At 46.2% G+C, this 70,068-nt stretch overlaps 2 protein-coding genes across 9 annotated transcripts in view; both read right to left on the bottom strand.

Annotated features, from left to right (window-relative positions):
• Nucleotides 1-9,745: 9,745 nt before the first annotated feature.
• On the bottom strand, nucleotides 9,746-41,095 carry NPC1L1 (NPC1 like intracellular cholesterol transporter 1). Of its 6 annotated transcripts, XM_053609627.1 has the most exons (19): nucleotides 40,946-41,095; nucleotides 38,624-40,152; nucleotides 37,120-37,220; nucleotides 36,560-36,732; nucleotides 36,168-36,296; nucleotides 35,521-35,703; nucleotides 34,753-34,867; nucleotides 34,444-34,571; nucleotides 33,446-33,583; nucleotides 33,126-33,215; nucleotides 22,099-22,289; nucleotides 21,798-21,922; nucleotides 21,069-21,195; nucleotides 20,844-20,899; nucleotides 18,763-18,913; nucleotides 18,240-18,471; nucleotides 17,967-18,080; nucleotides 17,707-17,869; nucleotides 9,746-10,720 (listed from the first exon to the last, which is right to left on the bottom strand). In XM_053609627.1, the coding sequence occupies exons 1-19, from the start codon at nucleotides 41,066-41,068 to the stop codon at nucleotides 10,572-10,574; spliced, it is 4,017 nt and encodes a 1,338-aa protein (XP_053465602.1). In that variant the 5' UTR covers nucleotides 41,069-41,095; the 3' UTR covers nucleotides 9,746-10,571. The 6 variants fall into 6 exon arrangements, 4 of the variants coding, with proteins under 4 accessions (XP_053465602.1, XP_053465604.1, XP_053465603.1 ...); XR_008383714.1 differs by lacking the exons at nucleotides 9,746-10,720; nucleotides 17,707-17,869; nucleotides 17,967-18,080; nucleotides 18,240-18,471 and adding an exon at nucleotides 21,304-21,391 and having other exon boundaries at nucleotides 18,835-18,913; XR_008383713.1 differs by lacking the exons at nucleotides 9,746-10,720; nucleotides 17,707-17,869; nucleotides 17,967-18,080; nucleotides 18,240-18,471 and having other exon boundaries at nucleotides 18,835-18,913; nucleotides 21,069-21,391.
• A 20,425-nt stretch (nucleotides 41,096-61,520) lies between these two features.
• Nucleotides 61,521-70,068, bottom strand: part of DDX56 (DEAD-box helicase 56) — a 10,383-nt gene continuing 1,835 nt past the window's right edge. For 2 of the 3 annotated variants that reach the window (XM_053608621.1, XM_053608623.1), the window contains exons 4-14: nucleotides 69,792-69,962; nucleotides 69,252-69,342; nucleotides 67,914-68,158; nucleotides 67,478-67,597; nucleotides 66,474-66,587; nucleotides 66,264-66,358; nucleotides 65,619-65,692; nucleotides 65,392-65,481; nucleotides 64,227-64,332; nucleotides 62,164-62,240; nucleotides 61,521-61,797 (exon numbers count right to left, since the gene is read on the bottom strand). In XM_053608621.1, coding sequence (XP_053464596.1) covers nucleotides 61,720-61,797; nucleotides 62,164-62,240; nucleotides 64,227-64,332; nucleotides 65,392-65,481; nucleotides 65,619-65,692; nucleotides 66,264-66,358; nucleotides 66,474-66,587; nucleotides 67,478-67,597; nucleotides 67,914-68,158; nucleotides 69,252-69,342; nucleotides 69,792-69,962 — 1,261 coding nt within the window. In that variant the 3' untranslated portion in view covers nucleotides 61,521-61,719. The remainder of the gene's footprint in view (nucleotides 61,798-62,163; nucleotides 62,241-64,226; nucleotides 64,333-65,391; nucleotides 65,482-65,618; nucleotides 65,693-66,263; nucleotides 66,359-66,473; nucleotides 66,588-67,477; nucleotides 67,598-67,913; nucleotides 68,159-69,251; nucleotides 69,343-69,791; nucleotides 69,963-70,068) is intronic. The other variant, XM_053608622.1, reaches the window with a different exon arrangement.

Genomic DNA, 70,068 nt, shown 5'->3' with positions numbered 1-70,068 from the left:
ATGTTGTCTACATGAAACACACTTCACCTATAAAGACACAGACAGACTGAAAATAAAGGGATGGAGAAAGATATTCCATGTAAATGAAAACCAAAAAAAAAGAGTAGCTATACTTCTATCAGATAAAATATATCTCAAAACAAAACTGTAAAAAGCGACAAAAAAGACCAGACTCTGTGGCATGAGCCTGTAATCCTAGCACTCTGGGAGGCCAAGGCAGGTGGATTGCCTGAGCTCACGAGTTCAAGACGAGCCTGAGCAAGAGTCAGACCCCATCTTTAAAAAAACTAGCTGGGCATTATGGTGGGAGCCTGTAGTCCCAGCTACTCAGAACACTGAGACAAGAGAATCTCTTGAGCCCAAGAGTTTGAGGTTGCTGTGAGCTATGATGCCACAGAACTAAACCCCAGGGTGACTGAGTGAGACCCTATCTCCAAAAAAAAGAGAGAGAGAGAGAGAGACAAAGAAGGTCATTATATAATGATAAAGGGGTCACTTCAGCAAGAGGATATAATAATTGTAAATATATATGCTCCCAGCACTGGAGAATATACACCCAATACTCAGATATATTAATATAAAGCAAATATTATCAGAGCTAAAGAGAGATATAGACACCAAAACAATAATTGCTGGAGACCCATTCAGCACTGGACAGATCATCTAGACAGAAAACCAACAAAGAAACATTGGTCGTAATGGGCACTATAGATCAAATGGGCCTAATAGATATTTATAAAATGTTTCATCCACAGCTGCAGAACACATACTCATCTTCTCAGCTAATGGATAATTCTCAAGGATAGACCATATGTTAAATCACATTTTTTTTAAAACAAGTTTCAAAAAAATTTAAAAAATTGAAATGATACCAAGTATATTCTCTGATCACAGCAGATTAAAACTAGAAATTAGGGCGGCACCTGTGGCTCAGTGAGTAGGGCGCCAGCCCCATATGCCGAGGGTGGTGGGTTCAAACCCAGCCCCGGCCAAACTGCAACACTAAAAAAATTGCCGGGTGTTGTGGCAGGTGCCTGTAGTCCCAACTGCTCGGGAGGCTGAGGCAAGAGAATCACATAAGCCCAAGAGCTGGAGGTTGCTGTGAGCCGTGTGACGCCACGGCACTCTACCAAGGGCAGTAAAGTGAGACTCTGTCTCTACAAAAAAAAAAACTAGAAATCAATAACAAGAGGAACATTAAAAAATATATAAATGTATGGAAAGTAAACAATATGTCCTGAATACCAGTAGGTCAGTGAAATTATTAAGAAAGAAATTTAAAATTTTCTCAAAACAAATGAAAATGAAAGCACAACATGCCTTTCGACCAGAGACGCCATCTTCCAGTAATTCACCAAAATGACAAACACAGAGGGAAAGAGGAGAGGCACCCGATACATGTTCTCTAGGCCTTTTAGAAAACATGGAGTTGTTCCTTTGGCCACATATATGCGAATCTACAAGAAAGGTGATATTGTAGACATCAAGGGAATGGGTACTGTTCAAAAAGGCATGCCACACAAATGTTACCATGGCAAAACTGGAAGAGTCTACAATGTTACCCAGCATGCTGTTGGCATTGTTGTAAACAAACAAGTTAAGGGCAAGATCCTCGCGAAGAGGATTAATGTTTGTATTGAGCATATTAAGCCCTCTAAGAGCCAAGATAGCTTCCTGAAACATGTGAAGGAAAATGATCAGAAAAAGAAGGAAGCCAAAGAGAAAGGTACCTGGGTTCAACTGAAGCGCCAGCCTGCGCCACCCAGAGAAGCTCACTTTGTGAGAACTAACGGAAAGGAGCCTGAGCTCCTGGAACCCATTCCCTATGAATTCATGGCATAATAAGCATATGACATAGCACATAGGAGTACTAGTGGACCCATGTGTTTAGGAGCAAGAACCTATTCCCTATGAGCTCATGGCATAGTATGTGTACAGCAGGGGCACACAAGATAACCAATAGTCCCCATGTAACAGTGATACAAGGTGCTGGAACCTATTTCCCACGAATTCAAAAGTCAGTCAACACTTTGTCACGTTAAGTGGCAAGGTGCCTCCCTGAGCTGCTGGAACCTCTTCCCCTATAAATTCAAGGCATGGTAGATACAAATAATAGCATAAAAATGTTTCTTGTTCATTCACTACAAGTGTGGTTCCCCCCCCCCCAAGAAGTATTAAAGCAAATTTTAATGTGTCCTAAAAAAAAAGCACAACATATGAAAAGCTATAGGATACAGAAAAAGCAGTAATAGGAAAGCATATAGCTAAGTGCCTACATCAAAAAAGTTGAAAAGCTTCAAATAAATAACCTAATAATGCACCTCAAAGAATGGGAAAAGCAAGAGCAAACAAAAATCCAAAATTATTAGGAGAAAATAAAAAAACAAAGATCAAAGCAGAAATAAAATCAAAACCAAACAAATTAGCAAGATTAAAGGTTTTTTTGTTTGTTTTGTTTTGTTTGAGACAGGTCTTACTTTATCACCCTCGGTAGAGTGCCATGGCGTCACAGCTCACAGCAACCTCCAACTTCTGGGCTCAGGCGATTCTCTTGCTTCAGCCTCCCAAATAGCTGGCACTAAAGGTGCCCGCTACAACGCCCAGCTATTTTTTGTTGCAGTTTGGCCAGGGTCAGGTTCGAACCTGCCACCCTCAGTATGTGGAGCTGGTGCCCTACCCACTGAGCCACAGGCACCACCAGATGATAGGTTTTTTTGAAGATAAACAAATTGATGCACCTTTAGCCAGACCAATAAGAGAGAAGACCCAAATAAATAAAATCAGAGATAAAAGAGGAAACATTACAATTGGTACTGCATAAACCCAAAGGATGATTAGAGAAAATTATGAGCAACTATGTGCCAATAAATTGGAAAACCTGGAGAAAATGAATAAATTCCTAGACAACTGCAACCTACCAAGCTTGAACTAAGAAAAAATACAAAATTTGAATCAACCAGTAACAAGAAATATTCCATGTAAATGGAAACCAAACACATACTCATCTCCTCAGCTAATGGCTAATTCTCAAGGATAGACCATATGTTAAGTTGCGAAACAAGTCTCAAAAAAATTAAGCAATAATGAAAATTCTACCATAAAAGAGCCCAGGCCTCGATGGCTTCATTGCTGAATTCTACCATGTATCCAAAGAACTAATACCAGTCCTACTTAAACTATTCCGAAAAATCACAGAGGAGTTAATACCCCCAAATTATGAGGCATGTTTCACCCTGATTCCCAAACCAGACAAAGACGCAACAACAACAACAAAAATAGCCAACATTGATGAACATAGATGCAAAAATCCTCAACAAAATACCAGCAAACCGAATTTACCAACAGAGACATTAAAAAGATTATTCAGCATGACCAACAGGGATTCATCCCAGGGACGCAAGGATAATTTAACACATGGAAATTAATCAACATGCTACATCATATCAACAGAATGAAGGGCAAAAGCCATATGATCATTTCAACTGATGCTAGAAAAATATTTGCTAAAATTCAACAACCTTTCTGGGCAGTGCTTGTGGCTCAAAGGAGTAGAGCGCGGGCCCCAGATGACGGAGATGGCGGGTTCAAATCCAGCCCGGGCCAAAAACTGCAAAAAAAAAAAGAATAAAATTCAACAACCTTTTATTATTTTTTTAAAAACTCAAAAGCCTGGGTATGGAGGGACTTACCTCAACACAATAATAGCCATATATGACAGATCCACTGCTAGGATCATACCTAATAGGGAAAAACTGAAAGCCTTTCCTTTTAAGATCTGGAACAAGACAAGAATGCCTACTTTCACCACTGTTATTCAAATAATACTGAAAGATCTAGCTAGAGCAATCAGACAAGAGAAAGAAATAAAGGTCATTCAAATTGTAAAGGAAAAAGCGAAACTATCCTTGTTTGCAAATGATATGATCTTGTCTCTAAAGAAACCTAAGAACTCTGGGCGGCGCCTGTGGCTCAGTCGGTAAGGCGCCAGCCCCATATACCGAGGGTGGCAGGTTCAAACCAGGCCCCGGCCAAACTGCAACCAAAAAATAGCTGGGCTTTGTGGCGGGCGCCTGTAGTCCCAGCTACTCAGGAGGCTGAGGCAAGAGAATCGCTTAAGCCCAGGAGTTGGAGGTTGCTGTGAGCTGTGTGAGGCCACGGCACTCTACCGAGGGCCATAAAGTGAGACTCTTTCTCTACAAAAAAAAAAGAAAGAAACCTAAGAACTTTACAAAAGCACTCATAGAAGTGATAAGCAAATTTAGTAAAGCTGAAGGATACAAAATTGACAATCAAAAATCAGCAGCATTTCTATATACCAACAATAAACAATCTGAAAAAGAAATCAAAAAAGTAATTTTATTTTACAGTAACTACAAATAAAATAAAATACCTAGGAAGAAACTTAACCAAACAAGTGAAAGATCTCTATAATGAAAACAATACAATTTTTTTTTATTAAATCATAGCTGTGTACATAGATGAAAGAAATTGAAGAGCACACAAAAAATGGAAAGATATTCCATGCTCATGGATTGGAGGAATCAATATTGTTAAAATGTTAATACCAACCAAAGCATACAGGTTAAATGCAATCCCCATAAAACTACCAATGACATTCCACACAGAAATAAAAAAAGTAATCCCAAATTTTATATGGAATGACAAAAGACCCAGAATAGCCAAAGCAAAAAGAACAAAACAGGAATAATCACATTACCTAACTTCGAATTATACTATAGAGCTGTAATAACCAAAACACCATAGGACTGGCATATAGACAAATGGAGCAGAAAAGAGAACATAGAAATAAATTCACACATCCACAGTGATCTTATCTTTAACAGAGGTATCAGGAACATACAGTAGGGAAAGGACAGTTTCTTTAATAAGTGGTGCTGATAAAAACTGGATATTCATATGCAGAAGAATGAAACTAGACTTTTATCTCTTGCCATATACAGATAAAAATGGATTAAAGACTTAAACATATAAGACCTGAAACTATGGGGCGGCGCCTGTGGCTCAGTCAGTAAGGCGCCGGCCCCATATACCGAGAGTGGCGGGTTCAAACCTGGCCCTGGCCAAACTGCAACCAAAAAATAGCCGGGCGTTGTGGAGGGCGCCTGTAGTCCCAGCTACTCAGGAGGCTGAGGCAGGAGAATCGCTTAAGCCCAGGAGTTGGAGGTTGCTGTGAGCTGTGTGAGGCCACGGCACTCTACCGAGAGCCATAAAGTGAGACTCTCTCTACGGAAAAAAAAAAAAAAAAGACCTGAAACTATGAAACTTCTAAAAGAAAATATTGGAGAAATGCCTTAGGATCTTAGATCTTTTTTTTTTTTCTTTTTGTTTTTTGAGATAGGGTCTCGCTCTGTCACCCTGACTCGAGTACAGTGGCATAATCATAGCTGACAGCAACCTCAAACTCCTGGGCTCGAGCCACCTGCCTCAGTCTCCTGAATAGCTGGACCTACAGGCTAACACCACCATACCCAGCCAATTTTTCTATTTTTCTTTTCTTTTTCTTTTTTCTTTCTTTTTTTTTTTGAGACAGAGTCTCACTGTGTCACCCTTAGAAGAGTACCTTGGCATCATAGCTCACAGCAACTTCAAACTCTTGGGCTTAAGGATTCTCTTGCCTCAGCCTCCCCAGTAACTGGGACTACAGATGCCCATCACAATGCCCTGCTATTTTTGTTGTTATTGTTATTGTTGTTTACTATTTTTCTAATTCTATTTTTTGTAGAGATGGGGTCTCACTCTTAAACTCCTGAGCTCAAGCAATTCTCCCACCTCAGTATCCAGAGTGTGGATAGTTTTTGTTTGTTTGTTTGTTTGTTTTTAGGACACATTAAAATTTGCTTTAGTACTTCTTTGGGGAAAAAAATCACACTTGTGGTGAATGAACAAGAAACATTTTTATGCTATTATTTGTATCTACCATGCCATGAATTCATAGGGAAGAGATTCCAGTAGCTCAGAGAGGCACCTTGCCATTGAATGCGACAAAGTGTTGATTGACTTTTGAATTCAGGAAGGCACCTTGCCATTGAATGTGACAAAGTGTTGATTGACTTTTGAATTCATGGGAAATAGGTCCCAGCACCTTGTATCACTGTTACATGGGGACTATTGGTTATCCTGTGTGCTGTGCTGTACACCTATTATGCCATGAGCTCATGGGGAATAAATAGGTTCTTGCTCCTAAACACATGGGTCCACTAGTACTCCTGTGTGCTATGTCATATGCTTATTATGCCATGAATTCATAGGGAATGGGTTCCAGGAGCTCAGGCTCCTTTCCGTTAGTTCTCACAAAGTGAGCTTCTCTGGGTAGCGCAGGCTGGCGCTTCAGTTGAACCCAGGTACCTTTCTCTTTGGCTTCCTTCTTTTTCTGATCATTTTCCTTCACATGTTTCAGGAAGCTATCTCGGCTCTTAGTGGGCTTAATATGCTCAGTACGAACATTAATCCTCTTCGCGAGGATCTTGCCCTTAACTTGTTTGTTTACAACAATGACAAACACAGAGGGAAAGAGGAGAGGCACCCGATACATGTTCTCTAGGCCTTTTAGAAAACATGGAGTTGTTCCTTTGGCCACATATATGCGAATCTACAAGAAAGGTGATATTGTAGACAGACATCAAGGGAATGGGTACTGTTCAAAAAGGCATGCCACACAAATGTTACCATGGCAAAACTGGAAGAGTTTACAATGTTACCCAGCATGCTGTTGGCATTGTTGTAAACAGAGTGTGCATAGTTTTTATATACAATCATGTCATCTGTGAATGATGATAACTTTATTTCTAATTTTTTTTTTTTTGGAGTCTCAGTTGCCTTTGGTAGAATGCTATGGCATCGTACCTCACAGCAACCTCAAACTCTTGGGCTCAAGTGATCCTCTTGCCTCAGCTTTCTGAGTAGCAAGGGACTACAGACACCTGCTGCAATACCTGGCTATTTTTAGAGACAGGGTCTTGCTTTTGCTCAGGCTGGTGTGGAATTCCTGAACTCAAGCAATCCACCCACCTTGGCCTCCCAGAGTGGGGGGATTACAGGCATGAGCCACTGCACCTGGCCTTTTATTTCTAATTTTTTTTTTCTTTTGGTAGAGACAGAGTTTCACTTTATCACCTACAGTGGAGTGCTATGGCATCACACAGCTCACAGCAATCTCCAACTCCTGGGCTTAGGCAATTCTCTTGCCTCAGCCTCCCAAGTAGCTGGGACTACAGGCACCCGCTGCAATGCCCAGCTATTTTTTTGTTGAAGTTTGAACAACAAACTTTTGTTGAAGTTTGGGGCCGGGTTTGAACCTGCCACCCTCAGTATATGGGGCCAGCACCCTACTCACTGAGCCACAGGCACCACCCTATGTCTAATTTTTATGAACTTAATTTCTTTTTCTTACTTTATTGCCTGGACTTTTATTTCTAATCTTTATGAAATTAATTTCTTTTTTTTACTTTATTGCAATAGCTAAGACCTCCTGTATAATGTTGGGTGAAAGTGGACATTTTTGTCTCATTCCCAATCTCAAGGGAAAAGGTTTCAATATTTTACAATTAAGTATAAGATTTATGGGCAGTGCCCGTAGCTCAGTGGGTAGGGCACCAGCCACATACACTGAGGCTGGAGGGTTCGAATCCAGCCCAGGCCAGCTAAAGCAACAATGACAACTGCAACAGAAAAATAGCTGGGCATTGTGGCAGGCACCTGTAGTCCCAGCTACTTGGGAGGCTGAGGCAAGAAATTTGATTAAGCCCAAGAGTTTGAGATTGCTGTGAGCTGTGATGCCACAGCACTCTACCAATGGTGACATCTTGAGACTCTGTCTCAAAAAGAAAAAAAAAAGTGTAAGATTTGTGGCTGGGCAGATGGCTCATGCCTATAACCTTAGCACTCTGAGAAGCCAAATCAGGTGGATTACTTAAGCTCAGGAGTTCAAGACCAGCCTGAGCAAGAGTGAGACCCAGTCTCTACTAAAAATAGAAAAACTGAGACAAGAGGATTACTGAAGCCCGAGAGTCTGAGGTTGCTGTGAGCTATAATGACACCATGACACTCTACCCAAGGCAACAGAATGAGATTCTGTCTCAAAAAAAAAAAGTATAAGGTTCGTTCAACTGTATAAGGTTTTTTGTATGTGTGTGTATACATGTACAATAACCTTATACAAATGTTAGAGATAAGGAGGGACATTTTTGTAAGCATTTCAAAACTATAAAATTTTTAATTTACCAAGAAGATATAGTTCTAAATTTGATTACACTAAATATATTTTAAGACTGCTGCTGTTGTTTTCAGTGAGAGGATTAGCCATATAACCAAGCCCACCTCTTCTTCTCTTTGTATATTCTTGATTTACATTCTTTGCTGTTAAACATGTTTCAAATATTTTTCCCAGCTCATGATGTGTCTTTCAACTTCCTTTAATTTTTTGTGTGTATTCATAGAAGTTTTCAATTGTTACGTAGTCATATCTTTAGTCTTTACTTTTGTTGATTCTGGATCCTGTGCTTAAGATTATAATCCATCGGGCGGCGCCTGTGGCTCAGTCGGTAAGGCGCCGGCCCCATATACCGAGGGTGGCGGGTTCAAACCCGGCCCCAGCCAAACTGCAACCAAAAAATAGCCGGGCATTGTGGTAGGTGCCTGTAGTCCCAGCTACTCGGGAGGCTGAGGCAAGAGAATCGCTTAAGCCCAGGAGTTGGAGGTTGCTGTGAGCTGTGTGAGGCCACGGCACTCTACCGAGGGCCAGAAAGTGAGACTCTGTCTCTACAAAAAAAAAAAATTATAATCCATCATATAATCCACCTCAAGATTATAACATACTCTTCTATGTTTTCTTCTGATTATTGTATAGTTTTGTTTTTATATTATTTAGCTCTTTCAACCATCTGTACGTCTGGGTTTGTGTATGGTATATAGATATATCTTTATTTTGAGTCAAAATACTCCCACATCATTTATTGCATGGCCTATCCTCTCTTCTGATTTGCAATGTCACTGTTACCGCAAACTATATGTTCCTCAGATCTAATTGTTTAATCCTGTGGAGTTTTTAACAGGGTGACTTGTGTGATTTCTCCTCAGACTCTACATACTGGTAGCTCTGCCTTTACCAGAGTTCCTGTCCATCCTAGCCAGCCAGCAGCTCTCCCATCGGTGAGTTATTCAGGACGAGAGAGTAGAGGGTAGGGTCTAGAAATACCAGCCTTCCACCTCTTTTGCCAGTCTTCCCTTCACATGTTGACAGGCCCTCTGAGCACAGGAAGCCATGGTAGCTGTTTAGCAAAACAAGGGCTGGACCCCGAAGGGAGCAGAAAGGCTCGAGGGGGGATCTCGAATGTTCCTGGACATTTTCACCCACTTTTCCAACCTGGGAGCTGGTAGTTTGTGTGGTTTGCCCCTAATGCATCCCTGGGTTCTCCAACAGGTTATCCAAGTTTTGCCTACTTCACAGGATGTTCCCAGAAACAAGGTACACATCCTGCTCTTGGCTGACTCCCAGGCTATTCTCTCTGCCCTCTCAGTTTGAGGAGAAATTACTCCCATTCTCAAAGGCATTTGTAAGGCACAGGTGCACAGCAGCCTGGCTACTTCCTTGAAAAGAGGGTGGGGAAATAAAATAAAACACCATCAGTATCTAAAAACATCTTGCTCCCACACATGTATTACTTATGCCATTCACAAAAATTAGCTTGATCTCAGAGACAGCCAGAGTAAGACATGAGACATAAAATACCATTTCCAACAAATATTTATTAAGCACTTGTATACCCAGCACAGAGCAAGGCTTCTTTTTTCTTCTAAAGCTTAGGCTTCTGAAGATTTCTCCATGGAGGCTCAGGTTGGGCTAGATTGAGGCCCACAGGCCTGTGCTCCAAGCATGAGATGGAGGTGGGAAGCCCAGCTTGGCCCCAAGAGCTCCTGGCTCAGATGGCCTCAGCTAGCAGCAGTCTCACCTGGAGATGACCAAACCTAACACTATTTTCCAGGTGAGGTAAATCCATTCCAAATGTGTTTAGGAGAACATCCTCCCTGGGCCCTTCCCTCACCAGAAAGAGATGCGGATGGCAGTTTTGCAGGTGCACCCAGGAGACGACAGCTGCTGTTTTCAGCCTGAGCCTTTGCCTCTCCCTGGACTCCTGTGGTGTCATAGCCCAGAGTGGAGTTACTCTCTCTGTTCTCAGGGACACTGGTCATGTTAAAGACTTACTGACTTAGAATTGAGGTTTTTTGACAGAGTATTTTAAGAGGGAAATGTTGAAAGAGAAGCAGCACCTATGAAAGAGTCTGAGTCTGGGAAAACATAGAGTGTGTCTATTGTGGGCAACTCTAAGACCCAGGGCCTGTAGGAGGAGGCACTCTATGCTAAATGAGGCCCAAGTGCCTTGGAAACCAGGGGTTCACTATGGGAGCAGAGGAGCTGTCAGCGGTACTTCCAGGAAGCCTCGTGGTCAGAGGGCAAAGCGTCCTCAAGAGACAGGCAGTCTCAGGGAACAGCTTTCCTAAGCTTGTGGGAGTGGGGTGTCCATGGACAATTACAAGAAGACTTTCATGGCCCCTCAGTTGAGAGCCAGAGAGCTGATGGTACCAGCATCCTTGACAGGATCTTCAAAGCCATGATTGACATAGATGCTGGTGGCTGCCCTGGCCACTGCTGCTTCCTCAGCCAGCTCCTGCTCCAGCTTCAGAGCTGGGTTGACATCAGGCCCTGCAGAGACAGAGATAAAGGGCCACATGCAAATGGTGCAGCCAGGAGAGGAAGCCAGAGAGTGGGAGCTGAGCCCCAACCTGGGTCTGTATCTGCGCTTACTCCACCCTGCCTGAAAACCCAGCGGCCATTTTCAGCTGGAATTATGCTGGCCCCTGACCATCTGCCTCTGTGGGCACACTTGCTCAGGGAATCCCTGAGACTCCCCATTGGTATCCACAGGCCCTTTCTTCCTGGGCCATGCTGTGCTGACACCACAGCCAACACTCCTGAGAGAAGATCTTCCTCACAACAAATAAGGCATGAGGGGGCCCCCAGGGGCTCTGTGCCACGTGCCTTTACGGGTCACTGCCAAGTATGGTGCAGGGGAGGCGGGGGGCTGGCCTCTCCCATTCATAGACAGTCTGCAATCCTCCAAGGAGCTGCTCTCCTGGTCCAGGCGAGCCCCAAGCTGCTCCTCCTTGCCCCTCTCTTGCCTCTCACCCACCATCCCAAACACACACACTGTCTTCTTCCCAAGAAGGTCAGGGAGTTCCTACAAGAGACTATGGGGACATGGTCAGGGAACATAGAGCTGTGTGAGCTCCAATCCCTGCTCTGCTTGACCAAGACTGTGACCTAGAGCAGCTGTCTCAGTTTCCTCATCTATAAAATGTGAATAATACCTACCTCTGGGGACAAGAGAATTAAAGAAACATGTTGATGTACTAACACATGCTTCTATAAATGTCTTCTAGTAAAATTACTTTATTATTACCATCTGAGAAGCAGAAACACCCTCAGCCTGGCAGCCTCAGATTAAGTCTCTTCAGGGGGCAATTTGGAACGATCATGTGCAACAGTACATGGAAATGGACCCTTGCACATGGTTTCGGTACAAGTTTAAATAGTAGCACTTTCTGGAGGGTATTAACAATTGGCATTAACAATTGACATCTTCACAGACTGTCTCTAACAAGTGTCAGAGGATGAGGTCAAAGCTTCAACCACGAGATCATTCACTGTAGCATTGACAGCAGGGGTGGAAAGTCAGAAATAATCCAATGTCCAACAGTTAGGAGCTGGTTAACTAAATCATGGTGGAACCTTGTATAGGATAGTGTTTTCTAATTAAGGTTTTTTTGTTTGTTTGTTTTTGAGACAGAGTCTCACTATGTCACCCTCTGTAGAGTGCGATGGCATCACAACTCACAGCAACCTGAAACTCTTGGGCTTAAGTGATTCTCTTGCTTCAGCCTCCCAAGTAGCTGGGACTACAGGTGCCTGCCACAACACCTGGCTTTTTTTTTGTTGCAGTTGTCATTGTTGTTTAGCTGGCCTAGGCTGGGCTTGAACCCACTAGCCTCAGTGTATATGGCTGGCGCCATAACCACTGTGCTACAGGCACCAAGTCAGTGTTTTCTAATTAAGAATTGCTACCCTCATGATCAAGTAGGCTTCATCCCAGGGATGCAAGGCTGGTTTAACATACGCAAGTCTATAAACGTTATCCACCATATTAACAGAGGCAAAAATAAAGATCACATGATCCTCTCAATAGATGCAGAAAAAGCATTTGATAAAATCCAGCATCCTTTTCTAATTAGAACACTGAAGAGTATAGGCATAGGTGGCACATTTCTAAAACTGATTGAAGCTATCTATGACAAACCTACAGCCAATATTTTACTGAATGGAGTAAAACTGAAAGCTTTTCCTCTTAGAACTGGAACCAGACAAGGTTGTCCTCTGTCACCTTTACTGTTCAACGTAGTGCTGGAAGTTCTAGCCAATACAATTAGGCAAGACAAGGAAATAAAGGGAATCCAAATGGGAGCAGAGGAGGTCAAACTCTCCCTCTTTGCTGACGACATGATCTTATACTTAGAGAACCCCAAAGACTCAACCACAAGACTCCTAGAAGTCATCAAAAAATACAGTAATGTTTCAGGATATAAAATCAATGTCCACAAGTCAGTAGCCTTTGTGTACACAATAACAGTCAAGATGAGAAGCTAATTAAGGACACAACTCCCTTCACCATAGTCTCAAAGAAAATGAAATACCTAGGAGTATACCTAACGAAGGAGGTGAAGGACCTCTATAAAGAAAACTATGAACTCCTCAGAAAGGAAATAGCAGAGGATATTAACAAATGGAAGAACATACCATGCTCATGGATGGGAAGAATCAACATTGTTAAAATGTCTATACTTCCCAAAGCAATCTACCTATTCAATGCCATTCCTATCAAAATACCAACATCGTACTTTCAAGATTTGGAAAAAATGATTCTGCATTTTGTATGGAACCGGAAAAAACCCCGTATAGCTAAGGCAGTTCTCTGTAACAAAAATAAAGCTGGGGGCATCAGCATACCAGATTTTAGTCTGTACTACAAAGCCATAGTGCTCAAGACAGCATTGTACTGGCACAAAAACAGAGACATAGACACTTGGAATTGAATTGAAAACCAAGAAATGAAACTAACATTTTACAACCACCTAATCTTTGATAAACCAAACAAGAACATACCTTGGGGGAAAGACTCCCTATTCAATAAATGGTGTTGGGAGAACTGGATGTCTACATGTAAAAGACTGAAACTGGACCCACACCTTTCCCCACTCACAAAAATTGATTCAAGATGGATAAAGGACTTAAACTTAAGGCATGAAACAATAAAAATCCTCCAAGAAAGCATAGGAAAAACACTGGAAGATATTGGCCTGGGGAAAGACTTCATGAAGAAGACTGCCATGGCAATTGCAACAACAACAAAAATAAACAAATGGGACTTCATTCAACTGAAAAGCTTCTGTACAGCTAAGGAGACAATAACCAAAGCAAAGAGCAACCCTACACAATGGGAAAGGATATTTGCATATTTTCAATCAGACAAAAGCTTGATAACTAGGATCTATAGAGAACTCAAATTAATCCACAGGAAAAAAGCCAACAATCCCTTATATCAATGGGCAAGAGACATGAATAGAACTTTCTCTAAAGACGACAGACGAATGGCTAACAAACACATGACAAAATGTTCATCATCTCTATATATTAGAGAAATGAAAATCAAAACAACCCTGAGATATCATCTAACCCCAGTGAGAATGCCCCACATCACAAAATCTCAAAACTGCAGATGCTGGCGTGGATGTGGAGAGAAGGGAACACTTTTACACTGCTGGTGGGACTGCAAACTAGTACAACCTTTCTGGAAGGAAGTATGGAGAAACCTCAAAGCACTCAAGCTAGACCTCCCATTTGATCCTGCAATCCCATTACTGGGCATCTACCGAGAAGGAAAGAAATCCTTTTATCATAAGGACACTTGTACTAGACTGTTTATTGCAGCTCAATTTACAATCGCCAAAATGTGGAAACAGCCTAAATGCCCACCAACCCAGGAATGGATTAACAAGCTGTGGTATATGTATACCATGGAATACTATTCAGCCATTAAAAAAAATGGAAACTTTACATCCTTCGTATTAACCTGGATGGACGTGGAAGACATTATTCTTAGTAAAGCATCCCAAGAATGGAGAAGCATGAATCCTATGTACTCAATTTTGATATGAGGACAATTAATGACAATTATGGCTATGGGGGGGGAACAGAAAGAGGGAAGGAGGGAGGTGGGTGGGGCCTTGGTGTGTGTTACACTTTATTGGGGCAAGACATGATTGCAAGAGGGACTTTACTTAACAATTGCAATCAGTGTAACCTGGCCTATTGTACCCTCAATGAATCCCCAACAATAAAAAAAAAAAAAAAAAGAATTGCCACCCACTAATGAGTCATGAACTCAATGCATAGATTAATAGTGGAATTTTAAATATTAATGACAGACTAGAACCAAAGTATTATTTTGTGAAACGTGTTTTAGTTATGTGTGTCCACGTGCTCATGAGCATCACTTCTCAACATAATTCTTGTTGAAGGTTATGCCTAAAAACCCAATAGCATAAGCAACCTTTTGCTGAATGATAGTTGGGTTCAGGAAGAGATAAAGGAGGAAATTATTAAATTCCTCAAACATAACAATAATGAAGACACAGTTACCAAAACCCAAGGGATACAGCATAAACAGTCTAAAGAGAGAAATTTATCACATTAGATGCCTACATTCAAAAAACAGAAAGAGAACACATCAACAAACTTATGAATGATCTTACGGAATTGGAAAAAGAAGAACAATCTAATCCCAAACCCAGAAAAGAAATAATCAAAATTAAATCAGAGATGAATTAAATTGAAAACAAAAGAGTCATTCAGAAAATTAACAAAACAAAAAGTTTGTTTTTAAAAGATAAATAAAATCTAGGTGGCACCTGTGGCTCAAAGGAATAGGGCGCTAGCCCCATATGCCAGAGGCCGTGGGTTCAAACCCAGCCCCAGCCAAAAACTGCAAAAATAATATAAAATAAAAAATGTAAGCTTTTTAAATAAATAAATAAATAAAATCAATAAACCTGTGACCAGATTAACTAGAAACAGAAAAGTAAAATCTCTAATAACCTTAATCATAAATTATAAAGGGGAAATAACAACAGATGCCACAGAGATACAAGAGATTATCTCTGAATACTACAAGAAACATCATGCCCAGAAACTTGACAATGTGGAGGAAATGGATCAATATCTGGAATCACACCCTCTCCCTAGATTTAACCAAGAAGAAATAGATCTCCTGAACAGAATGATTTCAAGCACTAAGATCAAAGAAACAAACAAAAAAGAATCTCCCAGCAAAAAAATTCCTTGGTCCAGATGGCTTCACACCAGATTTATATCAAACCTTCATATAAGAGTTTATACCCATACTTCAGAAATCATTCCAAAAAATTAAGAAGAAAGGAATCATCCCCCAACACATTCTACAAAGCAAACATCACCCAGATACAAAAACCAGGAAAAGACCCAACTAAAAAAGAACTTCAGACCAATTTCACTAATAAATATAGATGCAAAAATTCTCAATAAAATCCTAGCCAGTAGATTACAGCTACACATTTAAAAAATTATAGATCACAATCAAATAGGTTTCATCCCAGAGATCCAAGGCTGGTTTAACATATGCAAGTCCATAAACATAATTCACCATATCAACAGAAGCAAAAACAACATTGCATATGACCAACAGATGCAGAAAAAAACATTTGATAAAATTCAGCATTTTCTGATTAGAACATCTAAGAATATAGGCATAGGTGGCATATTTCTTAAACTGATTGAAACCATCTACAACAAACCCACAGCTAATACTATATGAATTGAGTAAAACTGAAAGCTTTTCCACTTAGAACTAGAATCAGACAAGATGGTTCTCTACTATTCAAGACAGTGCTGAAAGTTCTAGCTAAAACAATCAGGCAAGAGATATGAACAGAACCTTCTCTGATGAAGACAGATGAATGGCTAACAAACATTTGAAAAAATGTTCATCGTCCTAATCATCACAGAAATGCAAATCAAAACCACCCTGAGGTATTACCTAACCCCAGTGAGAATGGCCCACATCACAAAGTCTCAAAGCTGCAGATGCTGGCATGGATGTGGAGAAAAGGGAAGACCTTTTACACTGCTGGTAGGACTGCAAACCAATATAATCTTTTTGGAAGGAAATATGGAGAACTCACATTAGATCTCCCATTTGATCCTGAAATCCCATTACTAGGCATCTACCCAGAAGAAAAACAATCATTTTATCATAAAGACATTTGTGCTAGGCTCACCAACTATAGCTCAGTGGCTAGGGCCCCAGCCACATACATCGGAGCTGGTGGGTCCAAACCCAGCCCAGGCCTGCCAAACAACAATGACAACAACAACCAAAAAATAGCCAGGCATTGTGGCGAGCACTTGCAGTCCCAGCTACTTGGTAGGCTGAGGCAAGAGAATCACTTAAGCCCAAGAGTTTGAGGTTGCTGTGAGCTGTGATGCCACGGCACACTACCAAGGGGGACATCGTGAGATTCTGTCTCAAAAAAAAGAAAAAAAAGACATTTGTACTAGACTATGTATCACAGCTCAATTTATAATCGCCAAAATGTGGAAACAATCTAAATGTCCACCAACCCAGGACTGGATTAACAAGCTGTGGTATATGTATACCATAGACTACTATTTGACCATTTAAAAAAATGGAGACTTTACATCTTTTATATTAACCTGGATTGAGTTGGAACACATTCTTCTAAATAAAGCATCACAAGAATCCAATGTACTCAATTCCAATACGAAGGCAAGAGATGATCTAATACTGCATGGTGGGGGGTAGGAGAATGAAGGAGGGGCAGGAGGGAGGAGGAGAAGGGGTCATGATATATGGCACTGCTCTTGGGGGTGGGACACAATTATAAGACAAATGCAATCAGTGTAACCCAATTCTTTGTACCCTCAATGAACCTCAAACAAAAAAATAAATAAAAATAAAAACCCGATAGTAATGGAAATCCACAGAACCACCGAAACAGTGTTTGAGCCACACATCTGCTGACAAAGATGTTCACAACATGTTAAGTGAAAAACATCAACTTCTAAAATGGGAAATGCTGGCTCAGCGCCTGTAGCTCAGCAGCTAGGATGCCAGCCACATACACCAGAGGTGGCGGTTTCAAACCCAGCACAGACCTGCCAGATAACAATGACAACTATAACCAAAAAATAGCAGGGCATTGTGGTGGGCACCTGTAGTCCCAGCTACTTGGGAGGCTGAGGCAAGAGAATCACTTAAGCCCAAGAGTTGGAGGTTGCTGTGAGCTGTGACGCCATGGCACTCTACCCAGGGCGACAGCTTAGGACTCTGTCTCAAAAAACAAAACAAAAAGAAAGAAAGAGGTAAAATGGGAAATGCTGTGTGGTCATGTTCTTAGCTGTGCGTGTGCTTCTGACGTTTGCCCATGGCTTGTGCATACTCCTGAGTTTGCCTGGTGAGCCCGCTCTGTTGTGATCATCATAACTATGACAGTCTGGCAGGAGTGGGCCTTGGCACTCACCCAGGTAGCTGAGGATGACCGGCAGGAAGACCAGGCCGTGCAGCAGGCCCAGCAGGGTGATCACAAGGTTGAGGCGGAAGAAGAAGATCTGGATGAGCTGGGCCTTAGCGAGGCCCAAGACAAGGATGCCAGGCAGGTTGGTCATGGCCACTCCTGCAAATACCTGGGGGCCACAGCCAGGCATCAGGTGGGGCACAAGACATCAGGCAGGGCACAGGGCTTTAAGCAGGACACTGGATGAGCCCCCTCATCCCACTCACCGCACTGCCCATAGAGATAGTGGCCTCTTTGGCCCTTTCCACCCTGGTGGGTTTGGTGCTGATGGCAAAGGAGCGGGTGATGTGTGACACAAATTCCACAGACATGCCTACCGCCTGTGGGCAGAGAGGGGGCTTCAGCCAAGAAAGGCACATGTCTCCACTGAGACCAGTGGGGCAAGAGTCTAGATTCTAGTCAGAACTGGGAGTATTCTATGAGGCCAGATCCCCACCACCCCTCCAGAGGCTGCCCGATGCCTGTGTCTAGTGGGTTACCGTGACCAGGTTGATAAGGGACACAGCATTGTAGCTGATGCCCCACAGGGCCATCAAGCCAGCAGTGTCTACGACAATCATGACAATGGAGAATAGGTTAAGGATGCCAGAGCGCAGGTCCATTCCCAGCAGGATGCAGCAGACGGCGAAGGTGGGCACTAGGCAGAGGCTGAGCATGAAAAGCCCTTCAGGGAGGACGGTCAAGTACTGCTCATAAAACACATTGCTGATCCTGCCAGAGCACAGAGTGTGGTCACAAGCACAGGCCTTGCAGGCCCTTAAGGTGGACAGGCCACCCCTACTTCAGAAGGAGAATGCTAAAGGTTCACATGGGCACAGGTTAGGGCATGAGCCAATGTAGAAAATGGACAGGCCGAGGGCCACAGCTGGAGCCTCCTGAGCTCAAGCCTCCTATCCTGAAGCTGGTCCTCGTCTCAAGCACTCTCTTGAAACCCACCACCCTAATCTCCTATTCCTAGCAATCACCCCCACCTCCCTCCAGCCTAACCACTCAGGTCCTCACGTGTAAGGGAAGACCTCAAAGGCTGGGTCTGTCCCAGGCACCTTCCGCAGGTCAGCAGTGATGTTGGCTGCCAGCTCCCGAGCTGCCAGCAAAGCTCCTGTGAAATCCTGCGAGCTCTTCAGGGGCTTGTGGTAGGCCATGAACCGGGAGGCTGGGGACAGTGGCACAGGGGAGAGGGCAATCCATGGTCAGAACCCATTCTAGGATATCCTCAAAACACCCATGGGTAGTGGCACAAGTGTCTGATCAAGCTGGTTTCAGGGATCTGCCACAACCATTTGCAATTCTTAGTAAATTTTGTGCAAGGGCCCCAATTTTTATTTTGCACCATCCCTGCAAACTCATAGCTCGTCCTACTGCTGTGGGAGACTTGAGACTGGGCCCAAGCCTTGATGGGTGGAGTCTAACGAAATCTTCCTGATGAACCCAAATTCTTCTCTGTAAGGTTTCAAGATATTCATTGGATGTTAAAGATTAATTAGCTTTCAAATTTACATCTTCCTATAGGAAAAGGCCAGAAAGGAAGACAGAAAAATGTCGGTTGAATGGAATTCACAAGCAATTGAGAATTGTTAGCGCTGTGGCTTAGTGCACCTTCCAAGTAAATACCATAAAAGTTATTTCTTTCTTTCTTTTTTTTTTTTGAGACAGAGTCCCACTGTGTCGCCCTCAGTAGAGTGCCATGGCGTCAAAGTTCATAGCAACCTCAGACTCTTGGTCTTAAGTGATTCTCTGGCCTCAGCCTCCCAATTAGATGGGACTACAGGCACCTGCCACAACACCGGCTATTTTTTTTTGTTGTTGTTGCCATTGTTTTAGCTGGCTCAGGCTGGATTCGAACCTGCTAGCCTCAGTATATGTGGCTGGCACCATAACCACTGTGCTACGGGCGCTGAGCCAATAAAGGTTATTTCTTAATTGTGTACAATGACCATGTGGATTGGGAAAAGAAACAACAGCCACATGTGAAGAAAAAAAGAAATGTTCTTGGACATATGCAACCTCAGAGTGGGAGAGGTGACTGGAGAGCCTTCTGCCAGGTCTCTGACCACCTGGAGGTTGGCTCACACACAGATGGCCACCCAAGCCCAGAGATTCAGGTCTGGAAGGACTCAGGTGAAGCCTAGAACTTGCATTTCTAACAATTTCCAGGTGATGCTAATGCTACTGGCCAGGGGCCCCCACTTTGAGAAGCACTGCTCTAGACTAACCCAGTGCACACATAAGGAAACTCAGGGTCACAGGTGGGCACGTATCTGCCCCAGGTCACAGGAGATTGGCTCCCCCTCTCTTCCCTCCAGGGCCCACTCCTCTGTCCCTGACTGAGACTCCTACTGCCTTCTCCCACACTGACCCCACCACGTGGGCCACACAGAGCATGCAGTGGCCAGGGACCAGGGCCATGGTGTGGCAGATTGCCCTTTGGGGAAGATGGGACCTTCGTGGAAGATTTAGTGGGCAGGTGGAGCAAGCAGCTTTCATCAGTTTGTAGCTAGTGATTCAAACCATGAAGGATTTCAGTGCAAAGAAAAAGAATTCATCAAAGCCTTCCCCCTCCATTGCCGACCCCAAAGACCCATCTCCAGCTGCAGCTCCTCAGGGACCCCTGGCCAAGCACATGGGCACGGGGCTGTGGCCAGCTCATTCTGCTGGGGCTGAGTTAAGGAGCACATCATGGTTCTTTTCCCTGCCAGTCCCACTGCATCTCCTTCTTACTTTTAATGGTTGTTAGGCGTGCACTGCCCAGGCATCCTGCCTCATTTAGCCAGCTGCCCGCTGCTGACATTGGGGTAAGTTTGCAGGCAAGAAAAGGTGCTTAGCCTGGGGTTTAGGGACCCCCCAGTATGGAATCAACTGGTAAAAGAACTCCACAAATTTCATGCTAAACGTGGACTTGAGAGTAAAAGAAGGGGCAAAGTCTGAGAATGTGGCTCTGGGAAACAGGACCCTCGCTGACAGAGGCAGCACAGTTAGAGGCTCCCACAAAGGAGAGTAAGATGGAGAGAGGCTATTCCCCAGGCCTCTCAGGACTGTCCAGACAGCCCACTTTTGTCCTCCCCTCTAGGAGAGGCTATGCTTACCTAAGACCTGGCCATCTGAGGTCAGATTCACAGAGGTGCTGTAAGCCGCCAGGCCACTGCAGGAGAAGCCAGGGCAAAGACTTAGCTGGGACTAGGCTCCTCCCCTCTACCCAGCCCCCAGCCTCCCCGCAGAGGCCCCTCAGGGCTTCCTTCCTTCCACTGCGTTTATCCCCCTACTGTAGCCCACAGGTCTGCCCTCCACAGTACAAGACCTCCCAAGCCTACCCTTTGGGACATTTGATGTTGGGTGGGTCACTCAGGAACCAGGGGAGGTACTTGTGGAACTGCTCCACTGAGGGCCGCAAGGGGCCCAACGTGAAGTCCATGCAGTTCTTTAAGCAGTTCAAGGAGTCTGCAGAGAGAGGGGGACTCTGGGCAGCAGTAGCCCACGGCCAGCTGCTCCTGCTCTGTCCCACTCTTTCTCCTCCCCTCCCATGAAAGTTCCCCCAGGCATTCTTGCCTCAAAGAGTCACTTCTAGGGGGATTTGCACTTGTCATCTCTGACTGTAGGAGAAGTTCCCCCTCTTGGTTATAGAAACTGCTGGCACCTACAAGCAAGTGGGGAAGGGAAGTTTGGGGCAGAGAAACAGGTCCCACAGGGACCTCGCACTCAACCAACAAATGCAGCAGCTCCAGGTGGCGAGGCCATGCACCAACCTCTGACTCTCTGCCACCCCCCTCCCACCCCGCTACCACAAGTGCCACATGCTCTGCAAGGAGGTATCCACACATGCCAGCCATAAGTGTTTAAAGTCTCATGGTCCAGCACAGCCATCCACACAGGTACTCCTCGCAGAGCGCCTGTCTCTGAGGCCAAGCCTGTTCCCCTCCTTCCAACAGGCCCTGCAGGAGGGGTGGGAGAGGTGGAGAGAAGCTGTCCGGTCCTTTTCTTTCTCTAGCCTCAGTTTCCCCAATCTGTGGTAGGCAGTGAGCCCCCCAAGGTCCCATACTCACTGACTGTGGAGGGGCAGAACTTGCCCGCGTTGGCGCCTAAGATATAAAGGCGGCAGCAGGAGGATGGAGTCAGCCAGTCAATGAAGTCATCCACCCAGGAGGAGGCAGCAATGGCCAGGTAAGACCTGAGTGTAGGAGAGGGGGGAAGGGAAAAGGACCAGCTGCGCAGGGTAGTGGGTCTTTCTTGTGGCCCAATCCCCAGGCTGGGCTTCCCCAGGTAAGAAGCCACAGGACAGCGGGGGCAAGGGGAGGGGTAGAATAAGCAGGGAACAGGCAGCAGCCAGGCAGGCCAGACACTCACTGCTCAGGGAACTCGGAGGCATACTGGATCTTCTGGGTGAGGGAGTTGTTGGCACAGCCGGCACTGGAGCAGATGGCATTCATGCCCTCCTCAGTGGAGAAGTTGTAGCCCGAGGTAGTAACAAAGTATACCGGGGCCCCCACCTCAAAGTAGCGGTTCAGAAAGAGGAAGTAGTCAAGGAGGTATGAGTCCTGGGAGGAGAGGAAGGTCAGTGAGCCTCAGGAGGCCAAACACACCCCTAAAGTGCTAACCTTGCCTCAGGCTCTTGAAGATACACACAGAGGTCCATGCTCAGAAGTACACATAGAGGCACACAGTGAGGTACGCACTCAGAGGTACATGCATAGTTACACACTCAAAGGTAAATCCTGAGTGGTACACACACAAAGGTATACACAGAGGTGCATGCTCAGAGGCACTCACACAGAAGTACACAATCATGGTAAACATAAGGAAGTACATGGTAAGGGGTCACATACAAGGTACAGAGGAAGAAGAACATACACAGATGCACACATGCAGGTTTACCCTTACAGAAGTACCTGCACAGTGCGAAGTGTACTCACGGAGGCACAAACACAAAACAGCACACACCACCGACATGAACATACACTGACACACACACAAACATGCACATACACGTGTACACAAGTTTTTTCCTTCTTATCATCCCCAATTTGGCACAGCCACAGTCTAACAGCTGGCCTGTGACCACAGCCTATATTTGCACATACATGTAAATGTGTGCACACCCTCAGGGCCATGCCCCAGGTATCATCATGGTCTGTGCTCTTGTAACACAAAACCTCAGAGTAACACCAGGGAAGGTGGCAGAGTAGGAAGCACCAGGAATCTGTCACTCCACCTAGACAACAATTTTTTTGGCAGAATTTGTCTGATGTAACTGTTTTGGAAACCTGGAGGCTATCAAGGGCTGGAAGCTTCCAAGGTAAGGCAGGGAAGGTAAGTTGTGGTCAATTTGTGTCAATTTTGGCTCTTATCACAGTAGCAATTATTCATTCCCCACCCACAGCCTTAAGGCATGTAGTCATGAATGCATTCTCTGAGTAGTTTGCACACAGCTTACAAGAGAGAGTAGGCAATAACATACTGTCCTCCAAATATCCAGGATCTGAGTTCTGATCACTGATCATTACTTCTAATGTTAGTGGTACAGACATACAGGTAGGCAGCCATAACTACAACTCCCACTTCCATCCTTGCTTTCTCCTCCACTTCCAGTTGAAGAGACTTCCATGAGATTTAAAAGGAAGTTTAAAAACAAACTTCCACGGGCGGTGCTCGTAGCTCAGTGGATAGGGTGCCAACCACATACATCCAGACTGGCAGGTTCAAACCCAGCCTGGGCCAGCTAAACAACAATAACAACTGAAACAAAAAAATAGCCCAGCATTGTGGCGGGCACCTGTAGTCCCAGCTACTTGGGAGGCTGAAGCAAGAGCATCATTTAAGCCCAAGAGTTGGAGGTTGCTGTGAGCTGTGATGCCATAGCACTCTACCGATATAAATGAGACTCTGTCTCAAAAAACAAAAAAACAAAAAAACTCAACAAACTCCAATAGAATAAACTCAAAGAGACTGACACCAAAGGATATAATCCAACTGTCAAAAGCCAAAGACAAGACAAGCATGTGGTCCACATCTTTAGTCCCCCCTACCTGGGAGGCTGTGGCAGGAGGATTGCTTGTGCCTAGGAGTTCAAGTACAACCTGGGAAACATATCAAAACCTAGTCTTTTAAAAAATAATAAAATGTAAAATAAAAAATTTAAAGCCAAAAATGGAGAATCTTGAAGACAACAAGAGAAAAGTGACTCATTACATACAATTAATCTTTAATAAGATTATAAGCATACACCTCATCAGAAACCTTGGAAGCCAGAACTTAATGGATTGTATATTCAAAGTCCTAAAGAAAGAAAAAAAAATACCTGTCAACTAAAAACCCTATTTCTTGCAAAACTGTTCTTCAAAAATGAGGAGAAATTAAGATATTCCCAGATAAACAGAAGCTGAAGGAATTAGTTACCAGTAGACCTGCCCTTCTGAGCCACAGGTGCTGCCCTAGACCTGCCCTTCAACAAATGCTAAAGGGAATCCTGCAGGTTGAGATGAAAGGACACTAGACAGTAACTCAAAGACTTATTACAAAATAAAGATCCTTGACAAAAGTAAGTAAATTGGTCATTATAAAAGTAAGTATTATTATAACTATGGTTTGTAACTCCACTTTTGTTTTCTACATGACTGAAGAGACTAAAGCACAAAGCATAAAGATATAATTTTGTGACATTAATAACCAAAAAGAATAGGATGGAACTGAACAAGATCAGAGTTTTGTATGCTATTGAAGTTAAGTTGACATAAATTTAAATTAATGTGATCCCCATGGTAACCACTATAAAATATACTCAAAAGAAAAGAGAAGAAAAATTAAAAGTTTAAACCATTAAAAATCAACTGAACACATTCATGGACCATGAAGAAGCAAGAAGAAAACACACAGGAGGGAAAATCCTGGGATTTTTTTTTCTAGGGATGTAATACATACTTAAAAACAAAATGCCTCAACAGACAAAAATATATCAACTAAACACAAAAGAAGTCAGTAATGCAGGAAATGAGAGACAAATAGTTATAAGGCATATAGAAAACATCTAGCAAAATGGAAAGAAAACTAGAGAAAGAAAAAAACCCAAAAGAAAATGTAAAAATTAAAAGTAAAAAAAATAGAAAACAACAGAAATAAATCCCTCCTTATCAGTAATTATCCTAAATGTAAATGGATTAAACTGTGCAATCAAAAGACATAGATTAGCAGAATTGATTTTTCTAATGATCTAACCATATCCTATCTACAAGAAACTCACTTTAGGTCAAAACACACAAACGAGTTGAAAGTAAAAGAATAGAAAAAAGATTTTTCCATGCAAATAGTGATCAAAAGAGAACAGGGGTAACTACACTAATATCAGACAAAATAAGCTTTCAATAAAAAAAGCCTACAAGAGACAAAGAAGGACATTATATACTAAAAGAAGTTTTATCACAGCAAGAAGACATAACAATTATAAACATTTATGAACCTAATAACAGACCATCAAAATATCTGAAGCAAAAATTGACAAAACTTACAGGAGAAATAAATGGCTCTACAATAATAGTTGGAGAGTTTAATGCCCCACTCTCAATAATGAATAGCATTATAATAAAACAGAAAATAAGTAAGGAAATAGAGACAGCACAGTAAACCAACTAGATCTAACAGACAGATGCAGAATAATTTACCCAACAACAAAATACACTTTCTTCTCAAGTGCACATAGAACATTCTCCAGCATAGATAATACGTTAGGTCACAATTTAAATCTGAATTACAAAAAGACATTGTAAAAATTATCTTCTCTAACCACAATACAATGAAGTTAGAAATCAATAACAAAAGGAAACAGAAAATTCACAAATCTGAGGAAATTACACAACATACTCTTTTTTTTTTTTTAGAGACAGAGTCTCACTTTGTCACCCTTGGTAGAGTGCCATGACATCACAGCTCACAGCAACCTCCAGCTCTTGGGCTTAGGCAATTCTCTTGCCTCAGCCTCCCAAGTAGCTGGGACTACAGGCATCCACCACAATGTCCAGCTAACACAACATATTCTTAAACAAGCAATGGGTCGAAGAAATCACGACAGAAATTAGAAAACACTTAGAGATGAATGAAAACGAAAACAAAACATCTCAAAACTTATGGGACATGGTAAAAGCAGTACTAAGAGAAAAATTTATACTTGCAAATGCTATGAATTTAAAAAGGAAAATAGGGCGGTGTCTGTCGCTCAGTCAGTAAGGCGCCGGCCCCATATACTGAGGGTGGCGGGTTCAAACCTGGCCCCTGCCAAACTGCAACCAAAAAATAGCCAGGTGTTGTGGCGGGCACCTGTAGTCCCAGCTACTCAGGAGGCTGAGGCAACAGAATCGCTTAAGCCCAGGAGTTGGAGGTTGCTGTGAGCTGTGTGGGGCCACAGCACTCTACCGAGGGCCATAAAGTGAGACTCTGTCTCTACAAAAAAATAAATAAATAAATAAATAAAAAAGGAAAATATCTCAGCTGAGCATGGTGGTTCCCGCCTGTAATCTTAGCACTCTGTCTGGGAGGCCAAGGCGGGTGGATTGCCTGAGCTCACGAGTTCAATGAGACCAGCCTGACCTAGAGCAAGATTCCACCTCTAAAAATAGCTGGGCATTGTGGCAGGTGCCTATAATCCCAGCTACTTGGGTGGCCAAGGAAAGAGGATTGCTTGAGCCCAGGAGTCTGAGGTTGCTGTGAGCTATGACATCACAGCACTCTACTGGGGGCAACAAAGTGAGACTTTTTCTCAAAAAAAAAAAAAATCTCAAATCAACACCCTGACTTTAACAACTTAAGAAGCTAGAAAAACAGAACTAACTAAACCCCAAAGGTTTCAAGAAAAAGAAAATAATAAAAATTAGAGCAGAGATAAATAAAATAAAAAATAAAAAAATAGAGAAAAACAACAACATCAAGAGTTGGTTCATCAAAAAGATTAACAAAATAGGGCGGTGCTTGTGGCTCAGTGAGTAGGGTGCTGGCCCCATATACCAAGGGTGGTGGGTTCAAACCCGGCCCCAGCCAAACTGCAACAAAAAATAGCCAGGTGTGGCAGTGCCTGTGGTTCAAAGGAGTAGGGCGCTGGCCCCATATGCTGGAGGTGGTCAAACCCAGCCCCAGCCAAAAAAAAAAAAAAAACTGAAAAAAAAAAATAGCTGGGCATTGTGGCAGGCACCTGTGGTCCCAGCTACTCGGGAGGCTGAGGCAAGAGAATCACCTAAGCCCAAGAGCTGGAGGTTGCTATGAGCTATGACCCTATGGCACTCTACTGAGGGTGACAAAGTGAAACTCTGTCTCTAAAAAAAAAAAAAAAAAAAAAAAAAACGAAAGAAAAAGATTAACGAAATCGACATGTCTTTAGCTAGATTAACTAAGGGGGGGGAAGACTCAAAATACTAAAATCACAATTGAAAGTGGGAAATTAGTACTCATTCTACAGAAAAAGAATTATAAAAAGTATTATGAGGGCAGTGCCTGTGGCTCAAGGAGTAGGGCGTCGGTCCCATATGCCGGAGGTGGCAGGTTCAAACCCAGCCCCGGCCAAAAACCAAAAAAAATTATAAAAAGTATTATGAACAATTGTATTCCTGAAAGCTAGATAATATACATGAAAGGGTTAATTTCTAGAAACACAAACCTACCAAGACTAAATCATGAAAAAATAGAAATTCTGAATAGACCCATAACTAATAAGGAGATTCAGTGATCAAAACCGTTCCCAGCATATTAATAGAAAAAGCTGGACTTGATGGATTCACTGGTGAATACTACCAAACATATAAAGAAGAATTAATGCTACACCTCCTCAAACTCTTCCAAAAAAATTAAAGAGGAGGAAACACTTCCAAACTCCCTCTTTGAAACCAGCATTGACCTAATACCATTGCCAGACAAAAACACTACAAGAAAAGAAAACCACAGACCAATATCTCAATAAAATACCACGAAATTGAATTAAACAGCATATTGAAAGGTTTCTACACGATGATCAAGGGGGCTTTATTTTTGGAATGCAAGGATACTTCAACATATGATAGTCAATTAATGTAATGATGGACCACATTGACAGAAAGAAGGAAAAAGCACATGACCATCTCAATGGACGTATTACAGAAAAAGCATTTAACAAAATCTTCCATCCTTTCATAATAAAAACATTCAGAATACTGGGAATGTAAGTTCTTAAGCATGATAAATGCCATATATAAAATCCCACAACCAATGTCCTGCTCAGTGGTGAAAGACTAACTTTTCCTCTAAGACCAGGAATAAGATAAGGAGAACCAATTTCACCACTTCTACTCATCATAGTATTAGAAGTTTTAGAACAATTAGGCAAAAATAAGAAATTCAAGGCATTTAAATTTAAAAGGAAGAAGTAAAACTATTTCCATTTATAGAAAACATGATCTTGTAGGCAGAAAATTCTGAACATTCTGCTAAAAAAAAAAAACCTGCTAGAGCTAATATACAAATTCAGCAAAATTACAGGATACAAAAATGAACACACAAAAATCAGTTGCAGTCCTAAACACTAACAACCAACAACAATATGAAAAGAAAATTAAGAAAATGGCACCATTTACAATGGCATCAAAGAGAATGTAATTCTTAGGAATTGACTTCACCAAGGAAATGAAAGCCTTTTCCACTGAAAACTACTAAGTATTGCTGAAACAAATTAAAGAAGACACAAATGAGTGAAAAGGCTGCCTGTCTTCTAATGGATTGGAAGATAATATTGTTAAGATGTCAATACTACCAAAGCAATTCTACAGATTCAATGCAATCCCTATCATAAACTCAATGGCATTTTTTGAGGAAATAGAAAAATTCATCCTAAAATTTATGTGAAATCGCAAGAGAACCTGAATAGTCAAAGCAATTTTAACAAAGAACAAAGTTGTACAATTCACACTTCCTGATTTCAAAATTGACCACAAAGCTACAGTAATCAGAGCAATGTAATATTGGCATAAGGACTAAAAATGTACCAATGGAACAGAATAAAGAACCAGAAAAAAACCTTCGCACATACAGTCAAATGATTTTTGACAAGGATACCAAAACTATTCAATGGGGAAAGGACAGGCTTTTCAGCAAACAGCACTCGGGAAACTAGATATCCACATGCAAAAGAATGAAGCTATAGTCTTACCTAATACCATGTACAAAAATTAACCCAAAATGGATCGAAGACCTAAATGTAAGACCTAAATCTATAAAATTGTTAGAAGATAGAAAAAAGCTTCACAACATGGATTTAGCCATGATTTCTTGGATATGACCCAAAGACACAGGCAGCAAAAGAAAAATATATAACTTTATGAATATTAAAATATTTTGTGCATTGGGTGGCATCCATAGTTCAGTCGGCAGGGTGCTAGCCACATACACCAAGGGTGGCGGGTTCGAACCCAGCCTGGGGCTGCTAAACAACAATGACTACTACAACCAAAAAAAAGCCAGGCATTGTGGTAGGTGCCTATAGTCCCAGCTACTGGGAGGCTGAGGCAAGAGAATCGCTTTAAGCCCAGGAGTTGGAGGATGCTGTGAGCTGTGACATCATAGCACTCTACCCAGGGCGACAGCTTGAGACTCTGTCTCAAAAAAAAAAAAAAATTGTTCATCAAAAGACACTACCAACAGAGTAAGAAGGCAATCCACGGAAAGGAGGGAAGTATTTGCAAATTACATACATTAGCAATTGCTGTCCAGAATATAGAGAGAACTCTTAAAACTCAAGAACAACAAAAAAATCTGATTCAAAAATGGGCAAAGGTGGCTCAGCGCCCATAGTTCAGTGGTTAGGGCGCCAGCCACATACACCAGGGCTGGTGGGTTCGAACCCAGCCCAGGCCTGCTAAACAACAAAGACAACTACAACAAAAAAATAGCTGGAGGCAGCACCTGAGTGGGGCACTGGTCCCATATACAGACGGTGGCAGGTTCAAACCCAGCCCCAGCCAAACTACAACAAAAAAAAATAGCTGGGCATTGTATAGGCACCTGTAGTCCCAGCTACTCCGGAGGCTGAGGCAAGAAAATCTCCTAAGCCCAAAAGCTGGCGGTTGCTGTGAGCTGTGACACCACAGCCCTCTACCAAGGGCGACAAAGTGAGACTCTGTCTCTAAAAAAAAAAAAAAAAAAAATAGCTGGGTGTTATGGAGGTGCCTGTAGTCCCAGCTACTTGAGACACCAAGACAAGAGAATCACTTAAGCCAGAGAGTTTGAGGTTGCTGTGAGCTATGATGCCACAGCACTCTACTGAGGGCAACATAGTGAGATTTTGTCTCAAAAAAAAATAAAATGTGCAAAAGACTTAAATAGACATTTCCCCAAAGAGAATGTACAAATAGTGAGGACAGGCTAGAAAAATCATAAAGGGGACAGCACCTGTGGCTCAGTGGGTAGGGTCCCGGCCCCGTATACTGAGAGTCGTGGGTTCCAACCCAGCCCCCAGCCAAACTGCTACAAAAAAATAGCCGGGCATTGTGCCAGCGCTTGTGGTTGCAGCCACTTGGGAGGCTGAGGCAAGAGAGTCGCCTAAGCCCAGGAGTTGGAGGTTGCTGTGAGCAGTGTGACGCCACGGTGCCACGGCACTCTACCGAGGGCGACAAAGTGAGACTCTGTCTCTACAAAAAAGAAAAAGAAAGAAAGAAACCAGATTCCAAGGAAGTCTGTGGGGGCAAACATCAACAACAAATGGCCAATAAGCATTTTTTTTAAATGTTCAACATCACTAATCATTACAGAAATGCAAGTTAAAACTACAACGGAGATACTACTTCACATCTGATAGGATGACTATTATTAAAATTTAAAAAAAAAAAACAGAAAAGAACAGGTGTTGGCAAGGATATAAAGCAATCGGAAACCTTGTGTGCTGCTCGTAGGAATGTAAAATGTTGCAGGTGTTGTGGAAAACAGTATAAAGAGTCCTTGAAAAATGAAAAACATAATTACCATATGATGCAGCAATTCCACTTCTGGGTATATATCCAGAGAATTGAAAGCAGGGATTCAAACATTCATGTTCATAACAGCATCATTCACAATAGCCACATATCCACTAACAGATGGATGGATAAACAAAATGTGTCATATACGCACAAAGGACTAGTATCCAATCTTAACAAGGAAGAAATTCTGACACATGCTACAGCATCCTGCTAAGTGAGATAAGACAGTCACAAAAGGACAAATAGTGTATAATTCCACTTACATGAGGTGCCTAGAATGGTCAAACTCATAGAGACAAAAAGTAGAGTGGTGGTTGCCAGAGGCTGGAGGGAGGAGAGAAGGGGAGTCCATTGTTCATTAGGTATAGTATCAAGTTTGCAAAAAGACAAGAGTCATAGAAATGGATAGTGGTGATGGTTAAATAATATGAATGTATTTAATATCACTGAACTATACACTTAAAATGGTTAAGAAGTATCCTGAGCAACAGAGTGAGACCCCATCTGTACAAAAAATAGAAAATATTAGCTAGATAGGGTGGTGGGCGCCTATAGTCCCAGCTATTTGGGAGCCTGAGGCAGGAGGATCACTTGAGCACAGGAGTCTGAGGTGCAGTGAGTTATGATGATACCACAGCAACAGAATAAGATACCACAGGCAACAGAATAAGACCCTGTCAAAAAAGGAAAGAAAGAAAGAGAGAGAAAGAGGGAGGGAGGGAGGGAGGGAGGAAGGAAGGAAGGAAGGAAGGAAGGAAGGAAGGAAGGAAGGAAGGAAGGAAGGAAGGGAGGAAGGAAGGAAGGAAGGAAGGGAGGAAGGAAGTAAGTTTATTACATAAAAATTTTTAAAAAAAATATTGATTAGCATGGTAAATTTCATATGTATTTTGCTAAAATAAAAAAAATTGGGAAAAATGAACTTTTAAAAAGCAATAAGAAACAAATATCCCCAACAGAAAAATAAACAAAGTCCATCAACATAAAACTTCACCGAAGTCTTGCAGCCCATCACCTCCTTCCTTCATTTTTTTTATGTTATTTTTCTTTTCTTTTTCTCTTCTTTCTTTCTTTTCTTTTTTTTTTTTTTTTTGAGACAGGGTCTCCCTCTGTTGCATGGGTTAAAGTGAAATGCTGTGATCATAGCTCACTGCCATCTTAGACTCCTAGGCTCAAGCAATCCTCCTTCCTTGGCCTCCTGAGTAGCTGAGACTACAGGCGTGTACCACCACACCTAGCTATTTTTTTTGCTAATTTTTCTATTTTTGTAGAGACAGAGTCTTGCTGTGCTGCTCAGGTTGGTCTCAAACTCCTGGCTCCAAGCAATCCTTCCAGCCTCCCACCTCAGCCTCCCAAAGTGGTAGGATTAACAGACATGAGCCACTGTGCCTGGCCACCTCCTTCCTTCTTGCTTTCAGGCACTTCCCACCCTGTGATACACCCTGGTTCTATAGGTGGGAGGTTCATGCTGTGGCCCGTGCCGGCTTCCCTACATGCTCTCCCTCCATATGATCACTAGAAGCTAAGGTTCTGATCCGGCTGCTCCCCTTCCTCACCTCACTTTCAACATCTTGGGCCAGCACCACCTAAAATCTGCCCCAGCCACATCCCACTCAGCCCTGCCACTGGCTGCAAGCCTGCCTGCTCCCTCTGGGGCTCCTGCCAGTACCCAGACCCTTATCCAAACCTCCATCACAGCTCTCCTGAGTAGTCCTACAGAGCGAGCCTCCATCATTCCCTGCCTCTCCCTAGAGACTGGTCACCTCAGTCTGGCCATGTGTCTCAGACTTTGCTGCCACCAGCCCATACCACCCCTGGTGCACATCCAGATAAGCCATGGGTCCTGGGCTTGCTGACACATTGTGCCACACACTTCCTGGCCTAGGCCTGGCGATCAGGCCCCTCCCCCAACATGCTGCCTTCCTCCAGCTTGTCTTTCACTCCTTCCCACCCCAGGGTTGCTCACATGCCCAGGAAACACACCTGGATTCAACCCCACCAGGTGAGTCTGTTGACATTTTCCTCTGCAAATCCTGTGCAACCTTAGAGGTCCCTCTAACCATGCAGGCTTTTCTTCCTCTGAGCCCCTGCCCTCCTCGAGCCCCAGGACTGGAGCATTCACAGCACTAAGCAGAGGGCAGGCTCTCAGCAAGGCATTGGTCATTCTCCATGGCCAGTCATCTCACATGTCCCAGATGCCTGGGACATCGCTCTTAATGCGGCCTGGGGCTGGCACATGGCTCTTGTGCTTTTTATACACAAATGTGACTTCCCACTGTGGGCACTTCCAAGGTGACAAGCAATTCTGCACTGCCGGTCACACCATTGGCTCATGTGGCTGGCCCCTACCCACTAGGTGCTGCTGCCCCTCCCCAAATCCCAGGGGGCTGAGGGCTGGGAAGGACCTGGGCTCACCTGGGGCAGGGCCAGCTCCTGGTCTAGTCCCACGCTGATGTGGCACATGAAATAGAGCCCCACTCCAAACAGGGCCAGAAACAGCAGCAGCTGAGGAGGGAACTGCTGCATGAGAACCCCCTGTGCAGTAGCACCCCACTTTCCCACAAATTTGAACCAGTCAGGGTGTCCTGGCAAATGCTTTGGAGTTCAGTAGACTTGAGTGCCAGACCCAAGTATTAGCACCTGGACCTGGGCAACCTCTCCACCCCCAACCCTGCTCTCCCCAAGGCCAAGTCCCCACATAGTCCCCCTGTCCCCTGCGGTGCAAAACCACTCACCACGACCCCACGGGTGAGCCCGTGCATCAGGAAGGGGGCGTAGACCTTGCGGAAGAAGCGGAGCAGGAACCCCTCACTCTGGCTAGGTGGGGGCACCTCCCGGGGCTTGGCACAGCAGCAGAGGTCCAGCCGGGATGCCTAGAGGGGGAGACAGCCCCTCAAGGTGGTCCCAGAGCAGACCTCAGGAACTGCCTCCCTATCCCAGGGAGTGCCACCTTCTGGGAGTGGCCTGTGCCAACACTGCTCGTGGGGATATGCCAGTGTGCTGTTTGCATTTATTTTCTATCTTGATAAAATATCTTTGAATTTTATACCATCATAGAAGCAAGAGCTTGACTCCTTGAACAACTTGGGTTTGAACTGCATGGGTGGCTCCGCTCATATGCAGACTTTCTTTCACCTCTTCCACCCCTGAGACAACAAAACCAACCCCTCCACTCCCTGCTCCTCCTCAGCCCACTCACCCTGAAGACGAGAAGGATGAAGGCTGGGTGATCCACTTCCACTTGGTGAAAGGTGAACAGATTTTCCCTTCCTTATCATTGTCTTAATACATTTATTTTCTCTGGCTTACTTTATTGTAGGACTATAGTGTATGTATAATACAACATACAAAATATTTAATGTCATTGTTAAGACTTCTGGTCAATTGTGGTCTCTTACTAGCTAAGTTTTAGGGGAGTCAAAAGTTATACAGGTTTTTTACTGCTTTGGTAGTTGGCACCCAGACTCTGCATTGTTTGAGACTGAACTGTATTTTATTTATCCACCTCATGTACTTTAGGAGGTTTGATCATGTTTCCCAAAATTGCTAAAATGAAATTCTTTTTCTACAGGAAAGTGGGGAATACGTGGCCCAAATACTTTACCCCCAGTGCAGTGCCCCTGCCCCCTACCCCCCTCTCTGGGCCATCTCTGTGGCACTGAGACCACCCTTTCTCCCTGCCAAGGTGGAGACCCAGGGGCAGGTACTTTGGTCCTGGCCTAGCTGCCCCTACCTCCTGCCTCTTGCTGTCCAGGGAGAGCAAGGCCACAAAGGCAGACATCTGCAGCAGGAAGTCAAGGATCACAGCAAGGCCAGAAGTCAGGGCAAAGGTCCGCACAGCTGGCATGGGGGTCAGGGCCCCTGTGGGGGGCAGAAGGCTGTCAAGGCAATCCCGCTTCAGGACCAGGGTGGGAGCCTATATTGGCAAGGTGCAGAGGGAAGGAAGTCTGCCCTGTGCCCACTGCCTTCTGAGAACTCCTGGGCCCCTGGACTAATCCAACAGGCCCAGCACCTGGGTAGGGAGGGTCTGCCCCAGGCTTACCAAGGAAGAAGCAGATGGCCTCAGAGAGGCTGCACAACAGCATGCTGGGGGCCACCCTGCCCAGGGCTCGGCCAATGTGGACCTCCCGTTCCTCTCCAGGCCTCCGAGGGAGCCTCTGTATAACAATAGCAGGAATAGAGTCCAGAGCCCATGAAAGGCACCATCCCGGGAAGGCTGACAGGAAGCTGGCAAGAGCCCAAAGACTCAACCAGGCCTGAAGAATTTGCTCTGTCCTTCCTGAGTTGGGAACAGACTCTTAACACTCTCCACAACCACACTTTCTGGAGAAATGCTCTATTCATTCGTTCACTTGGGCTGTCAATAGCAATCCTGTTCCAAACATCACTGGAACTCTGGAAATTCACAGGGGAGACTAAATTGATTATGATTTATCCTTATTGTGGAATGCTACATCACAGCATAAATGTACTGACACAGAAAGCTTTCCCTAGTTGTTGCAAATTCCAGATGACACAGGATGAACTCATTTTTGTCAACACGTTCTATTTTTTTTTTTATGGAGACAGGGTCTCACTATTTTTCCCAGGCCAGGCTCAAACTCAAAATTCTCCTGCCTCAACCTCCTGAGTGGCTGGAACTACAGGGTGCGTGCAACTGCACCTGGCTAACACACTTTGCATAAACTAGAGTGTCAAAGCACAGAATCTGCAAGGAGATCTAGCAAAATGATGCCGCGGTTCTGTCTGGCCAGGAGGTGGCGTTGAGAGGGGACGAGGCAGTAGGAGGGGTGGAGAACTCCATGCTCACCTGGTACTCGAGGACAAAGATGAAGATGTTGTCAGCCCCCACAGCCAACACCAGGAAAGGTACTACTTGGAGGATGACCAAGGAGGAGCGGATACCCAGGTAGGAGAAGAAGCCCATGGCAGCCATGACTGCTCCCAGCACCACGGCCACCCCGCCCAGGCCCAGCGTGGCCTTGGAGTCCACCTGCAATGCAACCAATCACAGCCCCTGGCCACCAGGGCACCTGCCCATATATGTCCCTCAGTCTGGGCTGGAGGAGACTGGGGAGCAGGTAGGCACTCTTGGTGCTCACAGGTGTGCAGTACTGCTCCCAGTGGCAAGGAGTTACCATCTCAGGAAGTCCCTCTGCAGAGCCAGTCCCCCAAGAGCAGTCCCATGGCACCCAAAGACACAGGTGAGCCTGCTGCATCTTCCTTGAGCACATATTGCAAGAGATTTTAAATACTAGCTTTGTATTTGGACAAGTGGAGCATGTCAGGTAAAAGAAAGAAAATTGCTCTTGAACACTTCTAAGAAACATCACCCTTTAGGGGAACCACTTTGGATATGTCCACTTTGCTGCTTTGAAGTACTCTAGTTAAGGAAGTTTTAGAAGGCCCGAGGCCCTGGGCCAGCCCACCTCACCCCATCTCTCTCCCACTTCTCACCAGCACTCGGCTGCAGCTGGAGTAGCTGCCCAGGGCCAGGGAGATGTACAGGAAGATGACAATGTAGCTAACAGCGAAGATGGGCAGGTCCTCAGCCGTGGTGCGGTTGATCTCATCCTCCAGAGAGCGCTGTGGATGCATACCCAACCAGCCCCACTGACTGCACCTGCTCCGGCCAGGCTGGCGCTCAAGAGTTCAGTCACTGGGCACCAAATGTGTTTTGCCCCATGGCTCATTGTAAGCCCTCGTGCGACTGCGAGAACAGCACTCAATCACCCCATTCTGAGCAGGCGGTGCCCAGGGTCACTCAGAAAGGGGCAAGGCCAGAATGGGGACACAGTAATTGACTCAAGACCATGAGGGCCACACCCCCAGGAACCCACAGCCCCTACCTCAGCCATAAATGCAACCTGGAACATTCCAGCTGTCCGACTCTGGAAGGCTCGCATCTCCTCCAAGAAGGCTTCCTCCCATAGCTTGGCCTGGGCCAGACGGGGGTCCCCAGCAGGATAATTGTTGAGGGAGAATGTCATGATCAGGGCCTCTGCCTCAGAATAGTCCTTCCCTGGGATAAGAGATGCTCAGTTCCTGGCAGCTCCATCCGCCCACCTCTCCCATTCTAGGGGCACCCCTACTTCCCTCCCTTCTTCCAGATGCAACCCTGCACCCTGGCCTGCTCTTGCTCCCCCTCTCTTTCTTCATCCAAGTCATGATCTTGCCCCAGACACCCCACTTCTCTCAGACACAAGCAAGACCTTTGGGCCCAGGGACAAAGCAAGCAGCTCCGCAAGCAGATGGAGCTGGTGTCAGAGAGAGAAGGCAGGACGGCGTGGGCCTGAAGCTTCCATAGCCAGGCCACCCCCAGACTATGGGACCCTGTCACCACTCCCACACTCTGCCTGTTACTCCTGCCTTAATATTGTACCTTCCTCTCGGGACCCACTCAGCTTACCTTTGTACCCCCCCACAGCAAGGAAAGGGAAGACAGGGGCTCCATAGTCAGCCATGCAGCTCAGGGCCAGAGCCGTGCCATCTTTGAAGGTGAGGGGGGCGCTGCAGGGAAACCACAGAGAAAAGGGGCCTTTCCTGGCCCTGCCCAGTCCCGGAGGCCCCTGGCCCACAGCACTATGGAGGGTGAGCTGGGGGCACCAGCTTCAGATAGCCAGGCCCAGTGGATCCTAAAGGGCTTCCTTCCAACAAGATCTCCTGCAGGCCCCAACCCAGGGAGGGGGCCAGAGCTGTCCTGACTGCTTCCCTGTGCCAGGCAGGGGCTGCTCTGGGCACCACACCAGCCTTAGCACATCCAGGCTTTGTCTTTAAATGAGTCTCAGATGGAGAAAGCCAACTGATCATCACCACCTAAGATCCCCTGGGTGTGGGGCAGTGGAATGTGGGCTGTGGTGCCTTGCACCAGCTATCTCACACACTACTCTCTCAGCTGCCTCCTCCTGCCTGGGGTCCCAAAAATCTGAGTTTCAGATTTTGGACCCTGGAATCCAGGAGCCAATGTGTCCACAGTTAACCAGCACAGTGCCTTTGGGCAAGTCTGTATGCTCTTCAACTTAGGCCTTTCTGCAAAACGCATGGTTGTGAAGATGCAGCAGGATGCCTGGGCAAAGGTCGGCATGTGCTATTCCCAGCTCTGCACAAGCAAGGGCAGCAGTAACCAGCTGTTCCTGGGAATGCTGGATGCTCTGAGACTGAGCAGTTCACCATGCCCCTCTGAGCCTGTTTTCCTGTCTGTGAAATGAGGGTGATTAGAACAACCAAGAGTTGTTGTGAGTATCCAAAATCAAAATAAAGATGACACATGAGGACGTAAGTCTGGGGTCACCACCAGTGCTTCCCTGGAACAACTAACAGCTCCTCTGTCCTGCAGTTTCTGGGGGACAACCCCTGTCTTCATGGCATGGACACTCTGGGCAGCAGCTCAAACTTGGGGCTCAGCTGAGTGGTAGAGACCAGGTATTGAGGGGCAGAGACCAATGGCTCCCTTATCTAACCTAATGGTTCTCAAAGTGTGGCCTGGGGCCTTCAGGAGTCCCAGAGACCCTCTTAAGGATCTACAAGGTCAAACAGTTTTCCTAATACCACTCAGATGCTATTTCCCTTTTTAAAGCTCATTTGGTCTCAAGTGTAGAATACAAAGAGTACACGCTGAGGCCCTCTGCTCGGCCCCAGCCTCAGAGAGCCCTCTCCTGTCTGCCCCTGCTCCCCTCTCACTTAAACCTCACCCAGCAGCCTGGGTGGCATGTTCTTGGCACCACTTGGTGGCCACACACAAACCTGCCGCAGTGAGTAGGAACTTCAACCAAGGAAAGTGGAGACTGGGGGAGGGGTGAGGATAATCAGGCACATAGTAATCTGAGTACTACCCATCTTCTGCCCAAGAAGATCCCAGGAGGTCATGGCAGCTCTTCCATGCCACTCCTGACTGGGCCCCACCAAGGACTCACTTGACACAGTAGAGAAAGTGGTCCCTCCAATCAACCTGGGAAGTCTGCCCCAGCAGTGTCTGGTTGGCCGTGAGCTGCAGGAGTGTGCGATTGTTCTGGAAATACTGCAGGAGGCTGTTGATGCAGCAGTCAGAGAGACTGGCATTGTGCGGGTTGAGGGGGGCATAGCAGATGTCCTGAAGAGAGATGTTGCGCTGTGCCTCAGGCGACCACACCTGCAGGTGCCGCAGCCTCTCCTGCAGCTCCAGCAGCTCTAGTAGCAGGTCCAGGGACAGGACCCCGCTGAAGTTCTTGGGTCCCAGCAGCAGGGAGTCATATCTATAGCTGGACCGGTTAGAAGCCGTCAGGATCACCTGGTTGGTTCGGAAGAAGGGGCCAAAATGCTGGTCATGGAAAGCCTTCTCTTTCCGGGCTTGGCTGTTTGGGGCCGACCACAGCTCCACAGGGTCTGTGGTGAGTTCCATGTAGGCCAGGCCCCAGGCCAAGGCCACCACCAACATGGTGGACAACACCAGGATAGTCAGCGGCCATGAGGCCACCCATGTGCCCCAGCCCTGGAAAAACTGGCCAAGGAGGGTGTGGATGGAGAGCCTGAGCTTGTTAGGGAGGCCAGCTCCCTCCTTGGTATCCACCTTTTTGCCTTTGTCCTTTCTGGGAGCCACTCGGAAGTACACAAGGAAGATGGTGAGCAAGGCAAAGGCAGAGCAGATGATGATGCTAACAGCAAGCCCGCCCTGCATCTGGCCCAGGTGGAAGGTGAGGTCCAGGGCCTGGGGGCGTGCTATGACAGGGCAGGAGGCAGCACAGTCCTGGCAGGAGCAGGCCATTGCGTTGTCACCTTGAGACTCGTTGCAATGCACGATCTTCTCGTTCAGAGGCTGCATCCCACTCCCTGGGGTCTGACCGGGCCCCCAGAGGTGGAAGGTGATGTCCAGTGGGGCCAGGCCATTCCCTGTGTCTCCTTGGAAATCGAGCCAGCGCTGGGCATTGCAAAGAGCAGAGCCATACACGCCGCACATGGTGCCCATGGCCAGCGAGGCAGCCGCAGGGATGCGCACGCGGCTGCAGGAGTCGTAGGTCTGCTCCGCAAAGCTGCGCTGGTAGAAGGCCTCATAGGCCACCACAGCAGGGGGCTGGCCAACCCCTAGCTGAGCCACACGGGTCACGTTGATGAAGAGGCTCTGGTTGGGACTACAGGTGTTGTGGCAGTGCAGGCTCACAAAATTGTCAGAGCAGGCTGGGCAGCGGGTGAGGAGGGCCTTGGTGAGGGACATGCTCACCTCCAGTGATACCAGCTGCTTGACAGAACAGCAGGCTTGGGTGGTGGTGGGACCAGTGTAGAGGCGGGGACAGATGCTCCGTAGTAGGGCCAGGTGTTCACCTGTGATGTTGCGGGCTGGTGTGTTGGACAGGCAGGACACATTGGCCAATGACGTGAGGCCTCCAGACAGCTCTGGGTTCTTCCCACATTCATCATAGAAAGCGCAGTAGCCAGGCTGGTGGATGGGAGTGTACAGCTCGCTCTGGGCCTGCGGAGCACAGCATTGTCATTCATGGGCTCTGATGCTGGTCAGCACAACTGGGCATTGTCCAGACTGTGGGCAGCCAGGAAGAGTGTGGAGATAAGGGTAGTGGTAGGGGAAAGAGACAGTGGAGAGTCTCCCGGAGGCTTGTGCCAACCAGTGTTGGAGTGACAAGTGAATGGCACAGCCAGGCTTTTCTTCCTGAGGATGACAGGGTCACTGAAGAGAAGGAGTGACCTGGTAGACTTGCAGTTTAGGAAGATCACCCTGGAGAAGCTTGGGGATTGGAGGCGACACCAAGGTGCTTCATAGGTGCCAGGTTCTGCCCACATTGCCATCAGCCTGAGTCCCCACACTGCACCACACCACAGACAGAAGCCAGGGTCTCTCCCAGAAGTCCCACACACCTCCACCTGCCCGATGCTGTCACCTACCTCCTAGACATGGGAGCGAGTGAGGGACAGAAGAGGCAAAAGCCCTGGATCTCCTTCCTCCCCCGGGATGCTTTGTCCTCTCCAGGTGACGCTCGCCAGAAAGCCCACCCCTAGCACCTCCTTGGCTCATCCTTCCTCATCCATGGGCCGGCCCCATGTCCATTCAGCCCCCGTGACATGGGGACCCACCACCTGCATCCCTTCTCGGCAGGGGACCGGATGCCTCATATGTTGAGAGACTGGCCTGGCCCCCAGGCCCTGAGACCCTCTCCCACTGTCACCCAGCAGCACCTGCCTGGTATACAGGTGGCCACAGGGCTCCATGGGAGTCAGCGGAGGACATGGACACAAGCACTGGGACTCACCAAGTGCAGGAACAGGGTCCAGAGCAGCCAACCCCTCAGGCCAGCTTCTGCCATCCTGGGTCCAAAAGGGGTCAGTGGGGAGCAGGACCAGGCCTCAGGCACAGCCGAAGGCTGACCACGCATTAAGGAAGCCTCCTCCCACTTGCTGACAGCCCTGGCCTGACTGGGTAAGGGACCAATGGGGCTGGCTCTGCTGATTAATGATCTACTTGCTCTTGTTCTTTCCACTGTTGGGCCACACGCATAGGCCCCCCTCTTAGATGAGCCTCTCTGTGGCGGAGCTGGGGTTTCCACCCACTTCCCAAAGCCACCAAAGCCAGAGGGTGGAGCTAGCTGGCGGAGAGACATGGCTCTTAGCCCCTTGTTGGCCTCTGTTGAGTTGGCCCAAGGGCCTGCAGATGCAGGTGCAACCAGCCACTGGAGGGGCTCCAGCCTCAGGGGCTCAGCACAGATTGGAACCTGCCTCCCCTCCCTGGTTCGGCCTCAGATCCCCACTCTGCCCCACCCTAAATGAGACGTGCCCTCTGCACTGTCATCCTTAGCAACTGTTGTTAATTAATATTAACAGCCTGATAACAGAAGGACAGCTAGGGTAGAGTGACGCACTGATGAAAGTTCCCTCCTCCAGGAAGCAAAGGGAAAGAACAGCTCACTCCAGAACCTAACAGTTGACAGAGACCCCAGATGGCATAAGACTCTCTTCTGTTCACTTTGCCCCTTCTTTCCCACCTCCCTCTCTCTTCTCCCTCTTGTCCCTTGCCCAAGGCTGTTCCACCAGCCCATCATAGCAAGGGGCAGAGTATGGTTGGGAACCCTGAGCAGCAGCTCTGCCCCTGCTGGGCCCAGGGGCAGGGTAAACACCTTCGCCTCCCTCCTGATAGGAATCTTTGAGCCTCCCTGGGGCTCTCATTATGACTAGGATGGGCCATGACCTTAGCCCCCATTTCTAAGGCCAAGCCCCAATAACCCCAGGCTGTTGAGAATATCTCCACCATGGCCACCTGCTGCAGGCAGCTGCAGGGAGAGACTTGCTCATTGTTGCCCAGCCTAGCTGACTCTTGTGTTCTGTGGACCCTGACCTGACTCAGAGGAGAGCCACCCAGGCTCATGCCAAGGAAGACAGAGATTGAGGGGAAGAGGGTTAGGGTGGGGTCAGGCTGCCCCCCAAACCTTGAGACAGCCATGATAGAGGGCAGAGAGTGGCCTAGGGCCTGCCCCAGCCAGCACCTTCCTGGCACTGCTCCCTACTCCTTGGCTGACAAATACTGAGACTCCACCACTATGAAGCTGGTCTCTCTGTGTCTTCTGTTCTTGGTGCTGTCATCCAGGTCTCCTAGAAGCAGACAGACCCTGAAATAAGGATTCCAGTGTACATAGTTTCTTTAGGGGTAATTCCAGATGACAACAGTAGGTGAGTGGGGAATGAGCCAGGGGACAGAAGGGTCCATGCTGAGCCCCTGAGGCTGCCCCACGGTGTGTTCAAGAGCTGCTTCTGCCCTTGAAGACCTGTGGAAGCTGATGAAGACATATTCCAGAGAGTCCCCTCTAAGGAATAAGTATGCAGACATTTTTCTACCACATCCATCAGTCGCTGGTTGAAGACACTCATGGAAGACTTAGCCCCAACACATGTGGCCATCATAGCCCATGCTGAGCACCCTCAGACAAGGCAGTGGGTCCTTGCAGCAAGAAGTCACTACTGGCATGCATTGGGGCTATGAGTACCAAGGTGAGCAGGGCCCAGCTCCAGCACCTGCTGCAGTGAGTGCAGGGCCCACCCATCCCTCATATATTTGTTCCATCAGGGGCTGCCCAGGCTGGGACCCTGGAGCCTAGCTGTGCCCAGCCCAGCACCTCAGACAGATAGAACTCAGATATGTGATCTCTTGGAGTCTTTTGTAAAACACAGTGTGAGAGCAGCATGATCCAACTTGGAATAAAAGATGAAATCTTCCCACCCCACTGCCTGTGACTCGTCCTCCCAAGCCTCACTTGCGGGCATGTGTGCTAAGTTGTACACTCGAGCACCTTGCTTTTTATCTTGACTTTCAATATAAATACCATCGCCTTTGATCTCTGATAGCACATTTATTACTGAGTTATAATACATAGGGCAGATGTACCGTCTGCTCTTCTGGTGCTGACCATCAGGCCAGTTTCCTATATTTCATCATTATAAGTAACTTCTTTGTGCCTAAAGATGTTTTGTCTTTTTTATTTATTTATTTATTTCCTTAAAACAAGTTCCTAGAGATGAGAATGGTGAGTCAGACCATGAGGTTTACCATTCTTTTTTCTTTTCCCTCTATTGTGGGAGTTTATGATTCTCTAAGGCACAACTCACGGTCTCTTCCCCCCAGGCTAATCTGGGACTTACTGGGTAATTGTCAGATTCTCAACTGTTGCTATCTGGTGATGGGCTGAAGCAAACCCTGGATGATGAACACAGTGGTTTCCTGAGGGCTGTGACTCTTTCCACTGACACCAGCCACGCGCAAATGCACCATCTCACCATAGTCTTGCTGTTATCATATATTATATTTGTTGTTGGACTTTACTAATTTAATAATCATGAAATGATATCTCATTTTTAACTCTCTTATTAGTAGTAAGATTGATACTAGTAAATAACATACGCCTGAAATGTAGCTACTTTGAGAAGGCCTGGAAACAGACCTGTATTGCTATGTCAGAAAGCAGTCAGGGCAACTAGCCACCAGCAAAGTGGCCCTCTATAGTCAGGTCTGAGGTGGACACCTGACATAGCCTGCCCCAAGTAAGTCACATGTAGACAAGCCCTAGAGCCATCAAGATCATTCACTGGCTTGCTGTTCTGCACCCCAATACCATTCAGAGAGTTTGAGGGTCTGGGCTAAGAGGAATGGCAGATGGCATAGGAGAGCCAGTAACCCAACCTGGGCCATCGGTCTCATGGCTGGGTGTGTGTGCAGTACTCTGGTAGGTATATGAGTAGTCACATCCCTAACTTCTGGCTTTGGGGGGTAATCAGCCTGCTAGTGGCACCTTTGTCTCCCTTGCCATCAGAACCTGGACTCTATTTGGTGAAGGATTGTGCCCATAGTTCAGGTGAGAGAGGCTACTGCCTACTCTCCCCACCCCCTTTGCAACTGGCAGTAGCCATGTCATCTGGTTCTGGCCCATGCAAAGGCTTTTTCTTTCCTCATTAAAGGAAATGTGTGCAGCTGTCATGTACTCTAGCCATTCCCACTTTTCATTGCCCTAAACATAAATGGAATGTAGAGAGCTATAGCAACCTGGAGCATCAAACATGAGGAAAAAGTCAAGATACAAAAAATGCCACTGGGAGCTGAGTGTGGTGGCTCAAGCCTGTAATCCTAGCACTTTGGGAGGGTGAGGTAGGAGGACTGCTTGAGACCAGGAGTTCAAGACCAGCCTAGACAAAAAAGCAAGACTGTCTCCACAAAATATTTCTTTTCTTGAGACGAGTTCACTCTGTTGCCCTGGGTAGAGTGGTATGGCATCATAGCTCACAGCAACCTCAAACTCTTGGGCTTGAGCAATCTTCTTCCCGCAGTTTCTCCCATAGCTGGGACTATAGGCATGCATAACCACACCCATCTAGTTTTTCTATTTTTAGTAAGGATGGGTCTCGTTCTTTCTCAGGCTGATCTCAAACTCCTGAGCTCAAGCAATCCACCTGCCTCAGCACAAAATATTATAAAAATTAGCTAGGCATATTAGTGCATTCCTGTAATCCCTGCTATAGGTTGGGAGGCTGAGACAGGAGTATTTCTTGTGCCCAGGAGTTCAAGGCTGCAGCAAGCTATCACTATGTCACTGTACTCCAGTCTGGGCGACAGAATAAGGCCCTGCCTCAGGAAAAAAAAAATGTCACTGGGAGTGATATCAGCAAAATGATGGACTAGGAAACTCCAAGTTCTTTTTACCCTACAGAAATGTTGAAAATACAAGAATTGCAGAATCAATTTTGTAAGAGCTCTAGAGGATAAGGAAAGGTCTACAGTCACAGAAGCCACCATCAAAACAGTGTTGTAGTGTTTTTACTCACCCTTGCCTCAACCCTCCCCAGCATGGCAGCAGTTTTGGTCTTGAAACAACAGCACAGTTCCCAATTCCCTCCATCAATCCAGAGGAAGCAGAGCAGGCCTTATTTGCGACTCATTGCATATATCTGTTCTAACCTGTCTGTGAGATCCCTAAAATACTGATGCAAGATACTGTCACTCCTGCCTAAAAGTAGGCCACTACTCAGAAATGATGCCTGGGGCAAGATATTATAGGTAGAAACATTCAATAGACCATCTTAGGCCCAGAGGAGAAGCTTGGAAGATTAGAACATTAAAAATCAACTATGTAGGATTTGGGAAGGCTAAGGTGGGAGGATCACTTGAGGCCAGTCTTGGTGGCATATCTCTATAGTTCCAGCTACTTTTGCTACCCTCAGCCTAGGTGATAGAGTGAGACCTTGACAAAAAAGAAAAAAGAAAGAAAGGAAAGAAAAAGGAAAAAGAGAGGAGAGGAGAGGAGGGGAGAGAACAGGAGAGGAGAGGAAAGGAAAAAGAAAAAGCAACTATGTATACAGAGAATTTAGAAAGCCACATGCCCAGGGCAAGGCCTCTGTTCCAAAAAGCCCTGAAAGATAGCTTTTGGGCTAATTTGATTGCTTATGTCTCTCTCTCTCTCTCTCTATCTTTCATCTCTCTCTCTCTCTCTCTCTCTCTGTCTCTCCTTCTCTGGTTTTGTGTATGTCCACATGTGTATTTCTTATTGGTTTAGCTCCTGAAATTCAAGGATATCTCTGTCAAAACATTGGCTGAATACAAGCTAAAGAAATAGAGACTTCAGGGTGACTCCTGTGGCTCAGTGAGTAGGGTGCCGGCCCCATATACCAAGGGTGGCAGGTTCAAACCTGGCCCCGGCCAAACTTTAATAACAAAAAAAAAAAATAGCCAGGCGTTGTGGCAGGCACCTGTAGTCCCAGCTACTTGGGAGGTGGAGGCAGGAGACTCGCTTGAGCCCAGGAATTAGAGGTTGCTGTGAGCTGTGATACCACGGCAACAGCTTGAGGCTCTGTCTCAAAAAAAATAAAAAAAAAAACAGAGAAAGGCGGTGCCCGTGGTTCAGTGGGTAGGTGCCTGTGGCTCGGCCCAAGAGCTGGAGGTTGCCGTGAGCTGTGATGCCATAGTACTCTACCAAGGTCGATAAAGTAAGACTCTGTCTCTAAAAAAAGAAAGAAAGAAATTTGGGGTTATGTAAAGAGACCTAACATAAGAATCATAGGCATCCCAGAGGGTGAATAAGAAAATACACAAGGGCTAGAAAACCTATTTGAAGGAATACTTGAGGAAAATTTCCCAGGTTATGCTAGAAATCTTTCCATCAGGTACTGGAAGCATAACAGACTCCTGGGAGATTCATTGCCAAGAGTGATCACCATGACATATAGTCATCAGAGTGGTCAAAGTTAACACAGAAGAGGAATCCCTCCAAGCTACAAGATGAAAGCATCAGATAACCTATAAAGGAAAACCTATTAGACTAACTGTGGATTTCTCAATTGAGACCCTACAAGCCATGAGGGATAGGCACCCAATTCTCACTCTTCTCAAACAGAATAATGACCAGCCTAAAATTTCATATGCAGAAAAACTAAGTTTCTTATATGAGGAAAAATAAAGACTTTCCCGGACAAGCTAACACTGAGGGAATTTGTCAAGACCAGACCCACCCTGCCGGAAATACTCAGAATTGCATTATAAATGGACCAGCACAATAGACATTCACCAGCATAAAACCACCCCGAAGCTAAAGATCAAGAGGTAAAACAAAGCAATAAAGTTCTATCCAACAGGATGGATAGAAATCTACCCTAGTTATTAATTCTTGTAGGAAATGTGAATGGCTTGAATTCTTCATTCAAGAGACATAGCTGGCAGAATGGATAAGAAAGTATAAGCCAAGTATATTCTGTCTCCAGAAAACATATCTAACCCACAAGGACTCACGCAGAATCAAAGTGAAAGGGCAGAAAACAATATTCCACACAAATGGAAAACAAAAGAAAGCTAATGTAGCCACTATCATATCAAATAACATAGACTTTACATCAGCAAAAAAAGACAAAAATGGTCATTATATAATGGTGAAGGGAACAATTCAACAAGAAGACATAATAATCCTAAATATTTATGCACCTAATACAGGTGCACCTAGATTCATGAAGCAAACCTTATCTAAATGAACGATATACAGTAGCATCATAATACCTACAGACTTAAACATCCCACTGATAGAACAGGACAGATCCTCCAAGCAGATAATAAGCAAAGAAATGTTGGACTTAATTGGAACTCTAGAACAAATTGGCCTCATAGACATTTACAGCCAATATTCTACCCCCAAACCAGTGAATATACATTTTTCTCATCAACTCATGGAACATTCTGTAAGACTGATCACATCCTACGCAACAAAACATGTCTCAACAAATTTAGAAAAATGGAAACTATACCATATATCTTCTTGGACCACAGTGGAATAAAATTAGAAATCAATTCCAACAGAAATGCTCATTTCTACACAAAGTTGCGGAAACCAAACAACCTACTGCTGAATGATAGTTGGGTCAAGGAGGAAATTAAGATGGGAATCAAAAGATTCTTTGAACTAAAAGACAAAAGAGACACAAGTTATCAAAACCTATGGGACTCGGCAAAAGCAGCCATAAGAGAAAAATGTATTGCCAGAAATTCCTCCATCCAAAAGACAGAAAGATCACAAATTAACAATCTAATTAATCATCTCAAGTAATTGGAAAAGGAAGAATAACCTAGCAGAAAAAAAAGAAATAATGGTCAGAGCAAATTAAATGAAATTGATAACAAAAGAATTATACAGAAGATCAATGACACAAAAAATTGGCTCTTGGAAAAGATGAACAAAATTGGCAGACCTCTTGCTAAATTAACCAGAAATAGAAAAGAAAGGACCCTAATAAGCTCACTCAGAAATGAAAAAGGGTAAATGTAGAATGTAAATGTTTTGGCACAGTAACTGAGATAACGCCGGAAAGGCTATGTTAACCACTGTGATAAAAATGTGTCAAATGGTTTATGAAGTGAGTGTATGATGCCCCATAATCATATCATTGTATACAGTTATGATTTAATAAAAAAAATTAAAAAAAAAAAGAAATGAAAAAGGATGTATTACCACTACCATTGAGGAAATACAAATTATCATCTCTGGATACTATAAAAATCTGTATGCACATGAACTTGAAAATGTTGAGGAAATGGACAAATTCTTGGAAACATACAACCTCCCTATGCTCAATCAAGAAGAAATAGAACATGGCTTGGTGCCTGTAGCTCAAGCAGCTAAGACGCCAGCCACATGCATCAGAGCTGGCAGGTTCGAATCCAGCCCAGGCCTGCCAAAACAACAATGACAAATACAACCAAAAAATAGCTGGGTGTTGTGGTGGGCACCTGTAGCTCCAGCTACTTGGGAGGTTGAGGCAACAGAATTGCTTAAGCCAGGAGTTGGAGGTTGCTGTGAGCAGAGATGCCATGGCACTCTACCCAGCGTGACAGCTTGAGGCTCTGTCTCAAAAAAGAAAGAAAAGAAAAGAAATTGAGGGCAGCGCCTGTGGCTCAGTGAGTAGAGTGCCAGCCCCATATACCGAGGGTGGCAGGTTCAAACGCAGCCCCAGACAAAACTGCAACCAAAAAAAAAAAAATAGCTGGGCACTGTGGTGGACGCCTGTAGTCCCAGCTGCTCTAGAGGCTGAGGCAAGGGAATCGCGTAAGCCCAAGAGCTAGAGGTTGCTGTGAGTCCTGTGACATCATGGCACTCTACCAAGGGCAGTAAAGTGAGACTCTGTCTCTACAAAAAAAAAAAAGAAATTGAAAAAGCAATAAAAACCTCCCTACAAAAAAAAGTTACAAACCAGACAATTTCACACCTGAATTTTACCAGACTACAAAGAACTGGTACCTATCCTGTAGAAATTATTTTATAATATAGAGAAGGAAGGAAATCGCCCCAATTCATTCTATGAACCAATATCACCCTGATATCAAAACCAGGAAAAGACATGACAAAAAAAGAATATGACAGACCAATATCCTTTATGAATAAATGCAAAATTTCTCAATGCAATCTTAGCAAACCATATTCAGCTTCACATACAAAAAATAATACACCAATATCAAGCAAGATTCATCCCAGAGATGCAAATATGGTTCAACATACACAAATCTATAAATGTAATTCACCATATAAACAGTAGCAAAAACAAAGACCATATGATACTCTTGATAGACACAGAAAAAGCATTTGACAAAATTTAGCAGCCTGTTATGATAAGAATTCTTAACAAAATAGGCATAGATGGAACATACCTCAGTATTATAAAAGCCATATACATCCAACATCATATAAATGGAGAAAAACTGAAAGCTTTCACACTTAGAACTGGAACCAGACAAGGTTGCCCATTGTCACCACTTATGTTCAACATAGTGCTGGAAGTCCTAAGCTAGAGCAATCAGGCAAGAGAACGAAATCAAGAGTATCCAAACAGAGAAAGAAAAAGTCAAACTATCATTCTTTTCTTACATATATAGAAACCCTAATGATTCTATCAAAAGACCCCTGGAATTGATAACTAAATTCAGCAAAGTCTCAGATTATAAAATCAATGTACACATCGGCACCATTCCTATATAGCATCAACAATCAAGCTGAGAATCAAATCAAAGACTTAATATCTTTCATGATGGCAACAAAGAAAATAAAACACCTTGAAATATATTTAACCAAGGAAGTGAAAGACTTCTATGAGGAGAATTACAAAACACTAAAGAAAGAAATTGCAGAGGATGTAAACAAATGGAAAGGCATCTCATGTTTATAGATTGGCAGAATCAACATTGTTAAAATGTTTGTATTACCCAAAGTGATTTACAGATTCAATGCAATTCCAATTAAAATACCAACATCAATTTACCAGACTTCAAGCTATTCTGTAACTAACCAAAACAGCATGGTCCTGGCACAATAACAGAGACACAGACCAATGGATCAAAACAGAGAACCCAGATATAAAATCATCCTCGGGCAGCGCCTGTGGCTCAGTTGGTAGGGCGCCGGCCCCATATACCAAGGGTGGCAGGTTCAAACCCGGCCCCAGCCGAACTGCAACCAAAAAATAGCCGGGCAATGTGGGAGGCGCCTGTAGTCTCAGCTACTCGGGAGGCTGAGGCAAGAGAATCGCTTAAGCCCAGGAGTTGGAGGTTGCTGTGAGCCGTGTGAGGCCACGGCACTCTACCGAGGGCCATAAAGTGAGACTCTGTCTCTACAAAAAAAAAAAAAAAAAAACAAACCACCCTCATTGCCATTTGATCTTCAACAAAGCAGACAAAAATATACAATGGGGAAAAGAATCCCAACTCAACAAATAGCGCTGATAAAACTGGATAGACACACGTAGAAGACTGAAACAGGGTCTGCACCTCTCACCACTCACAAAAATTAATTCACAATGGATAATGGACTTAAAACTAAGACACGAAACTGTAAGAATTCTAGAAGAGTTTGGCAAAATTCTTACAGATATCGATGTGTTCAAAGAATTTATGAAGAAGACCCCAAAGGCAATCACAGAGACAATAAAAGTATATAATTGGGATTTTATCAAATTAAAAAGCTTCTGCAGGGGTGGCGCCTGTAGCTCAGTGGGTAGGGCACCAGCCCCATATACTGAGGGCGATGGGTTCAAACCCAGCCCCGGCCGAGCTGCAAAAAAAAAAAACAGCTGGGCGTTGTGGTGGGTGCCTGTAGTCCCAGCTACTCGGGAGGCTAAGGCAAGAGAATCACCTAAGCCTAGGAGTTGGATGTTGCTGTGAACTGTGTTATGCCATGGCACTCTATGGAGGGCAATAAAGTGAGACTCTGTCTCTACAAAAAAAAAAAAAAAAAGCTTCTACACAGCAAGGGAAAAAATCAATAGAGAGAATAGACAACCTACAGAATGGGAAAATATTATTTGCATGCTATAAATCTGATAAAGGGCTAAGAACCAGAATCTACAAAGAACTCATGCCCATAGCAAAAAGACATCAAACAACCCCATTAAGAAGTAGGCAAAAGACATGAACAGAAATTTTTCAAAAGGAGATAGACTAATGGTCAGGAAACGTGAAAAAAATGCTCAGCATCTTTCTTTTTATTTTTTTTTCTTTTTCGTGCTTTTTATTGTTGGGGATTCATTGTGCATCTTTAATCATTAAAGAAATGCACATCAAAACCACAATGAGATATCACATAACTCCAATGAAAATGGCTTTTATCCACAAGTCCCAAAACAACAGATGCTGGCAAGGATGTGGAGATAAAGGAACACTTATACACTGTCGGTAAGACTGCAAACTAGTACGGCCTCTCTGGAAAGTAGTATGGAGACCTCAAAGCACTATAAGCAGATCTATCATTTGATCCGGCAATCCCACCACTGGGGATTTACCCAAAAGAAAAAAATCATCCAGGGCGGCGCCTGTGGCTCAGTCGGTAAGGCGCCGGCCCCATATACCGAGGGTGGCGGGTTCAAACCCGGCCCCGGCCAAACTGCAACCAAAAAATAGCCGGGCGTTGTGGCGGGTGCCTGTAGTCCCAGCTACTTGGGAGGCTGAGGCAAGAGAATCGCTTAAGCCCAGGAGTTGGAGGTTGCTGTGAGCTGTGTGAGGCCACGGCACTCTACCGAGGGCCATAAAGTGAGACTCTGTCTCTATCAAAAAAAAAAAAAAAAAACATTCAGAAAAAATACATTTGCATTGGAATGTTTATACCAGCACAATTCACAATCACAAAGATGTGATGTCACCCAAGTGCCCATAAATTTGTGAGTGGATTAATAAAATGTTGGTATATATATACCATGGAGTATCATTTTAGACATTTAAAAAAATGTTACTAATACCTTTTGTAACAACCAAGGTAGAATTGGAGACCATCCTCTTAAGTGAAGTATCAAAAGAATGGAAAAAAACCAACAACTCATCAACACTTTTAAAATGGAGCTAAATCATCAACATGTCTGCATATGTCTCCATACGTATGGTAGTAAAATTCAATGGAAATCAAGCAGATGGAAGTGGGAAGTAGGGGCCAGGTAAATTTACACCTAACAGGTACAATGTACACTTTCTGGGGGATAGACACAATTATAACCTTGACTCAAATTGTACAAAAGCAGTGCACATCACTAAAACATTTGTACCCTTATAATATTCTGAAATTTTAAAAAATTAAAAGTGTAGGCTACAAAAGGAAAAAAATAAATAAATTGGACTTCATCCAAATTTAAATCTTTTGCGCCTAAAGGACACTATCCAGACAGTAAAGACAACCCATAAGATTAGAGAAAACATTTGCAAATAATATATCTAAGATGTTGGGCAGTGCCTGTGGCTCAGTGGGTAAAGCGCTGGCCCCATATACTGAGGATGGCGGGTTCGAACCTGGCCCCAGCCAAACTGCAACAAAAAAATAGCTGGGCGTTGTAGCGGCCACCTGTGGTCCCGCTACTCAGGAGGCTGAGGCAAGAGAATAAGCCCAGGAGTTGGAGGTTGCTGTGAGCTGTGATGCCACAGCACTCTACCAAGGCTGATAAAGTGAGACTCTGCCTCCAAAAAAAAAAAAAAAAAAAATATATATATATATATATATAGAAAAGATGTTAATACTAATATTCAGAATGTACATGTATAAAGAACTCCTACAATTCAATAGCAAAAATACAAAGAAATTCAAATAAGAACAAAAGACTTGATATTTCTCCAGAGAAGATATATGACTGGCCAATAGGCACATGAAAAGATGCTCACCATCACTAGTCATTAGGAAAATGCAAATCAAAACCACAAAGAGATACTTCATACCCATTAAAATGGCTGGGCTCAGTGGCTCATGCCTGTAATCCCAGTACTTTGGGAGTCTGAAGCAGGAGGACTGCCTGAGGTTAGAAGTTCAAGATCAGTCTGAAAGAGTAAGGCACAGTCTCTACAAAAAAAAAGAAAAAATAGCCACGCATGGTAGAACATGCCAGTAGTCCCAGCTACTTGGGAGGCTGAGGCAGAAGAATTGCTTGAGCCCAGGAATTTGAGGTTGCAGCGAGCTATGATGATGCCACAGCACTCTAGCCCAGGTGACAGAGCAGGTCCCTGTCTCCAAAAATAAAAATAAATGTTTTAAATTGTTAAAATGATATGTTTCATGTGTATTTCACCACAATAAAAAAGAATAACAATGGCAGAACAGGAAGATCAAAGCATTTGGACCCCTGTGGGGGAGCTGTCACTCCATGTCTGTGACCATCTAGCACCGCTTGACACGTGAGGAAGATAAACCACCATTTGTTCTCACTCCTATCACCCAGTATTCTCTGACTTATACACACTTCTAACAGATGCACCTATAATTCCAGGCTGTCTACCACCTAGCACCCCCTCCTTCTGCCCTTCTCAGCCTCAGCACTGAAGACATTTTCAGTCAAGAACTCTTGTGGAGGCTGCCCTGAGCACTGCAGAATGTAGTCTCTCCCCACTTGATGTCAGTAGCATCACCACCCAGATGTGACACCACCTTGCCAAATGTCCACTTGGGGCAAATCTGGCTACAAACCACCACCCTATAGAAAGCCTTTACTAAGCCAACAAATCCAATCCCTCCTTCCAGCTCTGCCAGGACCAGACCAAGGCTGATTCCCAGGCCCCTCCAGGCCTTCCTAAACATTGCCATTCCAACATCCTTGACAGTGGGGACCTCTGGTATCACCAGGCTCAGGGAGTGGTCTCTCCCTGCTATGGCCATCATAGCAGCAGCTGGCTTTGGCACTTGGCCTATCCAACATTGCTTGAGTGCATTTTGCTTCTGGAGTCTGAGGTCTTGGTTACTGGGGCAGGAGCCATGTCTCCCACACTAAGGACTCTTTCACCTATAAGAATCCAATCTATATATTTCAGTGATTATATTAGATTGTTTGCTCTAGGAGCACAGCTTCTGTCAGGACCTACTCTGTAAAAGCTGAAAGCTAAGTGCTATTTGACCAGTTGACCACTGCACCCCACCTCCATGGAGCCACCACCAGCCTGCTCCTCCAGCCCACTGCTGAGATGGAGAAGGGTTTGCAGGCCCATGAAGAGGATGAGGCAGGCAGAACCTCAAGAGGTAAGAGATCCCAGGTCCTTCCTGAGGACTCCCTGGAGGAGAGGGTGAGCAGCTCCATCAGTCTGCCCTGACTGCTGCCTCCAGCATCCCAGCTCGAGCTGCAAGTTCTGGCCGAAGAGGGGCTTAACCTGGGCAAGGCTAAGATGCTGAAGCCAGACCAGTGAGCGGGGGTAGCCACCAGAAATGGAGATCTGGCGTCCCGGCTGAGGTCGTGGTAAGGTCTGGGAGACTGGCTTTCACTCTGAGTCTTCTGCTGTGCAAGCACCAGGTTACTTCTTATGCTCACACCAGCCCTGCATGCTGAGCGAGACCTTTGTCTTCTGCGGTGGTCCTTGACATGGCACTGAATTTTCTAATCTCAAGCCAACAGTTGTAAAGTGAGCCGTAGGGACCAAAAGGAGCCATGCAGGGACCTGAAGGAGGGTCTCCCAGGAGAGACAGGCTCCCAATACTGCTGGCTTTGACAAACACAGGGCCATGGAGTATCCCTGGGCTTGGTGGGGGGACGCAGTTGGAGCTTCCCATCTCAGCCTTGCGTCATGGAGGTGATGTCCTGACTGGGGAGTCCTGTCGCATCGGGGTTGCAGTCCTGCTCTACCCAGCACGTTCCGACTGTACCCTTCCATTGCACTTTTTTTTTTCTTGAGACAGAGCCTCACTATGTTGCCCTCGGTAGAGTGCTGTGCTGTCACAGCTCACAGCAACCTCAAACTCCTGGGCTTAACCTATTCTCTTGCCTCAGCCTCCCCAGTAGCTGGGACTACAGGTGCCTGCCACAACACCTGGCTATTTTTTGGTTGTAGTTGTCTCTGTTTGGCAGGCCCGGGCTGGGTTCAAACCCACCAGCTCCAGTGCATGTGTCTGGCGCCCTAGCCACTAAGCTACAGGCACCGAGCTGTTCCATTGCACTTTTAACTATAAATAGCCTTCAAAAGCCTTGGCCAGAAGGGCTGTGAGAAGAGAATTCCCCCCAAGGCATTAGAGATACGCTCAGGGAAAACTTAACAGCTGGGTCCAGGAACACACACACACAAGGTCCCCGCCTCAAACGAGTTCCCAGACCATGGTGGGAGCAGGTGCCCAGTGACTAGAGCTTCATGAGGTCAAGGTATTCTCAGACACCCAGAGGAGGACATCCAGCCCAGGATGAGAATCAGGATGGCTTCCTGGAGGCCATTCTGGGTGAGAGAGTATCACATCCTAGGGTTGCCAAATTTAACAAATAAGAAGCAAGATAGCCGGTGGTGCCTGTGGCTCAAAGGAGTAGGGTGCTGGCCCCATATACCAGAGGTGGCGGGTTCAAACCCAGCCCCGGCCAAAAACTGCAAAAAAAAAAAAAAAGAAGAAGAAACAAGATAGCCAACTAGATTTGAATTTCAGAGCCAGTAACTTTTTCAGTATGTTTTAAATATGAGAAGGGACATGGTTGTGCTATAAAATTCCTCATTGTTTATCGGAAATTCAAATCCAGCTAGACACTCTACTGGCTTCCCTTTATCACTGTGATTTATGGATGAAGCATTGGGCTCAGAGAAGGGCAGTACCAGGGGGCTTCAGAGTCGGGACTGAACCCAGGTCTTCCATTTAATTCCAGACTGGAATCTGTCAAACCAATCACCTCCCATTCCACTGTTACCAGCCAGTTAACCTGAACAGACGTTTCATGCAGGGCACTGCTGGTCAGGCCCTAACAAGGCCAGATGAGCCTACGTGCCAACATCTGGAGGGTGTTCATTCACTTCCAACGCTTAGTGTCATAGATAAGTTGGGGAACTGGACTCCAAGGTACCGGTCAAGGACCCAGGGCACTCTGTGCACAGTGAAGTGTTGACTAACTCTAAATTTAGCCTAGAGTAAAAACGTTTTGAAGATAGAACCACTTTAAGATAGGAAGATGTTGTGTAACTTTGTAATCTATAGGAGGAATCTGTTTGTGATATACTATGATGAGTAATAACATTACTGATATTTACTTTTACTGTGAGAATAAAGTTAGAAGGGGAAAGAGGAAGCAGAAATATCCCTGCTGCTCTCTGGAATTGGGGGCTTTTCTGTAAATGAACTGTTGATCTCTCCTCCACTTCACTGTTGATTGACTTGGGTAAAACACAGATGGACTCCTCCTTCAGTCAAGCAACACCGCCACATAACCAAGTGGCATTGGGCTGGCTACTGAATCCGAACCTCAAGTTGCCAATCTATAAAGTGGATGGGTGTGGTGGATAAGGATGGGTGTGGCGGGTTCGAATCCAGCCTGGGCCTCCCCTCTCTGTGGTCTGGAGACCACTAGCATCTGCCTCACCTAGGAGGAAGATTAGAAATGTAGAATCAGAGGGCCGGGTGTGATGGCTCACACCTATATTCCTAGCACTCTGGGAGGTCAAGGGGGGTGGACTGCTTGAGCTCAGAGTTCAAGACCAGCCTGAGCCAGAGGAAGACTCTGTCTCTAAAAATAGCAGCACATTGAGGCAGGTGACTGTATTCCCAAGCTACTTGGGAAGATGAGATAAGAGGATTACTTGAGGCTAAGAGTATGAGTTTGCTATGAGCTATGATGCCATGGGATTTTATTCAGGGTGATTTTTTTTTTTTTGAGACAGAGACTCAAGCTGTCACCCTGTGTAGAGTGCTGTGGTGGCATCACTGCTCACAGCAACCTCCAACTCCTGGGCTCAAGCGAGTCTCTTGCCTCTGCCTCCCAAGTAGCTGGGACTACAGGCACCTGCCACAACGCCCAGCTATTTTTTGGTTGCAGCCATCATTGTTTGGTGGGCCTGGGCTGGATTCAAACCTGCCAGCTCAGGTATATGTGGCTGGCACCTTAGTCGCTTGAGCCACAGGCGCTGAGCCCAGGGTGTTATTTCTAAAAATAGAAATGCAGGTGGTGCCTATAGCTCAAGCGGCTAAGGTGCCAGCCACATACACCAGAGCTGGCGGGTTCAAATCCAGCCTGGGCCTGCCAAACAACAATAACTACAACCAAAAAATAACCAGGCGTTGTGGCAGGCGCCTATAGTCCCAGCTACTTGGGAGGCTGAGGCAAGAGAATCGCTTAAGCCCAGGAGTTGGAGGTTGCTGTCAGCTGTGACGCTACAGCACTCTACCCAGGGCAATAGCTTGAGGCTCTGTCTCAAATAAATAAATAAAAATAGAAATGCAGATGGGCAGCGCCTGTGGCTTAGTGAGTAGAGCGCCGGCCCCATATACCGAGGGTGGTGGGTTCAAACCCAGCCCCGGCAGAACTGCAACCAAAAAATAGCCGGGCGTCGTGGCGGGCGCCTGTAGTCCCAGCTGCTCTGGAGGCTGAGGCAAGAGAATCACATAAGCCCAAGAGCTGGAGGTTGCTGTGAGCCGTGTGGCGCCACGGCACTCTACCGAGGGCAGTAAAGTGAGACTCTGTCTCTACAAAAAAAAAAAAAGAAATGCAGAATCCTAGGCCCCACCCTAGACCTGCAAAATAAGAATCCCCATTTTTATGAAAATCCCTAAGTGAAGATTCAGTGTATGTGAAAGCTTGACAGTGCTGTATGGAAACTGTCTCACAGGCGACAGTGGATTTGAGAGGCATGGGGAGGTGCCAGTGCAGAGCGGGGCTGCCATGAGGGCACCAGGTGCCTGGGCCGTATCATCACCCACGGAAACCCTTGAGGGGCCATTTCTACCCCCACTTATAGGAGAGAACCAGAAAAGGGCAAGGAAAACAAAGTGCCTTCCCTGTCTAAGGACACACAGCCACTATCTGCCATGGTCTGACCTGGCCACTGTGCCCACAGCATACTTGGTACACTGAGGCATGCCACAGTGGGATGCTGCTAGAAACAGCTCTAGGGATGCTTGTTTGAAGACCTCATTGATATGCCTCATTTTCGGCTCAGCCATAGCCACGGACACCCTTGGTGCATTCTCTAGCAGTGGTACTGCTTCTTGGCAGCTTTGTGGAAGGACAGGTAACAGGCATGATGGACGTGTTGAGTTCTGAAGGTATTTCAAAAGGAATAAACCAAGTAACATGTAGTTTGCCCAACAAGGTGCCTGGCACATAGCAGGTCTACTTGGCAAGACAACTTACCCTCTGCAATAAAGAACCACTTCTTCCTTTACTCTTGTAAAAATGGCTATGATAAATGGAGAAGCAGCAACTCAGCCCCTTCTGCAAGGCAGGCATCATACTGAGAGAAAGAGGATGACACTTGGCAGGGTAACACCCCTGATGGGATTTGATTTTATCACCAATGCCGCTTGGGGCCCCTGCTCCTGAAGACCAAAGTCCCACAGCAACTAATTCCCCAAAAGCTGAGTCATTCATCTGATTCTCTGCTGAGATGGGCATGCACCTGAGCCTTTCGTGCTCTAGGTCCGGAGGTTTCCTGGCAGGCACATGCTGTCCTCCCACCACTATCACTGTGGCTACCTCTGCTCTCTGATCAGAGTGTTCCCCACTTAAAAAAGAAAAAAAAAAAAGAAAAAAGAAAAGAAAAGAAACAAAAAAGAAACTCTGAACCCTTTGTCTTTTGAATTTTTAAGATGTGACGGTATACATTTTGGTGCCAGCCACTCTGGTCTGTGGGGATTACCCCTCACCCTGGAGAATGCGCACATGCTGTTTCCTCCTACCCTTCCCATCTCAGCATAAACTTCACCTAAAGGTGCCAAATCCCCTCCAACAGGGCAACAAGCCCTCATAATTCTCACACCCTGGACTACCCCACACTGTGCACTGGCCTACCATCTGGGCTCCTTGCCTCATGGGCTGTACCTTGTCCACCTGATTCTAGACCCTAGCACAGAGTCCAGACAAAGGTGCTCGTCCAGGCCTGGGTGTGCCTTCCACACCGGAGATAACACTGCACTCTGGTGACCTTCCTGCTTTAGCCCATGGGTCACCACCAGCCTAGAAACCATCCAGGATTTCTTGCTGTTTGGCTGAAGCCCTGAACATCCATACAGCACACGCTGTACCTTTCGCCCCTCCCAGGCCCCCATGGCCTCCAGAGCTGCCTGGCTTTGGATAGCCCAAGGTTTGTGTGTTCATCATACACATCGCCTCATGAGAGGCCTGTCCTAGTCCTGGTCTGGACATGTACAAAGTTAAGGGCACAGGCCTTGGCCAAAGAGACTGAGTTCAAGGGCGGCGCCTGTGGCTCAGTCGGTAAGGCGCTGGCCCCATATACCGAGGGTGGCGGGTTCAAACCCGGCCCCGGCCAAACTGCAACCAAAAAATAGCCGGGCGTTGTGGTGGACGCCTGTAGTCCCAGCTACTCGGGAGGCTGAGGCAAGAGAATCGCTTAAGCCCAGGAGTTAGAGGTTGCTGTGAGCTGTGTGAGGCCACGGCACTCTACCGGGGGCCATAAAGTGAGACTCTGTCTCTACAAAAAAAAAAAAAAAAAAAGAGACTGAGTTCAAGAGATCAACCCCTTGCAACTGTTCACATGTAAATGGACACACAGTACCTGTCCTCCAGGCTGTGGCCTCCAATGAGCCCTGAACACTTTCCCTCTGTAGACTTAGGACATGAAGATGGACCCTCTCTTCCAGTGTTCCCATCAGTTCAGGCTAGACCAAGTGCAGGGCCTGCTGTAGCTCAGGGGATGGGGGGAAAACAGCATGGGCAGGGCTCAGAGTTCCCATGATGGTACCTGCCCCCGTGGTGGTGACAGTCCCAGCAGTATCAGCTTCTCCCCTGGGGTAGACAGACTGGCCAACCTGCCCTCCATTGCCAAATGGCCCTGCCCAGCCTCACCTGCTCTGTGACCTCACATTTGCCAGTATTTCTGAGCCTCATCTCCCCACATTTAGGACAGAATAGCAGCCTCCCCAAGGGTTGTTGTAAGCTGAAAGGAATGCACACATTCAATAAACAGCTGTCACCCCTCACCTGAACCCCTCTGCTCTTGGCCGAGACCCCGCTGTCCCCAAGCAGGAGTACAGCAGGGGGTTGGCTTTATGTTCCTCCACCTCATTCCCCCATAAGGAAATCATTGGGGATATCCAATCTCCTCTCCAACCAAGGTGCTTCTGGAATGCAAGCTCTATTGATAGTGTGAAAATGCCAAGGTCAGACAGATAAGACAGGTTGTGCATTACTTTAGACAACAGCTTGGCTCTAACATCCAGAGCAGGGGACTAAGACCTCAGCACCATAAACCCTCTCCACCTATCTCCTTGACATACGCGTGACAGGTTGCTCATATATTTGCTTTTTCTCTCCAGCTCCATAAACTGTTTTTCCTTTTGAATAGCCCAAGCCACCAAACAGACTGCAACACTAGCAGCTCTACTTTACATCTGCCCAGGGATAACACTACCGCTTCCAACACCATCACACATTCTGGCTTCCTAGGGCTTAACAGAAGTAGGGATCAAACAAGCCCCAAGGGCGGCGCCTGTGGCTCAGCGGGTAGGGCGCCTGCCCCATATGCCGAGGGTGGCGGGTTCAAACCCAGCCCTGGCCAAACTGCAATAAAAAATAGCTGGGCGTTGTGGCGGGCGCCTGTAGTCCCAGCTACTTGGGAGGCTGAGGCAAGAGAATCGCCTAAGCCCAAGGATTTGGAGGTTGCTGTGAGCTGAGTGACGCCACGGCACTCTACCGAGGGCAATAAGGTGAGACTCTGTCTCTACAAAAAAAAAAAAAAAAAAAAAAACAAGCCCCAAATGAGAGGTCTTATACTGAAATACACTCAAGCACTTCCCTACTTTCTCTTAGCTCTCCCTCTCCCAACCCACCATCTCATGCCCCAGCCTGGCCTTGCAACACTGTGATAAACAGGCACTATCTACGGCCCCAAGTCAGCAGAGAATCCCACCCCTCTCAGCCCCATATGAAGCAAACAGAAGCTGAGAGGCCCAGCCTCCACACTGGGGGATCAGCTGGAGAGCTGGAACTGGGGCACAAGTCAGGGCAGAGTACATGTGAGCAGGCATGTCACACCACCACTTTGTGCATTTAAAACTCATAGACACAAAGCTCGAATTTGAATGGTTCAGGAAGAGACCAGCAGAGAACTTCCCTGGCTCTTCTGATTCTACAATGTGCATGTGTAGGGGAACAGGGACTCCAGATCAGGAAGGCCTTTTCCTGGTGGTACAGGCTCATCTAGTTGCCTGACCTCAGGTAGCAGGGCTCCAGGAGCTGGACAGGAGGGCTTTGGACTGGCCACAGCTGCATGCTGGATGATGACAGGGTTTTTCTCTTCTCACAGCTTAGGGTCAGCTCCACACAGCTGACCTCTGCTCGCCAAGCAAGTACAATAGCAGAGCCAGGTGCTACCAGCACTCTGGAAGTTTCCTGACTCCTGAGGTTTTAGGTCAGAGTCCTTTCCTACATACATGCCAGAGGCACAGACTAGGGCAACAGAACCTTTATTCTGTTGTTAAGGAGCAAGATGCCAGCCTGACAGAGCCAAGGAGCGGCAGGGCCCAGCACTGCCTGCCCCAGAATCCAGTCTGTCCAGGCACTGCTTCAAGCACCAGAGCCACTCTGTCCATGCAGGGTGGGAAGCCCCCTCCACACTGTGCTCAGTCTCAGAGAGGCCCAGAAGATCTCAGGAGGGCTTTGCTGCTGGTCTGAATTTCTTTCCTTTGTGCTTGAAGCTGCGCAGTGGGTTCTGGGCTTTCGCCTTCTATGGGGCAAAGTCACAGGTTAGTTGGAGGAATAAGACCAACAGATCTTAAGAGACCAACTGTCCAGCTGTCTGTCCACCCAAACTGATAAGACTTTGTAGACACAAAAGGACCCTGCACGCCACGAGCCAACAACACCCAAAACTACTGCAGAGGCTGAGGGGGAAAGGGCAGCAAGGAACAAAAAAGTAGGGCCTGTGGGTAGCGGAAGTGTTCCCAGCCCAAGCAATTTTGTCTCAGTCACCAGATTTTTCAGACTTCTGTGCCCACTCACCCCTACACAAACTGTGTCTTTGGTGATGACAAAGCAGCAAGGTAGGGGAGAAAGAAACCACAGCTGTGCCCAAGGCCCCTAGGGGCCATACCTTGGCCCTCCTACAGGAGGAAGATGGCTTTTTCCGCTTCTTATGAGGATGTACGAGGCCACGAAGAGCAGGAGGAACTGGAAGAGATACTTGGCCTCAGCAACAGCCTCACCACTGCCACCCCAACCCTGTCCATGCCACAAACCATTCTCAGCACTGCCTACCTTCACCCTACCGTTTTCCCTGACTCTGCCCCAAATTTGCCAATTCTGACCTCAGGGACAGCCTGTGACATATTCACTACTATGTTTGCACAGGGACAGGAGAATGTGAGCTCATTAGACTGCCCCTATCTAAATCAGTCTTTCTTTTTTTTTTTTTTGTAGAGACAGAGTCTCACTTTATGGCCCTCGGTAGAGTGCCGTGGCCTCACACAGCTCACAGCAACCTCCAACTCCTGGGCTTAAGTGATTCTCCTGCCTCAGCCTCCCGAGTAGCTGGGACGACAGGCGCTGGCCACAACCTGCCATAGCAACCTGCCATAGCCCGGCTATTTTTTGGTTGCAGTTCGGCCGGGGCCGGGTTTGAACCCGCCACCCTCGGTATATGGGGCCAGCGCCTTACTGACTGAGCCACAGGCGCCGCCCTAAATCAGTCTTTCATAGCATTTAAATTACCTGCTATAAACATGTAGCAAGAAAGAAAAGTATCTTGCAAGAAAGAAAATGCAGCTAAAATAAGTCTATAGTAGTTTCTTCACCTGTGGCCTATTATTATAAATTCACTGTGCCCCCAGCTGGTGCCCCATTTTTCCTTCCATTCCCCCATCCCAGTCGCACCTGACTGTGTGGCTCTGTCCTCTCCTCATCCACCCACTGGACTACCCTGAAAGCCTGGGCCCTCTTCAAAGCGTCAAATGTCCCCCATCCTGCCATCTTTCCACCTTTCCCTGGCCTTTCAAAACCTGCTGGCCACACCCTCCTGGCAAGTAACTCCACTCCTACTCAATAGAGCAGCCCTGGTTCCTCAGGCTAAAGCCCGGGTCTTGCCTTCTCCCTGCCCCTTTAACCTGACTCCCTCCCTAAAGTCTCAGATCAGGACCCTGGATGGGGTCCTCCCCAGCTTGCTGTCCTGTGGGAATCTGGCCCTCACCACTCTCTTTGGCATTACCAGGTTCCTGTCTCTTCTAGATCCCGTCTCTCCCCACTTCCTACCGCAAAGGGGCCTCCACTCACTGCCCATGGCCTTCTCTTTGCCACTCTTCTCCTTTAATCCATTTTAGGCATAAAAGTCACACATGATCATTACCAAAATACCACACACAGGATGCCAAAAAAAAAGTCATTATCCAGAGCTTGTGTCAGATGAGAAGAGCGGCCCAGGTTTAATGGCTATGTACACAAATGTCTGGCCTTGGAATTGTCTGTACCGCAGAAACCTCTCCTGGGGTCCTGACCTCACACCTGCCATCCCTTGTACCCCTGCTCTGCCCTCAAGTTCTTCCTTTTGCTACCTCATCTATTTACGCTTTACAGCATCAATTTTTTTTAAGAGATGGAGTCTTACTATTGCCTAAGCTAGCCTGGGACTCTTGGGCTCAAATGATCCTCCTGCCTCAGTCTTCCAAGTAACTGGGACTATAGGCACTGGCCAACACTCTCTGTCGACTGTCCTTTACCAGCAACTCCATAGATACCTTAGCCTCAACTATGAGGCTAATCCCATGGGCTGCCTCCTGCCCATGACTCTCCCTCAAACTGTCCAGTTGCTCCAGCCCAAGGAGGACATAGGTTAGCCAATCACTGGTTCATTCTTTCATTCAGCCAAGCCCTTAGACTACCTGGCTTTAAATCCTGGTCTGCCACCAACTCTGCACTACCTCAGTTCTTTCTCACCTCCACAATAGAGACAGCAAGAGATACTGCAGGATAGGACGAACAAGTTTTATAAGAGTAAGGTGCACTTAGGTGCACCTGCTTGTGGACATGTGTGCTGCCTGGGTCTCTGGGGTCCTGTTCTACCGAAGCATTCCACCACCAAGCACAGGGGCTGACATGCAGTAGCTGAGGAACCAGCACCATTTCCCCCAGCCCACTGTCTCCAACCACCTCGGCCACACTCACCCAGGTAGTCAGGAACATGGCCCAGGTGAGGTTTCACCACCGCAGGATGCAAGGGCAGGTCATGCCGCAGTAGCTGGAGGTCCCTGGGATTGTCTTCAAAGTATGTCTGACAGGGGAAGAGTGAGCACCACAGTTAGCACTGTTCTTTTGTAACTTCACAGATTTAGTTTTTTTGAAAGATAAAATAGTCATATGTTTTAAAATTTAAAAGGCCCTGAGAAAAATAAAATTTTTTTTAATTAAAAATAATGGCAGCACCCGTAGCTTTGTCAGCAAGGGCGCTGGCCACATACACCTACGGTGGCAGGTTCAAACCCGGCCTGGGTCTGCTAAGCAACAATGACAACTACAAGCAAAAAATAGCCGGGCTCTGTGGCTGGTGCCTGTAGTCCCAGCTACTTTGGGAGGCCGAGGCCAGAGAATTGCTTAAGCCCAAGAGTTGGAGGTTGTTGTGAGCTGTAATGCCACCGCACTCTACCCAGGGCGACAGCTTGAGACTGTCTCAAAAAACAAACAAACAAAAAACTTAAAAATAAATAAATGAATAAAAGGCATGAGCAATCACACTGCAAAATTTTCATACCACCTGTGTCCCCATCATGCTCCCTGCCTAGAGGCAGCTAGTGGGCTAGTTTCCTATGCTTCCCTCTGAGTCCTGCACACTCATACAACACCAGCACACATTAGACACCTCCTCGTCTGTACTGCACATAGCAGCACCCACACCCCTTTCCACTTGGCATCATCTTACAGACTGCTCTGTATCAACACACAGCCTCATCATTCTTTCCTGTGTCTGTGTAACCTAAGGCTCTGGACACATATTAACTCACCTAGCAAGCCACTCTGTTCCCACTTTGTGGTTCCATAATAACACTGTGATGAATGAGAGCACAAGTGAGGCTTTGCACATTCACAGGTATGTCTGGGGTTGAGTTCCAGAAGTAAAATTTCTTGACCAAGGGCACTGATAGTGCCCACCCTAAAGCTGTGCCAGTTTACCACCCAGCCAAACTGGCTGACTTTCTCAGTGGTTCTTGGCCTGTTTCCTCCCTCTCTCTGCCAAAGACCAGCACACTCCCTGACTCTCTGCTTCTCACCACTCAGAGCTTGGCGGATCTCCAAGAAGGACAGCTGCCTAAACTATGCCCCACCTTCACCTCACCTTGAGCTTCTCAGAGTGTAGGAGCTCCTCCTTGATCTCCTTCAATCTCGCCTCCCGAATGGCCTGTTTAGTCACCGAGCGCATGGCATCCTAAGGGTGGACACTGAAGGTCAAGACAGAGAGGCTGCCCCAAATCCTCCCTCATACTGGGTGCTCAGCAATGGGTACGATCCTTGGGTCACAGCCCTGTATCCACATGACTCCCCTCCCTGCCATGGTCAGCTTACCCTGCAGCGATAGCGGAAGCCCTCAATCTCCTCCATCCGGAACTGGTAGGGGAGCAGAACAGGAGCCCCATTCTCTGTGGAGAAGGCAGCAGTGAGGGTCCCACAGGTTGAGGGCTTAGGACAAGGTCTTCACATTAGCCCTCCTGTACCTCCTTCCAGGGTAAAGGAGCAGAGGACCCACTGCCTCCCTGGCATGCCAAACACTCAAGTTTGTTTATAGCAAGGTCTCATGGATAGTGGTGATTCATTGGTTCCATGTGTGAACAGGGATGGCCCGTGTGCCCCTGTGTACCAACAGGGGTGACCTTTGCATCCCTGAACCCAGGACTGGCTGCTCACTGTCTCTTCTCCCAAGGATGCTCCGGCTCCAAGGGCACCCCATAACAACAGCCAAGGAGAGCAGCTGAGGAACATGCAGGACCCTGGGGTCAGGGCGGTATGTAGTCACCCAACATTCATGAGGCAAACAATACTTCAGTTTGCTCATCTGTCAAGGGGGACAGTGCTTGCCACACAGGGCATGACAAGGATGACAGTGAAGCTGTCTGTCACACTACATAGCTACCTGTGCTATCACTGTTATGGAATTTTAAGAAGAAGAAGAAACCTGGCCCTGGCCCAAGCACAAAGGAGCCAGGCTCTTACCTCCACTGAGAAGTTCCTCAATCTTGTCCAAGTGGGACTGCTCCATGGGCAGCACAAAGGTCAAGACTATGCCTGGGTTGTCAGCACGTGCTGTCCTACAAGTTGAGAGAGCCAAGCTTGCACCTCCAGCCTGTAGGTTCTCACCATTACACCCCGAATCCAGCATGCCCACTGTCCAGGTGCCTGGCCTATCACTCCCAACCCTCCTACCTGCCAGCTCGATGGATATAGGCCTCAGGGGTGGGGGGAAGATCAAAGTTGAGTACTGCAGACACATGGTGGAAGTCTATCCCCCGGGCCACACCTGCTTCTGGATCAGAGCCCCTAAGAGAAGACTCAATGTTAGCAAGACCTTTCCTGTCCTCTGGGTGGGCATTCTCAAGCTTAATTAGTAAAATTTTCTCGAAACAAAGACTAAAGGCCACAGGACCCTGATATACAGAAGACTGATAACAGAACTGTTCTGGGAGTTGGGGTATCACAGGGTAGCCTGAAGCTCTGACATGTAGCCAAACCCTTGCTCTGACCTCAGTTCTAGGGCAACAGCACATCTCATTGCCCTATAGGGTAATCTGAAAACCACCCTGAGCCAGTCAACCCTTCAGGTGGCCAAAGACTGGGAGCTTCCCCGTTCCCCTCAGAAATATGCTCCCTACAAGCCACAGACACACACCCAGTGCAAGCTGGGTCACCTCCCCTGTAGGAAAGTGAGCACCATCAACTGTGGTGTAATCTTGTCCTTTGTGCTGCACATCACTCCCCTTCAATGTACCCCCTCAGCTAAGCAAGGCCTTCAGGGGCTCTCTGGGCTATGCTATCAGCCAGGCCTGGCTTTGGTTCTATGCACTCTGATTTCAGTCTTCCACAAAGCTGGAAAACAAGCTTTGTTGTTGTTGTTGTTGTTGTTGTTGTTGAGACAGAGTCTCACTTTGTAGCCCTCAGTAGAGTGCTGTGCTCACAGCAACCTCAAACTCTTGGGATTAAGCGATTCTCTTGCCTTCGCCTCCTGGGTAGCTGTGACTACAGCAGCCCGCCATGATGCCTGGCTAATTTTTAGAGATGAGGTCTTACTCTGGTTCAGGTTGGTCTTGAACTCATGAGCTCAAGCAATCCACCTACATCGGCCTCCCAGAGTGCTAGGATTATAGGCGTGAGCCATCTCACCTGGCGGAAAACAAGCCTTTCTAAGGATGAGAAGAGAAATCTGGACTCACTTGTCCCCTCTGGGCCCTCGGCCCCGACGCTTGCCCTTTACTGGAGGTCCCAGGACTTCAGCATCAGTTGCTATGACAGAATCGTAGAAGCCTTGGTTGAACTGTGAAATGATGTGGCACCTGCAGTCCAAAAACGGAGGGAAGGTTAGCTAGCCCTGCAGAGCAGCTGGAGGCCCTTCTTCCATCCCCAGTTTCATAGAAACCATCACCCTTTCCTACTTTTTCTTCCTCTTAATTTCTACCCCTATTTAATCTTTGTACCTCAAATTCCTCAGCTGAAAATCAAGTAACAGAAGGTATTTCAATGTTGTGAAGAATAAGTATCAGTCAAGTCCAGAGGCCCCTACCAAGTGCGTGAGAAACAGGAACATCTACTGAGACCCTTTTTCAATCCCCATCTTCAACTTATCTACACCAGATGTTGGCTGTGGCAAACCTGGAGCGCAGTGGGAGCTCCCCATTGAGCACACAAGTGGGGATGCTGAACTGTTCCAGAAACAGGCGCAGACGGTAACTCCGCTCCAGAGTGTTGACAAAGAGCAGGGACTTTCCCCGAATCAACGACAGCTTAAGCAGGGCATATAGCAGCAAAAATTTGTCTTCCTCAGTGTCACAGACCACCTGAAACTGCTGTAACTGGTCTGGCCCAGGTAGTTGGGACTCCTGTAACTTGAGTGTAACCTGGAAAGAGGATAGGCCTGGGGTCAAGAAAGCAAGAGAACACAGAGATGCTACAGCCACTTGCTCAGCAACCAAAGCACTGACATTTCAGTGCAGAGTTACATTTAAAGATTCTTGGCACCCTAAGTCCCCTCCGGTTTTGTAACCTAAAAACTCAAAGTACCTGAACTGTTTTGGTACACAGGGAACATAAACCATATATAAAGCATTTGGGGCACAGAACAAAGAAAACCACATCAATAAATAACTATATTGAGTACAGAAGGCCTATGGTAACAGGCCTTCTGAAGAATAATATTTAATTAAGGTGAGAACTCTGGCCTTAGAATTTTGGCTCTACCACTCAAAGCAGCCCCTTTAGGGATTCCTGCTCAAGCTTTTATTTATTTATTTATTTATTTAGAGACAGAGTCTGACTTCATTGCCCTCAGTAGAGTGCTGTAGCATCACAGCTCACAGCAACCTCAAACACTTGGGCTTAAGCGATTTTCTTACCTCAGCCTCCCAAGTAGCTGGGACTACAGGCACCTGCCACAACACTCGGCTATTTTGTTGTTGTTGTTACTGTTGTGATTGTTGTTTAGTAGGACCAGGCTGGGCTCAAACCCATCGGCCTCAGTGTATGTCACCAGCACCCTACTCACTGAACTACAGGCCCTGAGCCTGCTCAAGTTTTTACGCAAAGCATGGTTTGAACTGGGAAATAACCCCTGGGGGCCACCTGGAAATATGTAGTGATTTTAGATCACTGGATTTTAGTGAACCAGGGTTAAGATACCCAGTGACAACTGTCCCACACAAAACACCAAATACTCCTCTGAAAAGGAGTATAAACTCTTAGAGTAGAAGTATTCAACCTACAGCCTCAGGCTGATTTTGTAAGGACGTTTTTTGCCTATCCATGGTGTCAGATATTATGAAAAGTATGCACAGACCTTTTTGCTAATTAGCTTTCACAAACGTTTGTGTATTTAATGTGTGACGCAGGACAACTCCTATTTTTCCAACATGCAGCAGAGAAAAAAAAGGTTGAACACCCCTGTTAGAGTATCCCCATACCCACAGCTCTACTCATTCCCATGGTGCTCCTTACCGGGTTATGTAGTACTAGCTCCTTGAGTGCTTGTACATCCTCATTAAAAGTAGCCGACATGAGAAAAGCCTGGTAAATGCGGGGCAAATGACTGAAACAAAACAGAGCCTGATCAGATGCCAGGCCCAAGGGCCTCTAATTGTGACAACATTTTTTTTTTTTTTTTGAGACAGTCTCACTATGTCACCCTCAGTAGAGGGCCGTGGCATCACAGCTCACAGCAACCTCAAACTCTTGGGCTTAAGCAATTCTCTTGCCTCAGCCTCCCAAGTAGCTGGGACTACAGGCGCCTGCCACAGTGCCGTCTATTTTTTGTTGTAGTTGTTGCAGTTGTCATTGTTGTTTTCGCTGGCCCTGGCCAGGTTTGAACCCACCAGCCTCAGGGTATGTGGCTGGCACCATAACCACTGTGCTATAGGCACAGAGCCTTGGCAAGTGAACTTCTCATCACCCTGCCCCCTACTCTCTACACACAGACATTTCCACTAGGAATCACCCCCACATTCCTTTCTTTCCTTCTTCTTCTTCTTTTTTTTTTACCAGAGAAGACTCTTGAGTTCTTCCTCAAAGCCAAAGGAAAAAAGAAGATCAGCCTCATCCACCACCAGCAGCTCCAGGGAATCACGCAGTTTCAAGTTATCTTGCTGCAAGTGGCTTAAAATGCGGGAAGGGGTCCCCACCACCACATCTGGCTTCTCCATCAGCATAGCTCTGCAGGTGGGCAAGACATCTTATCAGTGTAAGGAAGAATGTAGCAGCTGGGACCTCAACCTTTCTCACTTGTTGCACACAAACCCAACCCCACCTTTCTGTGTAG

Source organism: Nycticebus coucang, chromosome 11, assembly GCF_027406575.1.
Source record: "Nycticebus coucang isolate mNycCou1 chromosome 11, mNycCou1.pri, whole genome shotgun sequence".
Classification (NCBI taxonomy): domain Eukaryota; kingdom Metazoa; phylum Chordata; class Mammalia; order Primates; family Lorisidae; genus Nycticebus; species Nycticebus coucang.
Note: the sequence above shows the minus strand (reverse complement) of the source record. Positions and strands in the feature narration are given on the sequence as shown.

Coding starts and splice junctions, on each gene's coding strand:
- NPC1L1 (XM_053609627.1), bottom strand. CDS start 41,068: ATGCGTGGTCAGCCTTCGGCTGTGCCTGAGGCCTGGTCCTGCTCCCCA. Junction 36,297..36,559: donor AGGTTGCATTTATGGCTGAG/GTAGGGGCTGTG, acceptor ATGCATCCACAG/CGCTCTCTGGAGGATGAGAT. Junction 21,923..22,098: donor GCCTCCGAGTTCCCTGAGCA/GTGAGTGTCTGG, acceptor TCCTACACTCAG/GTCTTACCTGGCCATTGCTG.